Below are 65,151 nucleotides of genomic sequence, written 5' to 3' on the forward strand. Positions count from 1 at the left end.
ACTATTCACCGATAAAAAGGCTCACTTAAGGGATGTTTTTGGCTAGTACAGCCACAGTCAAAGCAAGTAGAGGAGAGACAAAGCCCGATTCTAATTCTATGAATAACTCATATTTGAACCGTATTCAAGCTTGCGTTTCTTTTATTTCTACACCAATAATTTGGGTATGTATGGTCGTTATTTGCTTTTATTGTAGTTTCTGCGGCTACGTAGCTTTTCTGAGGCAGTGGTTCAGCCAGAAAGAGGGTCAGAAGGATGTCAATTCCTCTCAAAACTTTGAGGATTTGAGGCAGTTCGATTATCTTATTGTTTGGCATTGACTGATTTATTATTAGGCTGGTTAAAAATATGGCTAATTTATTAATTTCTAACGTGTCAAACAACACAGAAGGTGCACAGAGACGGAGTACACAACAGAGAAAAAGATGGGAAAAAAACGGGAACAAAAAATCTACCCGCTGTTTGACCAAACAACTATTAGGGATTACCTATCCAACATAGAACAACTGAGTCACACGTTCAACTTTAATTATACAGTTTTGCGAGAATTATTTGATTGAAACATTTTTATGGCACTTGGTATTAACAAAGTGACATATAGCAGTCGCCAATTCTGTCGGTCTGTGGGTACCGGTTTTGCTACTTTAGGCACTTAAATTAGAAATCATTTTCCCGATTTGACCATCTGGGGGAGGGGGGAGTGGGGGCCCGGTTAATTCGGAAAAAATAGAAAAAATGAAGTATTTTTAACTTATCAGCGGGTGATTGGATCTTAATGAAATTTGATGTTTGGAATGATATTGTGTCTCAGAGCTCTTATTTTAAATCCCGACCGGATCTGATGACATTGGGGGGAGTTGGAGGGGGAAAACCTAAAGTCCCGGTTTTGCTACTTTAGGCACTTCCAGGTAAGCTAGGACGATGAAATTTGGCAAGCGTATCAGGGACCGGACCAGATCAAAATAGAAATAGTCGTTTTCCCGATTTGACCATCTGGGGGGGGGGGAGTAGGGGCCGGTTAATTCGGAAAAAATAGAAAAAATGAAGTATTTTTAACTTATTAGCGGGTGATTGGATCTTAATGAAATTTGATGTTTGGAATGATATTGTGTCTCAGAGCTCTTATTTTAAATCCCGACTGGGTCTGATGACATTGGGGGGAGTTGGGAGGGGGAACCTAAAACTTGGAAAACACTTAGAGTAGAGGGATCGGGATGAAACATGGTGGGAAAAATAAACACAAGTCCTAGATAGATGATTGGCATAAACGGAACGGATCCGCTCTCTTTTGGGTAGTTGGGGGGGGGGGGGTATTTCAGAAAAAATAAAAAAAATGAGGATTTTTTAACTTACGAACGGGTGATCGGATCTCAATGAAATTTGATATTTAGAAGGATATCGTGGCTCAGAGCTCTTATTTTAAACCCGACCGGATCTGGTGACATTGGGGGGGGGGGAGTTGGGAGGGAGAAACCTAAAAATTGGAAAACACTTAGAGTGGAAGGATCGGGATGAAACTTGGTGGAAAAAAAACACGAGTCCTAGATACATGATTGACATAACCAGAACGGATCCGCTCTCTTTGGGGTAGTTGGGGGGGGGGGTTAATTCTGAAAAATTAGAAAAAATGAGGTATTTTTAACTTACGAAGGGGTGATAGGATCTCCATGAAATTTGATTTTTAGAAGGATATCGTGTCTCAAAGCTCTTATTTTAAATCCTGACCGGATCTGGTGACATTGGGGGAAGTTTGGGGTGGGGAGACCTAAAATGATGGGAAACGCTTAGATTGGAGGGATTGGGATGAAACTTGGTTGGAAAAATAAGCAGAAGTCTTGCACACGTGATTTATATAATTGGAACGGATCCGCTCAATTGCGGAGGGGGGGGGGGTAATTCTGAAAAATAAGAAAAATGACGTATTTTTAACTTACGAGGGAGTGATCGGATCTTAATGAAACTTCATATTTAGAAGGACCTCGTAACTCCGATATCTTATTTTAAATCTCAACCGGATCAAGCGTAATTGGGGGGGGGGGGCAGTTGGGGGGACCGGAAATCTTAGAAAATACTTAAAGCGGTGAGATCAGGATGAAACTGGATGGGAAGAATAGAAACCTGTCTAAGATACGTGACTGACATAACTGGACCGGATCTGCTCTCTTTGGTGGAATTGGGGGGGGGGGGGTAATTTTGAAAATTGAGGTATTTGTAACTTACGAGAGGGTGACCAGATCTTAATTAAATTTGATATTTAGAAGGATCTTGTGCTTTAAAGTTCTAATTTCAAATTCCGACCAGATCCTGTGACATTCGGGGGAGTTGGAGGGGGGAACCGGAATTCTTGGAAAACATGAAAATTGGAGTATTTATATCTTACAAATAGATGATCGGATCGTAATGAAATTTGATTTTTAGAGGGAATTCATGTCTCAGAGGTCTTATTTCAAATCCCGACCAGATCTTTTGACATTGTGGGGATTTGGAGGGGGAAATCTTGGAAAAACACTTGAAGTGTAGGAATCGGGATGAAGCTTGGTGGATAGAATAAACAAATATCCTTGATACGTGATGGACAGAATCGTACTGGATTCGCTATCTTTGGGGGAGTTGGGGGGAGGGGTTCAGTGATTTGGCGAGTTCGGTGCTTCTGGACGTGCTAGGGCGATGAAAATTGGTAGGCGTGTCAGGGAGCTGCACAATTTGACTTGATAAAGTCGTTTTCCCAGATTCGACCATCTGGGGGGCAAAAGGGAGAGGAAAAATTAGAAAAAATTAGGTATTTATAACTTACGAATGGATGATCGGATCTTAATGAATTTTGATATTTAGAAGGACTTTGTGACTCAGAGCTCTTATTTTAAATCTTGACCGGCATTAAGCCTCTTATTTTCCTTTTTAAATCAATCTATTGATTCATAGAATTTTGTTAGAGCTCATACCATATGATCTCTTGGCTCTTAGCTCTTCTCGCCTCGTCACAAGTGCCATATGAGCTCTTAGCTCTTCTTATTTTGAACAACTGAGCCATAAGACGCACCACACTTTTCTTCTGGAAAACCAACAGCAAACTGGTTCAAGCTATAGATGGCCAAGTCGGAAGATCAAAGTAAATAAGTAGTTCAACTGGCATTTGCAAAATGATAGCAACCTGACGTGTACCTTTATAAGCAAAACCAAAACTATCCAGATCATTCGGTAGGCAAAAGGTATAATCGAGGGTGTTTCGTGGAACATTAATTAAATTGGAGCAATTGGTGAGCTGTAATCAAAGTGGATTTTAATTTTAATGCAGATTTTAAATTACGAATATAAATCTTAGAATGTGCGAACAACAGAACGATGAACATGCCGTGCCGTGTTTAGAAGCATGGCTCTACGGACTAATAAGTTGAATATATGCCTAACATCCTGTGCTGCTTGAGCGAGACTTTCTCCAGTTAGTTTACCTTCCATCAAAGCATAAGCTACAGCACTAAGTGCATCAAAACACCCTATTTTGTCCTGAAAATCCAACTGATATGGCGGAACGCTACACTTCTTTAACTCATCAACAAAAAGTACCTCAAAAAGTTTACAGAATGGATTTGAGACTGCTATAAGCCAAGCACTGGGCACTATAAAGCCAATTGGCACTATATTGGCACTGGCAACATATTGGCCAATTGGCACTATAAGCCAAGCACTGAGTTTTGATTTGACTTTCTTGGGAATAGGGGTCACATCATAAATGCAAAAAAGACAACGGTATTGTATGAGCAGTGAAAAATCATCAGCATAAGCAAACCTAGGTCTGACATGAACAAATGGGTTCCATGGGTAATATACCCATGGTATATTGGTATATACCATTGTTTCCATGGTACCCATGGTTTCCATGGGTAATAACACGCTAATGTTTTCTATACTTAACTAGCTGTTGGGGTGGCCCTTCGCGCCACCCCGAAACCTAGTTGGTGGGGGCACTTCGCGCCCCCCCAAGCCCCCCGCGCGCGTAAGTCATTACGCGCCATATTAGTTACGCGCCATTGTAGTTGTGTCCCTGTGTCCCACCTGTGAATATAGAAATATATATCTATATATATATGTTTTTAACTACGTAAAACATGCAAATATACAACATTCTTTGCTGTCCCATTGTCTGTCCATATAAATAGATTGTCAGGTTTACCAACTCTTGAACATGCAACATAATAATTGTCCATGGGAAAACAATCCGTATTCAGATCTATACCGCATTTTTCTAACGATTGCCCTTGAGCTTTGTTGATGGTGATTGCTAATCGAACATTCCCTGTGTTCCCATCGTCATTTATATATCCCGCTGTGCCCCCGGCATCCCCGTTGTAGTTGTGTCCCTGTGTCCTGGTCGTCATTTATATTCCCTGTGTCCTGGTCGTCATTTGTATCCCGGTATCCCAGTCTGTAATCTCTCTTTGAGTGTCCCGGTCGTCATTTATATTCCCTCTGTCCCGGTCGTCATTTGTGTCCCGGTCTGTAATTTCTCTTTGAGTGTCCCGGTCGTCATTTATATTCCCTGTGTCCCGGTCGTCATTTGTGTCCTGGTGTCCCGGTCTGTAGTGTCATCTTATAATGACGTCATATACAAAGCCTTATATACTTATAATGACGTCAAATGCAAACCCACAAACAAACAAACATGCATATATACAACTTATTTTTATAGTTATAGATACAGTTTCTTCTTTAGTTTTTTTTTCTTTTTTAGTTTTTTCTTTTTTTTAGTTTCTTCTTTTTATTGATTTGTTTTCTTCAATTTGTCAATGTTCATTCTAACATTGACACTTGGAAAAATCTTTACGTGCCAAGCATGCTAAAGCTCCAACAATTTATGTTAAACCTCAAAATTAGGGGTATCTGTTTTAAGGTTTTCGAATTACTTTAATCTATTGTCAAAATATATTGAAATATTTGTGCAATTTCCAGTTTTTTTTTAGTTTTTTCTTTTTTTTTAGTTTTTTAGCTTTTTTTAGCTTTTTTTTAGTTTTTTATCTTTTTTATTTTTTTACGTTTTTTCTTTTTAGGTTTTTTCTTTTTTTTTATTTTTTTATTTTTTTTTAGTTTTTTCTTTTTAGTTTTTTTACCGTTTTTCTTTTTTCAGTTTTCTTTTTCTTCTTTATTTTTCAGACGTAAATACATATCGCCGTATTTATCCAATTCCCAGTTTTTACATTTTAGTTTGTTTTCTTTTATATATATAGAAGATATAATCTGGCGTAACAGACATAGTGTAACAGACATAACACACAGACAACTTATTTTTATATATATAGATTGAAGCTTTCCTTTTCAGCTTCGACTGCCATTAGTATGATTTGCATTGTATTTCCCACATCGTAGTGAAACTCAATGGTTAATTACAAAACATCAATGGGCTTTAAGATGCAAAAAATTCTTCATTATCTTATGAAAGCATAGACCGAGTTAAAATACAAGATATTATATTCAAAATTTTTTATGAATGTGAAAACTCTTGAGCTGAATGAATAGTGCCAGTACAATAAAGTATGAATAAAGCAATCTATATATATAAATAACAAGATATGTGTCGTCTTTTTAGAGGCTTAAGAAATATTATAATGAAAATACCTAATCAAATACGTAGATTGGCGAGAAGAGTTAAAAAAAAAGATGAACATCTTGACTCGATTCCTTCTGATTGTGACTCTCAACAGTTAGTTCAACCACCCGTTAGTAAAGAAGAATTTGAAAATTATTTTTCCAACGTAGGAACATCAGAAGAAAATTCTCTTGCTTTAAGATGTGAAATTTACAAAAGAGGATTAGCAAATGACTGCAGAAGACAAGCTTGGGAATTCCTTTTAGGCTACGATTTTTGGAATGCACCCAGCGCTGAGCGTGATGAGCGTCGCAAAAAACTTGGAGAAGAATATTTGGAACTTAAGAAACTATGGCTTTCCTTGGATGATCAGGCAGAGAAGAAACTATCTTCATATGATAAATACAAGACAGTCATTAAGATCGATTTACGACGACTCTTGGACAATGATGACATAGCGGACACCTCTTATAATATTTTAATGACTTATTTAATGTATAACTATAGTTTTGGCTATTATCAAGGCATGTCAGACATACTTATCGTCATATTAAAAATAATCGAGGATGAAACGGCGGCATTTTGGTGTTTTAGTCGAGTTATGACGGTTTGGAGGAATAATTTTGATTTAGAGGAATTTCATCAGATCAAACGATTGAAAGATTTGGCTAGATTGTTGAAGTTCACAGATCCTAAGTTTTATAAATATCTTAAATCAAATAACTGTGATGATTTCAAATTTTATCATCAGCATTTGATGGTGCTGTTTCAACGTGAATTTGTTTTTGAGGAAATTCTGCGACTTTGGGATTGTTTCTTTGCGTGTATTCCAGCACCAGGGGAACAAATGCCTCCACGTTCTCTTCCAAGAAATTTTGATGTACTTTTTGCCCTTGCCATCTTTAATAAAGAAAAATCAAATATTATGGATAAAAAATTAAAATTAGATGAGAATGATATTTTACAGTACTTCAACCGTCTCGCCGGGAATATGGATGTTGATGCACTATTAAAGAAGGCGAGAAACTATTACAGAACTTTTCTTGCTAATCCTGTAATTCCTTGCGAGATTAAAGATATACTTAATCTTTCAGTTTGCGAAGACGAAGGTAGTGATCGATTCGTTTTACTATAAATATTCCAGCATTAAGTTCTATATGTAAAAAATGCAATGTAAACTGTGTATGTGTGTACCCGATTGTAAGTCCTCCGTGTGAATATTGCAGTGTCCATTCCTATACGTAAAATCCGAGTGTTCAGTTCGATATGTAGATGTGCTAGGGTCAGGTTCTACTCGCAAATATTAGCTGTCTTAGTTCTATTATTCGTTGTCTTAATTGTAATAATGCTGTATTGAGTTATTCATAACGTTGCTGTATTGTATTATTTGTAAAGTTGGTGTAATAATGCTTAGTTTCACTATTTGTTGTCTTATTTGTATTACTCGTCTTATTTTTAATATTGCTGTATTGAATTACTCGTAATTTAGTGATGTTGCCGTGTCGTATTATTTTTAATGTTGCTATAATAGTGCTTTGTCGTACTTTTTGTTTTCTTAGTTGTATTATTTGTTGCCTTTGTTGTTTTGTTTCTGATGTTGTAGCATTGATTAAGCCCCCAACTAGCTCAGCTTTTGAAACTGCAATATCAGCCGTATTGTTCTTTTTTTCGTTTTACTCTTTCATTTTTTGTACGTTGTTGAATTAGAGTTGTACCTGTGGATGTTGTCTTAGTTTTATTATCTGTTGTGTTATTTACTGTCTTTGTTGTCTTTTTTGTAATGTTGCTGTATTGATTAAACTCCCACAAGCTCAGCTTTTGGGGCTGCAATATCTACCGAATTTGTTCTCTTTTTCTTTTACTCTTTCGTTTTGTTTTATTTATTGTTTCTATTGTGTGGCTTAAGTGTGTGTAGGTATCTGTGTGTGGCTGGGTGGATCGGTACAGTATGACTAGTTGGGTGTGGCATTTATTGTTGGGTGTATGGGTGCCTGTGGTTGGATCGGTGGTTAGGTGTAGATGGGTGAGTGTTATGTGGGTGGGTTGTGTAAGTTAAGCTAGGTTAGGGTGGAGTTTTGCGGGTGGGTAGGCTAGGTTAGAATGGGATTAGATGGGTGGCATTTTAGGTTAGGTAAGGCTAGGTTAGGCTAGATTAAGTTAGGTTAGGATGGGGCTGTGCGGGTGGGTAGGCTAGGGTTGGGTAGGCTGAGTTTAATTAGGTTAGATTAATTAGTAGCAGTTGTTAGGTTAGACTGGGTTAGGATTTGTTAGGCTATAGTATAGGACAGCACTAAGTAGGTGGTTTGGTTAGGATGGGTTTTGACAGGTGGGTTGCTTAGGCTAGGCAAGGTAAAATTAAGTTTAGATAGAGTTGGCTGGTCAGCTAGGGTAGGTCAGGTAGAGTAGGTTAGGTTTGGTTAGACTAGGTTAAGCTAGGATAAGTTAGGTAGTAGTAACAATTATTGATGTTAGGTTAGGCTAGAATAGGCTCGGTTAGGTTAGGTAAAATGGGCGGATGATTAAGGTTAGCCTAAGTAGTAATAGTAGTAGTTACTGTTGCGGTTGTTAGATTAGGATAGGCCAGGTAGGCTGGGTGGTTGTGATTTGATTGACGTCTTTGCTGGATTGGTTAGTTTAAGTCAGGATAAGTAAGGATGCAACAATAATAGAGTAACAATAGTAATTGTTGTTGCTATTAGGTAGTATTAATAGTAGTATTAGTTGTTTTTGTGGGCTAAGTGGGGTAGGTTGGGTGTGGGTGGATGGTTGTGATTAGGTTGGTGGGTGGTTGTGATTGGAAGGGCAGGGTGTGATATATGTGGCTCAGGGCTTGGGGCTTAAGCTGGTGGGTTAGTTAGGTTTGGCAAGGTAAATTTAAGTTAGGATAGGGTTGGATGGTCAGGTAGGATAGGTTAGGCTGGGTTAAGTTAGAATAAGTTAGACAGTAGTAATAGTAGTAGATGTTGTCGTTAAGTTAGGCTAGGGTGAGTTAGGCTAGGCTCGGTTAAGTTACGTCAGAAAAGGTTAGGTAGTAGTAATAGAAGTTAGGCTAGGGTTGGAAGGGACGGATGATTAAGGCTACGCTAGGTTAGGATTGGCTAGTTAGGTAGGAAAAGGTTGTAGTAGTTGTTAGGTTTGGTAAGGTTAGCTAAGGCTAGACTAGGTTAAGATAGTTGTTATTGTTAGGTTTGGCTTGGTTGGGAGGTTGGGTTTGGGTGGGTGGGTTTGATTTGGTTGGTGGGTTTGTGGGGTTGGGTTGATGATCTGGTTGGGTTTTGTGAGGATAATTTTATTTATGGGTGCATTTTTAATATAAGTGTAATTTTAATATGGGTGGGATAAACTGGACAGTAAAAGTTGTTTCTTGGTGGAGGGAAATGAGGGATAAAAATCTATTTTCATTTTTGTGAAATTCATTTGTAATTGATAAGTGTTACGATGTAGGTCTGGCGTAACCATTTTGAATGGGCTGTGTTCCAATAATGGTTTTATCCACGGTTCTTGGGAATCCTGGTATAATTAATACATATAATAAATGCTGGATAAATTCTACCTTGATGAGACACCGAAGCTACGTAAGCTTCTTAGTTTAAGACGTAAATACGGTGGGGTTGATTTGGAAACTGGACAGTAAAGATTGTTTCTTGGTGGGGTGAAATGAGGGATAAAAATCATGTCTTTATTTTTGTGAAACTTATTTGTAATTGATTAGTGTTATGATGCAGGTCTGGCGCAACCATTTTAAATGGGCTGTGATCTAATATTGGTGTTATCCACGGTTCTTGGGAATCTTTATATAATGAATAGTTTAGTGATTATAAAAATATTTTTTTTTCGTTTTGAAGATAGTATGGTTTAGGAGTGCCCTGGGATTACCAAGATGTTTGTGTGGGAAAAATGGTTATGAACATTATGGAAAAAATTGAACTACTTGAGAAAAACCTCGTTGATTTTTATACTAGGTTAGATGTTGTGTTGCGAGAAGGTTTTAATGACGAGAGTAATATGGAGAGGACTGAGTCATCTATGTGTATGTTCGCTAGTGAGTTGATATTTTGTCAAGGTATTCAGCGTAAAAATGATTTGTTTGTGTTTCAATTAAATTGTAGGGGGGTAAACAGCCCGTATTCATATTTGTCTGAGTTAGTTTGAATTGGTAGGGATGCTCAAATTTTAGATGAGATGGGCTTGAAATCTTCAAATGAAGTACTGCTCTATGTTAATGGTTATAATTTCTCAGGAGAAATGGGGATCAGCAGAGGCATGGCAGCTTGGGTGCCTTTGTTAGGTCGGACCTGGTTGTTAAGGTAAGGGAGGATTTGTCTGTTTATCATGTAGTGATTGTTTGAGAGCATGGTACTGGAAATAAAGCTGATGTGTTGTAGTATTTATTTAGTTATTCTATATAGGTCCCCATCTTCTCACCTTTGCCGGTTTTTGGAATTGTTGGAGGAGCAATTGGAGAAGTTACCGGTTTCAATTTATCCATGTGTGCTTATGGGGGACTTTAATGTTGATTTAAATAAGGATGATGTAGATTCTCGCCTATTTCTGTGATAGTATATTGAGTCATAGTTTGTTCCCATCTATTAGTATTTGCACAAGGATGTACTGTAACTAGTAAGAGGCTTATTGATAATATTTTTATGAATATGAAGTGGAGTTTTAGGACCCATATACCACGTATACTTGTAAATGATGTGTCTGATCACTGTGCCGTCATGGTTTCATTCTTGGCTTCTACTTTTGAAACAGTGGTTTTAATATTAAAATAGAAAAATTCTAAATGATAGTTGGGATTATAAAAACTCGTGCCGGACCCAAGTAAACAGCATGAAACAAACAAAAAAAAAATAAAAAAAACAATATAGCTGAACTTAATTTCTGCTGATGACGATCAAGGTCAAAAGCTTTTTGAAAATCGTGAAAAGCGTGAAATCGCCTTTTGAAAAGCTTTTAGAAATTGAATTTGGCTAAGTAGATATCAGTAGTTTTTAAAATAGAGCTCACAACATGAACAAGATAATGAACAGTTGAAGTGGGTTTGAGGTTCTTTGTGGGTTTGAAGTTGGTAAGATGTTAGATATCCTCGTTAAGCCAGTCTACAGAAAAAGTAAAATTAATATGCAAATTTCGTTTTAATCATTCATGTACGGTGAGCCAAAATTAAAACTGCAATAATTTAAACACATATTCCTAACCCCAAACATGACTTTTCATCCCCTCCTCAATACCTCGCTCTTTACGCTAAAGTATTTTTTTTAGCAATTTCGAAAGAGCTATTTATTCTAATTAAACGGCCTTTGTGATTCAGGAGTCATTCTTAAAGAAATGGAACAAAATAAAACTTTAGTGTAGAGAGCAAGGTATTGCCAAGAAGACGAATCCCCCTTATCTTCTATATATCTATACATATATATATATATATATATATATATATATATATATATATATATATATATATATATATATATATATATATATATATACTAGCTGTTGGGGTGGCGCTTCGCGCCACCCCAACACCTAGTTGGTGGGGCGCTTCGCGCCCCCCCCCAAGCCCCCCCGCGCGCGTAAGTCGTTACGCGCCATATTAGTTACGCGCCATTGTAGTTGTGTCCCTGTGTCCCACCTGTGAATATAGATAGATTTATATATGTGTTTCAAACTACGTAAAAATTGCGAATATACAACATTCTTGGCTTTCCCATTGTCTGTCCATATACAAAGCCGTATGTACTAATAATGACGTCATATGCAAACGCTCTTTTTACAAACAAACAAACATGCATACACACAACTCGTTTTTATATAGATAGATAGATAGATAGATACAATACAAATTAACTACGTAAAACTTGTGAATATACAACAGTCTTCGCTGTCCCATTGTCTGTGTTGCAATCTTTTAAATTGAAAAAGCAGATCCGTTGGAATCATGGGAATGCGAGGAATAAGAACAGCCTCACCCTCATAAGGCCCTGTCAAGATTGTGGCCTCTATTAGGTTTTCCATTGTTTTTTTTTTACGGCAAGTCGCGTGCCATTGCAAACCTTTGGTGGGTTGATATTTCTTAAAAGTATTATTGGTACGCCTATTTTTAGTTGTAGCACGTGTGGTGGAAACCCTGAAGGATCTATGGAATTTAAAAATTCAGATGGATAATTAACCGCTTCATTTGGTTCCGAAATACAAATTAACTGCGTAAAACTTGCGAATATACAACATTCTTCGCTGTCCAATTCTCGCTGCATATAAATAGATTGTCAGGTTTACCGACCCTCGAACATGCAACGTACAATTGTCCATGGGAAAAACAATCAGTATTAAGATCAATACCACATTTTTTTAATGATTGACCTTGAGCTTTGTTAATGGTGATTGCAAATGCTAATCGAATTGGGAATTGCAATCTTTTAAATTGAAAAGGCAGATCCGTTGGAATCATGGGAATGCGAGGAATAAGAACAGCCTCACCCTCAAAAGGCCCTGTCAGGATTGTGGCCTCTATTAGGTTTTCCATTGTTTTTTTTAGGGCAAGTCGAGTGCCATTGCAAAGCTTTGGTGGGTTTATATTTCTTAAAAGTATTATTGGTACGCCTATTTTTAGTTGTAGCACGTGTGGTGGAAACCCTGAAAGATCTATGGAATTTAAAAATTCAGATGGATAATTAACCGCTTCATTTGGTTCCAAAACTGTGTCGACTGACTTGTAAAGGACTGCCTGGTCTTGAATCTTGGTCAAAACAATATTGTTGATTTCGTGGACGTCTATATTTTTGGGTGCGAGAATCGCTCTTTCACTTAGCCATTTATTATTTTTATAATTTTTTAGAATATTCGGAAAAACTTTTTCAGTCAACTCATTTTTGGACGTCACTAAATTACAGAAATCAGCAGGTAGTAGTATACGTCCTGAAATTGAGTCTACTGGGAGCTTTCCGTTTCCCATTGCCAGCAATTGATCTGAAAATGTTTGACCAGAGTCATCGTTTTGCAATCGGACACGCATATTTGTAGTTAATTTTAATGTTTTTACGTGTGCCCATAGACTCTTTGAGCATCTTCATCAGTCATTGTAAACTTAAACATTAATAGATTTCTACGCGAACATATGTCTTATATAACTTGAATGACGTCACCTTCAAAGCAAAAATGACGGCAACTAATTTCATGACGTCAGCCGAAACATGACGTCACCTGATCCACAGATCCACAGACAGACAGACAACTTATTTTTATATATATAGAATATATATATATATCTATATATATATATATATATATATATATATATATATATATATATATATATATATATATATATATATATATATATATATATATATATATATACGTCATGAAGTTGTTAGTCGACTGACGTCATATTTGTCGACTGACGAAATTACAGGCCGGGATACCTGACACAAATGACGACCAGGACACCGGGACACAGGGAATATAAATGACGACCGGGACACTCAAAGAGAAATTACAGACTGGGACACCGAGACACAAATAACGACTGGGACACAGGGAATATAAATGACGACCGGGACACAACTACAACGGGGACGCCGGGGAGCACAGGGGGGATATATAAATGACGACCGGGATACAGGGAATGTTCGATTAGCAATCACCATCAACGAAGCTCAAGGGCAATCATTAGAATAATGAGGTATAGATCTGAATACGGATTGTTTTTCCCATGGACAATTATATGTTGTATGTTCAAGAGTCGGTAAACCTGACAATCTATTTGTATGCACAGACAATGGGATAGCGAAGAATGTTGTATATTCGCAAGTTTTACGTAGTTAAAAACATATATATATATATATATATATATATATATATATATATATATATATATATATATATATATATATATATATCTATATTCACAGGTGGGACACAGGGACACAACTACAATTGCGCGTAACTAATATGGCGCGAAAAAAGCAAAAAAAACCTAAAAAGAAAAAACTTAAAAAAAAGCAAAAAAATAGAGCTGCTGGAATGGATGTGCTGTCTCTGAAAGTAGTGAAGTATGTTTTACCCGTGATCTTGCCGTGTTACATTGATTTAGTGTATCACAGTCTTAAAGAAGGTGAATTTATTGATCATTTTAAACATACCATAGTAGTGCCATTGCATAAACATGGTAACCGAGAAGATTTCAGCAATTATAGACCTATTTCACTACTCTTTTTTTGTCTCAAATCGAAAAAATTTTTTATACAAACATATGGCTAAGTTCCTAAACATATGGCAAATTTTTTTTTTACTTTTCGAGTTTTTCGTAAGCCTCCCCCCGACCGAACAAAAATCGTGGCTACTTGATGAGCCTTATATATAATTAATTTTACGATAAAACTGAGATCAAACCACGGAGATTGCAGGAATTAAACCAATAATCTTAGGCTACTATTAAAAACAAAAACCAAAAAAAAACAAACAAAAAAAACAACTATAGATCGCCAAACCTTTTGCAAAAAGTAAAGATAAAAGGCTAACCTTTTGCAGACATTTCCTTAGCAAGATTATATTTCAAACGTAGGAAAAAGCCTTCGGCATCTTATTAGCTCTATATAGCAAAGAATGAACCCTAGTGGCAACTGAAATCATCATATAGTTTTAGCTATGATGTCATTTATGGTTGTAACCTACGGTTATGACGTCATTCATCTACTTGTGTGCGAAGATAGTTTTTTTTTGCCAAAAATTGATTTATTTTAAATATTGGGTTTTTTAATTACAGAAATACGCAGATATAGCAATTTCCTTTAAAACATACCCTTAAACAGATTTCTATGATGTTCCAGTTCCCTGAGAGCAGTGAAGAACAAAAAACGGAAAAAGAGGACACATCAGTGTCAAAAAATAGTTTTCCTATTTCCTTGTTGATAAAGCAGGGAGATTGTAAATATCTTTGGTAGGATTTTGGGCCATCTTATCAAAATATAAGTGTGTTGCATCATCATATACACGATTTATTTAATCGGAAGAGCCAAGAGCCAAGAGCTCATGGCATGAGCTCTAGCGAAATTTCAAGAATCAATAGATTGCTTTAAAAGGGAAATTAGAGGCTTAATACCGGTCGGGATTAAAAATAAGGGCTCTGAGTCACGAGGTCCTTCTATGTGTCAAAATCCATTAAGATCCGATCACCCACTCGTAAGTTAAAAATACCTCGATTTTTAAAATTTTTCCTCTTCCTTCAGCTCCCCAGATGGTCGAATCAGGTAAAACGATTTTATCAAGCCAATTTGTGCAGCTCCCTGACACACCTAGTAATTTTCATCGTCCTAGCACGTCCAGAAGCACCAAAGTCGCCAACCACTGAATCCCACCCCCTAACTCCCCCAAAGAGAGCAGATCCAGTCCGGTTACGTTAATCAAGAATCTATGACATTTGTACGCGTTTTCCAAGATTTCTGGTTTCCGCTCCCCCCCCTCAATCTCAACAGATCTGGTCGGTATTTGAAGTAAGAGCTCTGAGACATGAGTTCCTTCTAAATATCAAATTTCATTGAGATCCGGTCACCCCTTCTTAAGTTAAAAACACCTCAATTTTTCCAAATTAACAACCCGCAGCTTTCCCAAAGAGAAGGGATCCGTTCCAATTATGTCAATCATATATCTATAGCTTGTGCTTATTCTTCCCATCAAGTTTCATCCCGATCTCTCCGCTTTAAGCGTTTTCCAAGATTTCCGGTTTCCCCTCCAACTCTCCCCTATGTCACTGGATTTAGTCGGGATTTAAAATAAGAGTTCTAAAGCACAAGATCTTTCTAAATATTAAATTAAAAAAACAAGTTTTTTTAACGGAAAGTAAGGAGCGACATTAAACCTTAAAACGAACAGAAATTACTTCGTATATGAAAGGGGCTGCTTCCTTATCAACGCCCCGCTCTTTACGCTAAAGTTTGACTCTTTCTCTTAACTCTACCATTTACAACAGTAAAAAACTTTAGTGTAAAGAGCGGGGCGTTGATGAGGAAGCAGCCCCTTTCATATAGCCTACGAAGTAATTTCTGTTCGTTTTAAGGTTTAATGTCGCTCCTTACTTTCCGTTAAAAAAATTTGTTTTTTTATATTTAATTTCTGAACGTTTTTGAATCAATGCATGTTTTGATTTTGGCTCTACGCAGATGAATAATTAAAACGAAATTTGCATATTTTTTTTTTTTTTTTGGCTAAATGGATTTCTCATAGTTTTTATCGAATGATTTTGAGAAAAAAAAGGAGCGGCGGAGGAGGCCTAGTTGCCCTCCGATTTTTTGGTTACTTAAAAAGGCAATTAGAACTTTTATTTTTTTACGAATGTTTTTATTAGTAAAAGATATACGTAACTTACAAATTAGCTTACGTAACGAACTTCTGTATTCTCATGTTTTTATTACGTACTAGCTGTTGGGGTGGCGCTTCGCGCCCCCCCAAGCCCCGCCGCGCGCGTAAGTCGTTACGCGCCATATTAGTTACGCGCCACTGTAGTTGTGTCCCTGTGTCCCACCTGTGAATATAGATAGATTTATATATGTGTTTCAAACTACGTAAAAATTGATAATATACAACATTCTTGGCTTTCCCATTGTCTGTCCATATACAAAGCCGTATGTACTAATAATGACGTCATATGCAAACGCTCTTTTTACAAACAAACAAACATGCATACACACAACTCGTTTTTATATAGATAGATAGATAGATAGATACAATACAAATTAACTACGTAAAACTTGTGAATATACAACAGTCTTCGCTGTCCCATTGTCTGTGCGTATAAATAGATTGTCAGGTTTACCGACCCTCAAAGATGCAACATACAATTGTAAATTGGTAAAGCAATCTGTATTAAGATCTATACCGCATTTTTCTAGTGATTGCCCTTGAGCTTTGTTGATGGTGGTTGCAAATGCTAATCGAATTGGGAATTGCAATCTTTTAAATTGAAAAAGCAGATCCGTTGGAATCATGGGAATGCGAGGAATAAGAACAGCCTCACCCTCATAAGGCCCTGTCAAGATTGTGGCCTCTATTAGGTTTTCCATTGTTTTTTTTACGGCAAGTCGCGTGCCATTGCAAAGCTTTGGTGGGTTGATATTTCTTAAAAGTATTATTGGTACGCCTATTTTTAGTTGTAGCACGTGTGGTGGAAACCCTGAAGGATCTATGGAATTTAAAAATTCAGATGGATAATTAACCGCTTCATTTGGTTCCAAAATACGAATTAACTGCGTAAAACTTGCGAATATACAACATTCTTCGCTGTCCAATTGTCGCTGCATATAAATAAATTGTCATGTTTACTGACCCTCGAACATGCAACGTATAATTGTCCATGGGAAAAACAATCAGTATTAAGATCTATACCACATTTTTCTAATGATTGACCTTGAGCTTTGTTAATGGTGATTGCAAATGCTAATCGAATTGGGAATTGCAATCTTTTAAATTGAAAAGGCAGATCCGTTGGAATCATGGGAATGCGAGGAATAAGAACAGCCTCACCCTCAAAAGGCCCTGTCAAGATTCAATTTTAGCATACATATCAACGACGAATTGGTGAAACAATTCACGGCATTTTAAAATGTAATTTTCTTCATCCTGCCGAATCATTAGTCTATAGGAATAATAATGCATTGCACTGCATTTCTTATTCATTTCTTTGTTAGTGGCTGGATTCATCAATTTAATATTAAAGTGATAGCCGTCGGCTCCATCCCAAAAAATAATAGGATATTGTAGGGCATCGTAGCATCGATGAGTTTCAGCAATTCTTAACAACTGAGCGTTTCGCTTATGAAGAATAATATCTCGAGGTAAAAACTGATCACCGACCATAACGATTGCCACTTCGTCGATAGTTGGAGCATTGTATCTACGCACATGTTGGCCAGGAGGCGTTTTGTCAGCGGAAATAACAATTTTATGCGTATCAGTAGGCATCAAATCGATGGCTGTTTTGAACAGACGCACTAAATTATTATTTTCGTGGAAAAGATGTTGCAATTGGGAAACGATTGTCCTTTCAACGTTGGGAGAAATTTCGCAACGTGCATTCAATTCAAAATTTCTATCACTGATGAAGTACAATTGTACAAATTTATGATTCTCGCCTGAGAATGGTAGAGAGACCCTGCTCTATGATAAATTTGCCCTTTTAATTTGAAAGTAGAAATAAATTGATCTGGATTTTCGATATGGCTCCAAACGACGTCATTTGGAAACATGAGTTGTATTTTCTGATTTTTGACAAAAAACGCTTAGATTCTGACGTAGTTCCAGTAAGGAAAGTCTTCAATGGCTCTGGTGGTGCAGCCAATAGAGGAAGTTTAACTTTTCCTGAGGCGCAACACATTCCCATTGTTTCACCATTGAATTTCAAGGCCTTGCAATAGGGACAAATTTTAGACATTGTCCCGATTTGAACACATCTACTCAAGCTATAATCATCGACTGGGTTGTACCTGAATGCCAGGCGATAACTTTCAGGTTGCTCTGATTCCTCGGCACGCTTTCTTTTCTTACTTTCTCTATCAGCAGCAAGCCTGATTTCTTGCTGTTCTTGTGATTCCTCGGCACGCTTTCTTTTCTTACTTTCTCTATCAGCAGCAAGCCTGATTTCTTGCTGTTCTTGTAATTCCTCGGCACGCCTTCTTTTTTCACTTTCTCTTTTAGCAGCAAGTCTGCTTCCGCGTTGCTCTGGTAGTTCCTCGGCACGCTTTCTGTTCTTTCTTTCTCTATCAGCCTCAAGCCTGTTTCCTTGCTGTTCTTTTGATTCCTCGGCACGCTTTCTGTTCTTTCTTTCTCTATCAGCCTCAAGCCTGTTTCCTTGCTGTTCTTTTGATTCCTCGGCACGCCTTCTTTTTTCACTTTCTCTTTTAGCAGCAAGTCTGCTTTCGCGTTGCTCTGGTAGTTCCTCGGCACGCTTTCTTTTCTGACTTTCTCTATCAGCAGCAAGTTTTTTGGCATAGACTCTTTGAGCATCTTCATCGGCTTTTGCCATGGTAAGTTCATCAGTCATTGTAAACTTAAACATTAATAGATTTCTACGTGAACATATGTCTTAAATATCTTGAATGACGTCACCGTCAAAGCAAAAATGACGACAACTAATTTCATGACGTCAGTCAACACAGAAACATGACGTCACCTGATCCACAGACAGACACACAGACAGACAACTTATTTATATATATATATATAGATATGAAAGGGTTCACCCCTCGCTCTTTACACTAAAGCTTAAATTTTGTCCCAATTTCTTAAGAATGACCCCTGAATCACAAAAGCCGTAGAATAAATAGTTGAAATTACTAAAAATACTTTAAAGTAAATAGCGAGGTATTAGGGGGAGGTGAGCCCATCATATGCGTAATAATTTCTGTTCTTTTTAAGTTTTAATGCTTCTCCTCACTTTCAGTTGAAAAAAAACTTTTTAATATTTATTTTTTCATTGTTTTTTCTTTAAATAATGCTAGAAGATCCTGCGCTGCCTTCATGGAAGTTTTCTTCCCCTATGATGAATTCCTCCAAGGAAAGTTCCCCCGACATATCCCCCTCTTATCAACCCCCCCCCCCCACAACCTAAAAATCCCCCCGAAAATGTCTGTACACTTCCAAATAACCATCGATATATGTAAGCACTGGTCAAAGTTTGTAACTTGTGGCCCCTCCCAAGGGGACTGTGAGGGAGTAAGTCGACCCCAAAGACATAGTTATAAGGTTTTTTGACTACGCTGAATAAAATGGCTATCTCAGAATTTTGATTTGGTGACTTTGGGAAAATTAATTAGCGTGGGAGGGGGCCTAGGTGCCCTCCCATTTTTTGGTCACTTAAAAAGGGCACTAGAACTTTTCATTTCCGTTAGAATGAGACCCCTCGCAAGATTATAGGACCACTGGATCGACACGATCACCCCTGGACAAAAAAAAAATCCGTGATCTGCCTTCTGGCAAAAATACAAAAGTCCACATTTTTGCAGATAGGAGCTTGAAACTTGTACAGTAGGGTTTTCTGATACGCTGAATCTCATGGTGTGATTTTCGTTAAGATTCTGTGACTTTTAGGGGGTTGTTTTCCACTATTTTCTAAAATAAGGCACATTTTCTCAGGCTAGTAACTTTTTATGGGTAAGACCAAACTTGATTAAACTTATATATTTAAAATCAGCATTAAAATGCGATTCTTTTGATGCAGCTATTGATATAAAAATTCCATTTTTTAGATTTTTGGTTACTATTGAGCCGGGTCGCTCCTTATTAAAGTTTGTTACCACGAACTGTTTGATCAAGTTTCATTCAGATCTGATCACCAGTCGGTAAGTTACAAATACCTCATTTTTCTACTTTTCTGAATTACCCCCCCCCCCCCAACTCCTCTAAAGAGAACGGATACGGTCCAGTTATGTCAGTCACTTATCTTGGATTTGTGCTTATTCTTCCCACCAAGTTTCATCCTGATCTCTCCGCTTTAAGCGTTTTCCAAGATTTCCGGTCACCCCCCACTGACACTGGATCCGGTCGGGATTTAAAATGAGAGACCTGAGTTACGAGGTCCTTCTAAATATGAAATTTTATAAAGATCCGATCATTTCTTCGGAAGTTAAAAATACCTTATTTTTTTTAATGTTTAATAATTAACCCTTCCCCCCAACTCCCCGAGAGAGAGCGGATCCGTTCCGGTTACATCAATCACATATCTAGGACTTGTCCTTATTTTTCCCACCAAGTTTCATCCCGATCCCTCCACTCTAAGAGTTTTCCAAAATTTTAGTTCCCCCCCCCCAATGTCACCGGATCCGGTCGGGATTTAAAATAAGAGCTCTGAGACACGATTTTCTTCCAAACATCAAGTTTCAGTAAGATCTGATTACTCCTTTGTAAGTTAAAAATACCTCATTTTTTCTAATTTTTAGAATTAACCCTCCCCCTCAACTCCCCCAAAGAGACCGGATCCATTCCGGTTATGTCAATCACGTATCTAGGACTTGTGATTATTTTTACAACCAAGTTTCATCCCGATCTCTCGGCGCTAAGCGTTTTCCAAGATTTTAAGCTCCCTCCTAACTCCCCCAATGTCACCGGATACGGTCGGGACTTAAAATAAGAGCTCTGAGACACTATATCCTTCGAAATATCAAATTTCAATAAGGTCCGATCGCTCCTTCATAAGTTAAAAACATCTCATTTTTCGGAATTAACCCTCCCCCCAACTCCCCCAAAGAGAGCGGATCCATTCCGTTTATATCAATCACGTATCTAGGACTTGTGCTTATTTTTACCAATAAGTTCCATCCCGATCCCTCCACTCCAAGTGTTTTCCAAGACTTTAGGTTTCCCCACCCCAACTACCCCAATGTCACATGATCCGGTCGGGATTAAAATAAGAGCTCTGAGACACGATATCCTTCCCAAAATCGAATTTCATTAAGATCCGATCACCTGTTCGTAAGTTAAAAATACCTCCTTTTTTCTATTTTTTCCGATTTAACCGTCCCCTCACTCCCCCCCCCCCAGATGGTCAAATCGGGGAAATGACGATTTCTAATTTAATCTGGTTTGGTTCCTGATACGCCTGCCAAATTTCATCGTCCTAGCTTACCTGGAAGTGCCTAAAGTAGAAAAACCAGGACAGACCGACAGAATTTACGATCGCTATCTGTCACTTGGTTAATACCAAGTGCCAGAAAAAAGAAAAGAAAAAAAAATAGTTCAGTAAAATATATATAAATATTAAAGGAAAGAATGGTTATAATAATTCTATTGGATCTCAATGTTGAATCTCGATAAATTTCCAAAATGTAAAAAAAAAATAAAAAATTAATCAACAACTTTAAAATCAAGCTTTAAAATAAATATTGGGAATGATAATTTTTAATTTAACAAGTTAATATAAAACCATAAAAATAACAATATATAATACAGTTACAAGCATTAAAACTTTTACTTTTATAAACGTTTAACAATAAGAAATGCTACTATGTATTAACTAACATTAAAGAGACACATCACTTTATTACATAAAAAAAAACCATGAAACATAGACAAAACTATAAATGATATCACAAAACGAAAACGAAATCACTTTTTAAAAGTGAAAACAAATTCATTTAGTAAACATAAAATATATATTAAACAAAATAAAAAAATTACATATAAAATAATATTCATCGATTCTCTGGATCGTGCAATTTAATTTTGCATGGTTCTAAGAAAAAAAAATACTTGCATTAACAAACCCTCGCACGGAAAACATTTTCTAAGAGGTACTGAACATCCACAATTCGACCTCCCCAAGATCTTTCTGTACAGATTCCTATTTTGTCCCCTTTTGCTTCTCAACTCAGTCAATGAAAAAAATGTTGTTCCATATCATTAAAAAATATTAAATAAATAAGACATAACGCTGGTTTATCGTTTTTATTCATTTTTATTTTAATGGTGGTTCCACCCAGGTTTTGTATTCATTGGCTAGTTTTTACCCCCAAACCTTTTCTTAGTGTCCATATTAATTAATATGATACGTAATTATTTAGGGTATTTTAAAACTCAACAGTCAAGAGAGCTGCTCGGGTCAAACAATTGTCGTAGAATATTAGAAAAGCTCTTTAGTTTCAATCTGTCAAAACTCGAAATCAAAATATATACTTTTTTTGACATTTCTTTTCTTGGCATTTCATTAATCTGATATTAGTAGCAAAAAAAAAAAAAAAAAAATCAAGGGAAAATTGAGAGCAACACTAAAACGGGATATTTTTGACATCAGAATCAAAACTGGACGCGGACATAATTTATGCTGTTATATGCAATTCTAAAACAAACAATGAAGACAAAACATGAAAATTTTGATTGCAATAGGTTTGACGAACATTGGGTGTATTTACTCATCAGAAAAACCAACCATATACCAAAAACAGCAATCCCCCTGTCTTCAAATTGAAATTAGCATTTTTTTTTATAATGGGAATAATTTTTTTATGAGATAGGAGTGATAGATGTTGAGCAGCGGTCTTGCCCCTATATTGTGCATAAGACTAAACCAAGAATTTTTAGTAGCACACCATAAATATAATTAAAACAAAATCTTGGATATAATTTTTCTTCAGAAGGGAGCTCAGCAAATTTTACACGAATCTAACAAGAGAGAAAAAAAAAGGAAGAAATTATTCAAAATTGCAGCAACCACTAAAATACATAGTCGGAAACACAGACAAAACTTACCTTATACGAGTCCAACTGAAATGGTACCAATCAATTTGGTGTTTATACTCGCCTATCCTCAGCATGCATGGACGTCATCATGCACAGTTTAAAGGCCCAAACCTTTTCTGACCTTGTAAGATGGGGCACATAGACTTCTGTCATATAATATTATACTTCGATTTTGAATACTGCTCTACTTTATACTACTTATATATTTCTGCATCATTATCTTCATCATATCATCATATAATTTACTTTTTGTCTGTGGTTTGAAGTAGCAAACAGACGATTTTTTTTCACTTTTAACTTGCCAAAAACTTCAAACAGACAAGTAAAATTATCAATCTAAGCTCGGTTAATTTTATTTCGGTTCTCGGTTAATCTCGAATTAACTCTAATTTACTCGGTTAATCGGTTCTCATTTTCAATCTAAGCTCGGTAATTTTTTTTCCACTGCCCCACAACTTAGTTTGAGAATATCCGGCTTTTTTTGCTCCAAGATGTCGATTTTTGCAACCAGAGGGACAAGACCTTACCAGACTTAAAATCAGTTAAAAATAATAATAATAAAATAAATATTACAACACTTGATTATCTAGAAGAGCTAGAATTTCCCAGTCTTACTGTTTGCATAGAGCAACAGCATTGTTTTCAGATCACGGGTTGACTGGATGCAACAATCAAGTTTCCAAGCATACGAGTTATTGGAGCTTTAATTATTATTATTTAAGAATTAACGACGCTTCTTGACTACTATGGTCCCTGCGTCAGCCCTGCAGTGCATTCCTGCAGCGTGATTCGATCTCTGGGTCCCGTATTGCCAAGCTAAGGTCAAATCCACTGCGCCACCACAGGACTCTTTGGAGCTTTAATGATAATACTTCTTTAACCCTTGAATTATAGTCAATCAATACGGTTTGGAACGATATGGCAACTTGACTTGTCATAATATATAACAACAATGCTTCTGCCCCCCCCCCCTCTTTACTCAAACATAACATTCAATTCAAAAAATTATTTCTACTGGATTTTTCGCAGCGGTATCCAACTTAACCACATCATCTATACAAATTATCTCATACCAAATTATCTGTATACAAAAGGCTATGATCTCTAAAACTTTTTATAGTTATTCGTCACCAAGAGTTGGTTCTCAATGGCGAACTATGTCATTTGGAAAAGGTCACAATAAATCAGCAAGTTTTGAATAATGCTTGGAAATATAGGGGAGAGGGTTCTTAAATTCAGATAAACTTTAAGGCTTTATGAATAACCAATAACTGGGCTTGATAAACCAAACAAAAAAGTTTTCATAAATTTTTTTCCACATTAGCATACTCTTGACAAAAGATTCTGAAGCAATAGATGAATTTTTAAGCTGATTTGAGACACATATCTTTGATTCTTTTTGGTCTTGGGGGCAGAAAATTAAAATCTAGACGATCATTCAAAGAATACTAAATTTTGGACAATTTTCTAGGGAGTCAAAGGAACTGAGTCTCCAATTTAAATTTCTAATTTTACACCTTAGGGTCTGCTTAGCAAAGGAACTTAATGTAGTAAGTTAACAAATTAAAAACATACATATTTAGTCAATTTTTGGGAAGGAGGGGAGTCGCTCTTTTGCTACTTTTTTTGTGGATAAATTTCCCCTTAGACTACAAACTTGTCACCATAAGTTCAGATAATAAAAATAAAGTAAAACTTTATTTTCAAAGTTTTAAATAAAGTTTTTTCATTGGGAATATGAAAATATGGCTCAGCCAATACCAATCAAACAAAATTAGGGCTCTAGTTTGAATCCTGATTCTGGACAGCACCGGCGCGTATTTTAGAGCAAACAAGTCTTTCAGGTTTCTCAAAATTTTGCTCACCTCGGCCAAGGGCTGTGAGTTAGTGCCAATTTGAGCAATTTTGCAGGCCACCTCCCTCTCAAATAAATAATCTTGTCTACATAGGCTAGCCAACAAAATTAAGAATTCTGAAAATACAATTTTTTAGCCAATTTTAAAACCAGGTCGCATTCAAATACTGTTTCGAAGTTAAATATTTTATTCTTTTTTAAGAAACAAAATTTTTCCCAAGTACAGAAAAATATGGCCTTTTTCAAAAATATAATTTTGGGTCTTTTCAAATATACTTTACGGGCAAAGCAATGTTTTTAAGCTTTCTTTTTTCTTTTTTCTACGGCTAGGACTTCTAGTCCAAATAGAAAAAGTGACTGAAAAATACTACAGACGAAGTGGCGCAGCTCTGTCCCCCTTTGGCTGAACTTTATCTAGCTGATTTTTGAAAAAAATCAAAACCCGATGAAGTCGGTGAGGATCATTTAAATAAGAAATAAAAATAAAAACATAATAAGCCAAAAAATATGTTTTTGTCAACTATTCCATGGTTCTCCTTTATTTAGCATTGTGATTCTTTTCACCTTCTTTTTTCATCTTTGGTTGAACTAAATGAAACAAATGTGAACTAATAATATCTTGTTTTCTTGTGAAAATTTTGGGTTGTATCAAAATCCTGAATATTATGCATTTCAGTTTAAGACAATATAGACTTTTGTTTCTTTTGGGATAGTCCCTTTAAGAAAAAAATTCTACAAAAAAGGCATTCGTTTTCCTCTACTTGTTAAGGTCAACATATGTTATTGGGTGAAAAGACGAGCTTCACTTGCCAAATGACTAGGAAACTATACACATAAAGTGCTAATTCAAATATGAGAATTAGCCAACATGGATCTTAAAATCTTCCTAAACTCCTGCATTCACTCTTTGATGACTATAACAATTACTCAAATAAGAAAAGTTTTCTTTACACGTATCGCAATTAAAGGGTTTCTCACCGGTATGCAGTCTTTGATTTGTATTTAAACAAGATTATTTTAAAAACTCAGCTCACATATAAAGAAGATTTAATTAGCTACTTACCCGTATGTACTCTTTGGTCCGTATTGGAGTTAAAGGACATAGAGAAGTATATTTAAATAAATCACATTGAAACAGCTTCTCACCTTTATAAAATCTTTATTGCCTCTTCAAAATATGCTTTAGAAAAAAGGTTTCCACATAGATCACATTTAAAAGGTTTCTCAACCATATACACTATGTAATCTGTGTTCAAGGTGCCCATTAGAGAAGTAGTCATGTCACATAATTAAATTTAAAAGTTTACTCACTTGCATGCATTTTTTGATGCTTTTTCAAATTGTAGGATAGAGAAAAACATTTTTTACATATATCACATTTAAACGGCTTCTCACCGGTATGCACTTTCTGATGCGAGTTCAACGTTCCTGCTTGAGAAAAGGTCTTGCTACATACACCACATTTGAACGGTTTCTCACCTGTATGTACTCTGTGGTGCGCGTTTAAAATATTAGCTAGAGAAAAGGTCTTGTCACATACATCACATTTGAACGGCTTCTCACCTGTATGCACTCTTTGGTGCGTGCTTAAAACATGAGCTTGAGAAAAGGTCTTGTCACATACATCACACTTAAACGGCTTCTCCCCAGTATGCACTTTTCGATGTGAGTTCAAAATTGCTGCTTGAGAAAAGGTCTTGTCACATACTTCACATTTGAACGGTTTCTCACCTGTATGCACTCTTTTGTGCGTGTTTAAAACATGAGCTTGGGAAAAGGTCTTGTCACATATCTCACATTTAAATGGTTTCTCACCGGTATGCACTCTTTTATGTGTGTTCAAAGCTACTGCTTGGGAAAAGGTCTTGCCACATGCATCACACTTAAACGGTTTCTCACCTGTATGCACTCTTTGGTGCGTGTTTAAAACATGAGCATGAGAAAAGGTCTTGTCACAAACGTAACATTTAAATGGCTTCTCACCGGTATGTACTCTTTGATGCCGTTTCAAATACTGTGCTCTAGAAAAGGTCATGCCACATACATCACATTTAAATGGCTTCTCACCTGTATGTACTATTTGATGCCGTTTCAAATACTGCGCTCTAGAAAAGGTCTTGTCACATACGTCACATTTACATGTCTTTTCCCCTTTATATGTTGTATGATGCCGTTCCAATTTTCTTTCCTTTTCACTTTGCATGCAACTTTTCAAGCGTGTTTTCTGGTTTTCTAAGCCTTTTGCTGAAGATTCCGATGTACAAGAATTTGAGGTGCCACTAGTAGATGGATTCTTTGAAACAACTAGTGAAGAATTTTTCTGTATGTGCAGTCCAGATACGTGTGGTGAAAAGTGACCTTAAAGTTTAAAAAGTCCAAGGAATTAAAAAATAAATTCTATCTTTCGATATGTTTTAACTACTAACTTAATTTTTGATCGCTCTGCTTAATCTCCTGCAGGTACTTACATTAGTTTTAAAATTAATTATTCTGACGTAAGTAAAGAGCGAAAATGAAAACTTGAACAATGAAAAAAAAATCCTAGTGTTTATTCCAAGTACAAATAGAGGAGAGACGGATAACAAATATTATATTTATTTTTTAAATGAAAGAGAAAGAGCAAAAATAATACAAATCATTCACTGAAGTCCAAATTTTTTTTAGTTAACTGAATAGCTGAATACTGTGTCACTCTGGTATACCAGATGCTTACACGTTTTTGGAGTATTGGTTGTAACACGAGTATTCAAGTTCACTATTTACATAGCCATTTAACTATTTTCCAGAGACTTTAGTTGCCACAAGTGGTGAGGAAGGGAAACCTTTCACTAAGACATAAAGCCTATGGAGGATTACCACCAACAAGGGTGAAATACCGGAGAAAGGTGATACCAAGAGTGGGCTCACTCGATTGGAAATTGGTTGTCCTAGTGCCCTTTTTAACATTCAAGTGTAGATAACTAGTACCCCTCCCTAACCTTTTCCCCAAAATAAACTTGATCAATTTTGAGATAAACATTTTGTTCAAAATAGTTTGGGGGGACAACCTTATTTATCTTCAAAAGTAGCCAATTAAAAACCAATTAAAAAACGTTAAACCAATTAAAAAGTTCACCAATTAAAAAACCATTAAAACGGGTTTAAGAAGAATTTAGGTGTCATTGATTAAGAGCAAGGGGAGCGACTTCACAAAGACATTGACTATGAGGGATAGCTACCAAGAAAGATAAGATTGCTTATCTTCAGACGGCAATTTACTGCTCGAGTTTGAAAAGAGAATGATACAAGCAAACTGTATTAAAACATATCATTATCACTCTAAAAAAGATTGGATGCTCATATGATGCCGGATTACTGTATCAGTTTGAAAGTGTTCCAACAAAATGAACTTAAGAGCATCCCGCGAAAAAAACTTTTAAAGTTGCGAATAGTTGTTTTAGCATGAATTTTTCAGGTTTAATGGTAAAACCTGATAAACTGCTGAGATTTAAATTTAGCTGTTTGATTAATTATATCTTCAGAACTCGAGGTCCCAGCCAAAATTCGTTTGATATTTGAATTTAACTAGTTAGTTATACCTATAAATGAAATCAGTGCCAAAAGCCACGTTAATTAGACCCGCATTGCCAAGTAATCTTCATTTGTGGCAAAAAAGTCAGTAAAACCATTGGCCAGATTTGTAAAAGTGCAAACTTATCCCCCATCCCTCCTGTGAGGATAGTTAGCTTACCTACTATTCTTAACTGCTAAATGTCATGACTGACCTCTTTTATTGATAGTGGAGTTTTATGTACTACCATATGAAATGAAAGAATTATGTTTATTTAGTGTTCACTTACAATACGAATAAGAATACAAAGAATGCAAATGTTCAATTAAATACTTCAATTTTTTGTGCAATATCGAAATTTGTTTTGGCAAAATTCCAATAAAAGTTTATAGCATCAAAACAAAAACAGGTGTAAATACGGATATTAGACATCAAATAAGCTATCAATGCTTCTGTGACACTTAAAATTCCCATAAATTAATTTTTGAAACCAACTGTTATAAATGTGCTCATTTAAACATTTATTTCTCTTATCATTCCGCATTATCCATTATCGTCTTAATTGTTGTATTTTTAAATGAATCAATGCAGTGCATTTGGTATTGAACTTTTTGAATTTGCAGTGCATTTGGTGTTTGGTGTTGAATTTGGTGTTGGTGTTGAACCGGTTAATATTGGCCATTGAAAAGGTTTAGTCTATCACAACATGCCAAATCGGCCTGTGATTATTTTTGCGCCAATATTATTACACTTAATTTTTAACTTAATTTAGGCGTTTGGTTGACATGGTATTCACGTTATGGTAAGACATCAAACCTTATTGATTATGTTATAGTAAACCGAAGACTGACAGGATCAATGAAAGATACTAGGGCATAGAGAAGTGCAGTTATTGATAACAAAAGTAAAGATCACCATCTAGTGGTGTCCAGGGTTAATTTAAAGCTGAAATTTCGGAAGGGTATCTACCCCCCAAAAGTTATGATGTTGGTAGACTCCACAATAAGAATCTGAGAGAAACTTTCCAGGAGCAACTGAATACTAAACTTGAGAGTTTAAAGTGTGATAATTTGGAAGATGGTTAGAATAATTTTAGAAATACAACTTGTGGAGTTGCCAATGGTATCTTAGGGAAGAAAGTTAAGACTGCAGCTAGGAATATTAGTGAAAAACCATTTTGTTGAATAGAGAAAAGAAGTTTGTACAAGAATTATCTGAGTTCTGATAGTGTGGTAAATGAGTTTCTTAGATATGGTGGCTCTGAGATTAAAAATAAGTAAATGAAGATTGTGAAGATGATTTGCAAAAAAACGGGAAGTACCTAACAATTTTAAGAAAACCTTAATTAAACCACCGTTTAAGAAATGTGATAAGAGAGTATCGTAATTATCGAAGCATTGGTCCGGTCCCTGTAGGTAGCAAATTACTTAGTAATATGATACTGTTTAAACTGAGAGTAGCTGCGGGCAAAGTTTCAAGAGAAGAACAGTGCGGTTTTAGAAAAGACAGAGGATGTGTCAATCAAATTTTTATTCTTAGGTTAATAATCGAGAAGTGCCTTAGTTCTCAAACACCTCTGGTCTTCAGTTTTATAAATTATGAGCAAGCGTTGGATTATGTTGATAGAAGAGCTTTAGCAAAGGTCTTATCCTTGTATGGTATACCAGACAAATACATTTAAGTGATTAGTGCTATGTACGAGAAAAAAAACTCCAGCGATTAAGGTAGGAAATGAAGTTAGCAGCTGGTTTTGTATTAAGTCAGGAGTTAAGCAGGGTTGTGTTCTATCCTTCTTTATATGGATCAGTTTGACGGACTTCGTCTTAAGGAGCATAGGAAAGGTACTGAGAGATCACGAAATCAAATGGGGAGGGAAAACTCTCATGCACATAGATTATGCTGATGATTTAAGCATCTTAAATGAAAGTGTGAGCAAAAATGAAGGAACTTTTAGAGGTTTCGCGAGTTCAGGGTGCTAGAATAGGTTTGAAAATTAGTGTTAAGAAGACTAAGCCACTAAAGCTAGGAATAAGTGAAGATGAAGAGGTGACGTTGGGTAACAAAAGACTGATCAGGACGGCCGCTACACCTACCTTGATAGTATAAAACAGTTCGTGGTAACGAACTGTAATAGGGAGCGATCCGGCTCAATAGTAACCAAAACTCTAAAAGCGAAATTGTGATACCACTAAATACATCAAAAGAATCAAATTTTCATGCTGATTTTAAATACGTAAGTTTCATCACGTCTTACCCATCAAAAGTTACGAGCCTGAGTATAGTTGCCTTATTTTCGAAAAAAGGAGGAAACACCCCTTAAAAGCCATAGAATCTTAATGAAAATCCCACCCTCTGGATGTTTTTATTTTTTGCTAGAAGAAAGATCACGGATGCTTGTTAATTTGTTTTTTTTTCTCAGGGGTGATCGTATCGACCCAGTGGTCCTAGAATGTCACGGGAGGGCTAATTCTAACGGAAATTAAAAGTTCAAGTGCTCTTTTTAAGTGACGAAAAATGGAGGGTAACTAGGTCCCCTCCAACGGTTATTTTTCTCAAAGTCACTGGATCAAAATTTGGAGAGTCATTTTGTTCAGCATAGTCGAAAAATCTATTAACTATGTCTTTGAGGGTGACTTCATCCCCATTGTCCCTGGGGGAAGGGCTGCAGGTTATAAACTTTGCCCACTGTTTGCATATAGTATTGGTTATTGAGAAGTATACTGACGTTCTCAGGTTTTTTTTCCTGGTGGTGTGAGGGGAGTCGGACGGAGGGGGTTAAGTAAAAGGATCTTTCTGTGGAGGAATGTATCACGGGGAAAAATAATTTCCATGAAGGGCACTGGATTTTCCAGCATTATTTTTTAAAAAACAATGAGAAATTAAATAAAAAAGGTTTTTTAACTGAAAGTAAGGAGCAACATTAAAACTTAAAACAAACAGAAATTATTAGGTAAATGAGGGGGGCCCTCCCCTCCTCAATACTCCGCTCTTTACACTAAAGTATTTTTAGTGATTTTAAAAGAGCTATTTATTCTAATGAAACGACATTTGTGATTCAGGAGTCATTCTTAAAGAATTAGAACAAAATTCGAACTTTAGTGTAAAGAGTGAGGCATTGACGAGGGGGCGATTCCCCTCATATAAGTAATAGAAGTTCGTTACGCAAGTTAATTTGTAGGATATGTGTATTTATTACTAACAAAAACGTTCGTAAATAAAATTAAGTTTCAGTGACCTTTTTAAGTCACCAAAACTTTGGAGGGCAACTAGGCTCCCTCCCTACCCCCTTTTTACGTGAAAATCGTCTGATCAAAACTTTAAGAATGCCATTTAGCCAAAACAGTAAAATTAATGTTCAAATTTCGTTTTTATTATTCATGTACGGTGAGCCAAATTCAAAACCTGCATTAATTCAAAAACGTTCAGAAATTAAATAAATAAAAACAAGTTTTTTTAGTGAAATTAAGGAGCGGTATTAAAACTTAAAAAGAATAGAAATTATTCCGTGTATGAAAGGAGTTATCCCCTCCTCGACGCCTAGCTCTTTACGCTAAAGTTTGACTCTTTCTCACAACTCTACTTTTTAAAACAATAAAAAACTTTAGCGTAAAGAGTGGGGCGTTAAGGAGGAGACAACCATATACAGAATAATTTCTGTTCGTTTTAACTTTTAATGTCGCTCCTTACATTCAGTTAAAAAAAACTTGTTTTTTTTTATTTAGTTATTAGTAAAGACGGTGGGAGCAGTGAAGATGTTAAAAGTAGAATAGCCAAAGATCAGTGTTTTTTTTCACAGTTAAAGAAAAGTTTGGAAGAATAGGACGATAGGTCTGCAAACCAAAATTAGAATACCGAAAGGTACAGTGATGACAGAGGTCAAACATGGATCTAAAGCATTGGCGCTCCAGAATGCGGACGAAGATTTATTAGATATTTTCTAGAGAAAATGCCTATAGATTGTTCTGGGTACCCGGCCGACTGACCGTATGTCAAACAGTATGCTGTACAAAAATGTGGCTCAATCCTGCTTTCTCGGACTATAATGAAAGAAAGGTTGAGATGGCTAGGGTACGTTCTGCAGATGAAGGATGACAGATTGAAGAAAATTATTCTTTTCGGCCAACCGTCTAAGGCTAAACGGAAAGCAGGTCGTCCTTGCCTGGGGTGGTGGGATGTCATAAAGAAAGATTAAAAGGAAATGGGAACTCTTGGGAGGGTGTAAAGAGGGAGGCTTTGAATAAATGTAGGAAGAGCGTGCGTAGCTGTGTTGGCGTCAGGTGGCTTGGTGCTGCGTTGAGTTTTTAGTAGTCGTAGCAGTAGCATATGTACATTAAACTGGTAATGCACATTTATTTAACTTTTTTCAGTGAAGCGCTAGTTAGGTTCTGGCCTCGTTTCGAGTTAGACTCATTTATTTATTGTAATTTTGTTCCTTTTGGGTTTCATTTATTTATCGATACTAATTGGTGATAGTTTTACACTTGGTAAAATATTTAGTTCAATTTTTATTTATTTTTGGTTTAATGTAATTCTTTACTTCTCTTTGAAAAACATATTTTTTGGAATTTTTTTTTATTAATTTCTGTTCTTTTTATATGGACATACCTTTTTCATGAAGAAAGAAAATAAAGTTTTCATTTTTTTAACTTTAATAAGTCATATAACTTAGATATTTTTAAGGAATACATATCAGCATATGCACATTAAACTGCTAATTCTGGCATTTGGAAGGCATAGTTAGGTTTTGAGCCCTACTCAAGTTAATTTCTGCTCGTTTTCAGTTTCACTCGGTTATTTATTGTAATTTCAGTTCGTTTTGGATTTCATTATAATTTTAATAAATTAGAAATGATTAAGATTTTAAGGAATAAATATCAGCATTTGCCCCCCTCCCCTCTTCATATATCTAGTAAAAACATTTTAAACAAATAAAAACAAAGTGAAAAGTGAAAATTTTAAATGTATTTTGCTTTCAGTAAAGTGTAAATTAAGATATGGCCTTAACACAACCCATCGGAAGTGAATACGATCATCCATTCCATAAAAACCTTATATGCTTCGAGGGCATAACTTAAAGCCCTTACTCCAGGGCTCTCGAGGGTTGTGTCAGCCCTGGATGCAATGTTATATTTTTCTTTAGACTATTTGAAAAAAAATGCCATCGCAAAATTTCAATCAGTTGTGTTTGTTGAAAAAAAGAGTAATTGGGGAGGGGGAGAGGTGGCTAGTTTAGCTCCATCACTTTTGACTCTTAAAAAAACTAAAACTTCCGATTTCAGCCAAATTGGTGACCTCTAAAGTTTATACAGCCGCCCCTTCCATAAGAACCCTAAACGCCCACGGGCATAACTTATAAACCTCGGCCCCAGGCTTTGGTGGTTTATATCAACCCAAAAAGCCTTGTTATATGATCTTTGGACTATTTTGAAAAAAAATGACTGCCTCAAAATTTTATTGGATGCAATTTGGGAATCACGACCTGTGGGAGGTAGCTGCTCTCTGATTAATTTGACTCTTAAAAAGGGCACTATAAATTCTTATTACCAATCCAATGAGACCCCTCCTAAGTATATACAACCACCCTTTCAACAAAAACCTTATATACCCTAAGGGTATAGCTCATAACCCTTACCCTGAGAGCTGTGGGGGCAGGGGCGTCTTCCTCAAAGGATAATTTTCAGATCCTTCAATTAAAATGAGCATAATTGCTGTCTTTTAATTTTAATTGGATGTATTTGGGAAAATCATGAGGGTGACGGGGGGGGGGGGCTGGCTGCTCTCAGATCACTTTTAGCTTCTGAAATGTCAACTATAACTTCCAATTTCAAATCAAATTAGCCCCATCGGATGTCTTTAAGACCATCCATTCCGTAAAAACCTTATATGCCCTCAAGGGCATGACTTGCAACCCTATCCCCAGGGTACTGGGGGGTTGTGTTAACCCTAAAGGCATTATTATATGTTCTTTGGACTATTTTGAGCAAAATTGCTCTCACACTTTCAATCAGATTCGATTGATGAGAAGAAGGGTAGTCAGGGGGGCAAGCTGTCCTTAATCACTTTTTAATCTTAAAAGGGAACTAGAACTTCCAATTCTCACCAAATGAGCTTCCTCTAAAGTTTCTATAGCCATCCGTTCTATAAAAACGCTAAATGTCCCCGGTGCATAGTTTAAAACCCTTGTCCCCAGGCTCTGGGGGTTTGTTTTATCCCTAAAAGCCTTATATGGTACTTTGATAGCTATATTATACTTAGATTATTTTAAATAAAATGGCAATCCCCAAATTTCTACTCGATACATTTTGGGAAAATACGATGTGTGTGTGTGTGTGTGCAGGAGGGATGAGGGGGTATCTGCCCTCCGATTACTTTGACTCTTAAAAAGGGCACTAAAGCTTAAGGTTACTAATCCAATGGGCCCCTCCAAAGTTTCTATAAAAACCTTATGTGCCCCCAGGACACAACTTACAAACCTTGCCCTGAGGGCTGTGTTACCTTCCTTAAAGACATCATTTCATACTTTTAAACAACGTTGAAAAAAATGACTATATAAAAACCTTGACTGGATATGTTGTGGACAATGATGGGTGTGGGAGGGGTTGGATGCCCTCAAATCACTTTTAACTATTAAAAAGGACACTAATCATCTGAATTTCCAATTGAATGAGCCCTTTTCGAAGTTTCTACGACAACTTATTCGATGCGAAGTGCTCTGGTCTGAAACAAATAAATAATGCATTGTGCCAACATTGTTCTTCCCTTAGCCAGCGCAATTCCATAATGGGACAACATTTCATGAACAGTTAATTTTATTTATCTTCAACTCCTCAGAGACACTAAGGCAACTATACTACTTAGGTCCTTTATGTTATTAAATTGTAGATTGTTCATGGGGAAATTTGAAATAGGTGCGAATTACAAAACATGTCCAATGCCCTATTTGTAACAAGAACTCATGCTGACGAGATAGACTAATATTTCTTAAAGGTTTATTGTTTATCTTTCAAAACATTAAATGAACAAAATTAATTTCAATAGACAAAGGCTTTCTGATGGAAGTAATAAGTCAAGTTAAAACATAAAACGAACTAAAATTATAGCTTTGTAGCTTCTGCAATATATACCTGCAAAACTGGTTCAAATATACAGAATCGTAATATCTCCCTAGATGTAGAGAATTACTGAAAACTGGAGTTATTTGAGGTTTTTGGGACTACAGACTTCTTTAGGACTTTTCTGATCCTAATCTGGTTCTATTGCGTCGATTTCTTATTCTCAGTAAAACACTAAACATTTCCCCGCAAATTAAGGGAATTTTTGTTTCGTTTTAAGGTTAAACTTTGCTCATCCCTTCTATCAGGAAAAAATATTTTTTTAATTTTTTTTAAATAACTCATATTTTAACATTATTATATTTTATATTAAAGCCATTACAAATAAATCATTTCAGGTTCACAGGTAATTTGTATTAGGTTAAATTTGAAGCAAGTACGTGCTAGGTTAAAATTTATCAGTTAGTTCGTATAGAATATTAAGCTAAATATTAAATAATATAAAACTTAATTTACGTATTAATTTACGTATGAAGTTAAAATTCCCATCTGGTACATATCCGAAGTAGATGGCATTAGTTGTTTGATACAAATACATAAACATTAATCATCCTCTTCGTTGAGGGGCTAGAAACTTAAGCAAATTAGTTTATCTTTTATTTGGTCAAAAGAATTGGTGAAACTATTTTCAAAGACAAATCAGGGAGTTTTAATTAAGAATTAGTTCAATAGCCCAGGTCATCTTAAGGGATGAGGGATTGTCAGTACTACTAACTGGTGTAGGTTTCTTTTAATTTAGCAGCTAACTAATGTACCTCCCTTTTACTTTTAGCAGCGTCAAACCTAGGTAGTATGATAATGAAAAGCGAAAACAATTTCGTATACCACAAGGATGCGATATAGAAATACTATACCCGTTTTTCTATTTATTCATATTTTAAAATTTGATTATAAAAAGCGACGGATATCTTTAGAGTGCCACAAAATGACATAGTCTCATGCTTGAATTTGTAAAGAGTAGCAATACTAATATGATTCTTGACAGGGGCGGATCCATTATTTTTTTTAGGAGGGGAGGGGGGCATTATAAATTACTTCGATAAACTTGCGAACAAAGAAACACCTGCAATTTAAAGGGAACCTCGACAATTAAGTGTCGTAGGTAGGTAGTGGAAATGGTTGGATATTTAATTTAAGATCTGGTGAGGGTTAAAGTATTAATAATTCTATTTAAATTAAAACGCTATAAAAAATTAATACAAAAACAGTAAGTCATAAGAACCACCCCACCATAAAAAAAAGCTGTTCACCATCTATAAAAATATATATATAATATTTAATATTTTCTGGATAATTTTTTGCCTTTGCACTTCTGACCGCTATAGCGAGTGAGTTAAGCTTTTTGTTGTCAAATAAAAGATTGGTCTTGAACTATCTTTTTGGGTCATGCACTCTTTATATACAATTTATATTTTAAACTGTATATTTTATTGTAAATTGTATACAATTACAATTACAATACATTTACAATTGTATACATTTAATTGTATGTATATTGTTTTGTTAATTGTAATTGTAAATTATATTTTAAATCTTATATTTTAAATTTATATTATATTTATTATCATTTTATATATAATTCACTCCTATACAATTTGTATAGGTCAAGCAATGTAGCATGTCGCTTAACTTTATGGCATCGCTTAATAACCATGATAGTATTGAAGAGAAGGAAATGTGGATACAGATATAACTTGTATATTCGTAGAATATATATTAAACATTATATACTAGTTCTTTTGGGGGTGTAACAAGAAAAACAGAACAAAGAGATAGAAATGCATAGATGAAATTTAGAACAAGGGTTTTAAGTATAGGCAATAAGGCATTAACTAACCACTGTTTATTTTAAAAATAGTGTTTTAACAGTGTCAACGAAATCTCAAAAATTTGCAAATCAAAATTTTACTTTTCATAACAACGTGTCTTTCCCCTTTTTAAAGTTCTATTTCTATTTTTCTAGTTCTAGTTCTATTTTTAAAGTATATTTAAGTAAAGTTACATATTTCACAATTTTATAAGGAAAGTTTATTTCTGAGTTTCCAAAACCACCATATCTACGGTCGATGTCTACACGGTCGATGTCTACCTCAATATTTTGGTGAATGTTTATAATGGCTAGTCCTGTCAGTTCAGAGCTCTTCGTTAGTATTTCCTCTTCTATTCATCCTAAAATATTCAAATAAAAACCAAAATGGTCAGAAAGTATTGACTCTAATAAAGATGCATGTAGATATGTGCTTCAAACTAAGTATATGAGTCAAAATACTCCTTAAAAAACAAATAATTATGTGTTTGTTATTTTTGTGTTTGATAGGTATATATTGGTGATTTAAATTCTCAGGGTTTCAAGCTGTGATAGATTTCTAATTAATTTATTTTAATCTTAACATTTTCACATCTATTCAATTCAAATTTTAAATCTCGGTATATATGTTGAGTACAAAAATAAAAATTTTACTCAGATTTAGTATTCAGAATGAAAATTGTCCAGTAAAAATTTTGGTTGATAAACAACTAATCGTGGAAATATGGTTAGATGGCATGCATCAAAATATGTATAGCAGTTTCGAAAATTTTATGGACAATTATATGCGACCCCTTTACAAAAACATAACTATATTTTGTGACTGGTTGGTATTGAGAATGTGAGAAATTCTGAAGTAACGCAGTAGTTACATTCTGTTTCCGTGGTTAACTCATGGTGTGTGAATTTCCACTTTTTATCAACATTTTATAAGTGAATGTTTGAAAAATAATCGATGCCAATCCACTGATTCAAACTGAGGTCTCAGAGACCCATTTATACCAGCTAGATAAAAAAAAAACAAAAAAAAATTATTTGCCTTCTTTTATAAACAATCTTTCGAAAATATATTCTTCGTAAATGATTACTTCGACCTTGAATATTTTGACTCATATACTTAGTTTTAAGTATATACTTTTACGAACCTTTATTAATCTTCTAAAGACTTTGGCCTTTATTTTAATGTTTTAGGTCGAACAGATGAGGTGAGTTGCCATATAATGCAGAGCTTTAATTAGATGAAACTTAATTTAATTTAATTAGGCAGTAAAGTGGCCACCATTTGCTCACCAAAATCCAAAACTTAAATTAATACTTTTTGCACTTCTCATACATTTACTTTCTTACATACAATCTCAAATCCATACAAATCCCTAAAAAATATACAAATCCCTAAAATATACAAATCCCTAAAAACAACAGTGTTGTATAAACCACCCTGCTTTGCAAAAAAAAGCAAACCTAAAAATCAAAACAGACAGCCAAAAAAAGTAATGCAATCAATTTATCGCCTCGGTGCCATAGCAAAACTTGAAAACAAATTTTTGACAGTAAAACAAAGTGAATATTTTACTTTTTAACCCCGTTGTGACAGCATAATCTTGAAATATCATTTTGACAACCTAAAGAAGTTATAAAAGTAAAACAGTTCAAAATAGGGATGAAACCTTTTTATTGACAGTGAACAGATATAAAATTTAACTGGATATTTCGAACACATACACACATATACACATATAAAAGACATGATTGATTTAGTTTTACTGCTAATGATGAACACTGTATATGTGTTCGAAATATCCAGTTAAATTTTATATCTGTTCACTGTCAACAAAAAGGTTTCATCCCTTTTTTGAACTGTTTTACTTTCGTCATGGAAAGGCAATGTGGTCTTCGAAGTTATCTAAAAAGAAGTTATAATTTTAAATTTCCCCTCTTTGTTGTTATGAAATGAAGATTTTCACCTCCCAGTTGGCTTTTGTGGCAATACGGACAGATTACCTTGATTAACCTAAATTTAATTAAATACTTTTTCGCGGTATGTGTCACTAGTGAAATCGAACAGAGACCACCCAAAGTAACTGAAACCTTGTTTCAAACCTGTTTGCAAAACGAAACAGTCTTAATAATTAAAACCTATTAAAACCAATTACGAAAAAAAAAACTTTTCGTCTTAGCCCAAACCAGAGCAAGCTGTCCCAGCCAAAAATCCCCCACTATGTCAGGATGGGGGGGGGTTACCCCCGTGCCCCCTGTTTCCGCCACTGATTCTTGAAAGATAAATGCATAGCATTAACTAGATGATCTGAAAGTTTTAATCCGTAACGAAACAAACAATTAAAAAGAACAAGTTCCAGGAGTCTAAAATATGTTGTCGTCTTCGTTCAAGAGTCTTCGGAAATGACGGACTGGTACACCTTATACCTCAAATATTCCAACGAAGTTATCTTAATAAATCAGTGATGAAAGGGGGGGGGGTAAACGAAGGTAAATGCCCCCTGAATCCCTAGAATTTCATTGCTGAGTAAAACAAGACTTTCCTCTGTATTTTTAAAATACAATCTGATTCGTTATGTTCTTACAATATGTCAATATGTTTATGTTTATGAACATATCAATATGAGATGTTTTTCTAGCTATATATCTAAAACAAAACTTTTTACAGCAGTAAACCACTAAAATAGATCCTTCAGCTCTCTTATCAATTTTCTATATGTCCCCTTATCGTCAAGTTAATTGGTATCCCTTATTCCCTGAATATTTAAACAGTTAATTTTAAAACCACAGGGGGAAAGTGCATGAGGATAAATTCTTGCTAAATATCCCTAGAATTGGAATAAGACCCGCACATTGGAATAAGATAAAATAACTTCCACCTTAAGATTAAGCCCCTCTGTCCGACTTTTGTCTCATACAGTATTATCCAATACATTTATTCTACAAGAACCAAATGTTTAAGATGTACCTTCGTTGTCAGAACATATGGGTTCCAATTCCTCGGTATCATATTCAAATTTACATGGTCTTGAATTGCTGGGTAAAGTAAGACAAGAAACATTTTCATGTTTTGGAGACAAAAACTCGTTGGAATAAGATTTGAATAAGGGGTAGGGCTCCTTACTGTCGACGGGTGAAACATCTTTATTTTCTAAAATAAAATTTCAATTAAACAGACATAGAAAGCATTTAGCAGTTTTGTTTACTAAACAAATCTAATGCTTTTTCTTTTAGTCATGTGTAAATATATACATACATCAAAAAAATTCATAGAAATAAATAAAATAAGAGATCCTGGAGAAGGGTTAAATAAGAATATATTTTCAATATGAATTTGCTTTACCACCAACCCACTCCCAAGGTCAAATATATATGACGAATTGTATATCTATATACTGTAGGGGGGGGGGGGGAGAAATTTCATGGCGACGACCGCAGTCTCCAAAGTCAGCAGTAAAACGCGAATACAACCTAATTAAGCCTCAACTGAAGGACTTGAATCAAGTAAAATATAGACAAAACTTTGATAAAATACTAATATCATAATAAAATAAATAAGACAACACAGGTATAGAAAAAACGAAGAATTTATAAGCAAAGAAGAGAATTTTAGTTAATTAATTTAAGTTGTTTAATTATAATGCAAAGTTCAGTATTTATAATAAAATTTTAGAATTCTTGTTCATGTTTTAGCTAGAAGTAAAATTTTATTATTATCATAGAAAAGAAAGCGTTCCAACTAATATGGTAAGGCTAACATGTTCCTACTCTAAAGAATCTAATGAAATTATGAAAGAGTTGGGGAGTTACTAGGATATAAAATTGGTAAAACATTCTATAAGCGTAAAACAAGTATCAGCAAATACTTGAATTTTTCTTCATACTTTAGCTAGAAGTGAAATTTCATTATTGTTGAAGAAAAGAAAGCGTTCCAATTAATATGGTAAGGTTAACATGTTCCTACTCTAAAGAATCCAATGAAATTATAAAAGAGTTGGGGAGTTACTAGGATTTAAAATAGGTAAAACATTCAGTATAAGCTAATACTTGAACTCTTCTTCATACTTTAGCTAGAAGTGAAATTTCATAATTGTTGAAGAAAAGAAAGCGTTCCAACTAATATGGTAAGGCTAACATGTTCCTATTCGAAATAATCTAATAAAATAACGGAAGAATTAGGGAGTTTTACCCCTTCACTAGGATTAGCAAGGGACATATTAGACTTACATTCTATAAGCGTAAAACAAATATCAGGAAATACTTGAATTTGCAAATACACTCAAGGAAAAACTGGAATTAAGAAAAAAAAATCGCCAATTTTCGCTGATGCCATTTCCAAAAGCACTTCTCTATATTTTACATTCACCCCCTGCCTAATGGTTAAATATATAGCCATAATCATATACTCTCCATTAAAGATACCTTGATGCCGTTAATGTGGACGCCTTTTTACAGTAGCTTGATACCGTGAATACTGCCTGTGTGCAGTTAAGTTAATTTAAAGAAAACAGTCAACTCAACTCAACTCAACTTTTTCTTTATTCAATTCAAAAAATACACAAACAATATTATGCCCCAACAGAGAGCAGAGCTCGTAAGGCTGGGACAGTGCAAAAACATAAAAAAAAACATCAACATCTCATCGTAATAATGATTTCAAAGTATAATACGGTTGAAGACACACAAAATAGAAAAAAAACTCATAAAAGATAAGTAAATATATAAATATCGGGCAGGAAGGGCGTGGGAGGCCGTCCCAGACCTCTCCATTAAAGATACCTTGATGCCGTTAATGTTGATGCCTTTTTACAGTAGCTTGATACCGGAATACTGCCTGTATGCAGTTAAGTTAATTTGAAGAAAACAGTCACACATGTGAAATATATGATTTGGGTTAGATAGTTGACTATTAGAGGAAGGGAGGGGAATAAAGTCAAATTCTTTTAGGATGGGTTTTATTAGTTTTATTGCTTTTCATTCTGAAAAACCAAACCACAAAAAATATCCATCTTTTTTCATTTTCAATGTGACTCCTTTCTTCAAATTAATTGGAATCCCTCATAGCCGAACTATCCAGACAGTTTCTTTGCGCGAGGGGGGGGGGGGTATATGGGGGTAAATTCCCCAGAATACTCCTATATTTTTAGACCTTAGTAGAATTTTTGATTCTTGTACGATATATCCTCCAGGGTTCTTGAGGGTATGATATACCCCAAGAAGTGAAGTTAGGTTAATCCTAATAAGATGTACCTAAGTATGATAAAAATATAACATTTTAGAAACAAGTTTGGGCAATATATTTGCACAATAGGAGGTGAGATAAGGTACAGCCCGTCTGCATGCAAAATATGTTAGCTGCAACTATTCTGCATATTATATTATGAAGTAAGAATGGTTTTTTGACATCCCACTATCCAAATACTTTACCCCCACCCCCAAATGTGCAAATATACAAATCAAACTATGTATTTTCCATCTATTCTGTCACTTCTCTTTGTCTTTTGTCACGCTAAGGTGAAAGAAACTAGCGAAAGAATCCGGTTTACAGTGCATGAACAACTTGAGCAGTTGTTCATGAGCAGTATGAGCAGTATTCATGAGCAGTATTGTTCTTGAGCAGTATATCATAAAAATACCAAACTTTCTTCTTTGTTTTCAAAACCCGATGGGACTCGTTGTTCTTTTAGCTGCAAGCTATATGTTTAAAAAAAATCGATCTATAGCTTTTGATTCCAACAGCACAATATGAATTCTGTATTTTTGTTTGAATCTACTGTTTTAGTAAATTAATGTTAAACAAAAAATTTCTGGTAGACACTTCAAATAATAGATGGATATACCAAATATCAATTCATTTAGGGATAATTGTAATAAGCACAAAGAAATCTATAGTTTAGGGCTTATTATCAAGTTTTTTGGAAGACAATATTCACCCACTCACGTTCAACAGATAATTTTTAAACGCTCATTTAAGACCACAATTGTTTGGCAAAGACCTGCATATTGGAACGAGATAAAACAGGCTCCACCTTAAGATTAAGTCCCTTGGTTCTAATTTTACCTCATAGAATATTATACGATATATTTAATTCTGCAGAAACCAAATGCTTAAGATGTACCTTCATTGTCAGAAACTGGGGGTCCCAATTCCTGGGTATCATATTCAACTTTACATGGTCCTGAAATGCTGGATAAACCATTCAAAGGCTTCTCATCGTCACCCAGTAAAGCATCTTCAACCTCTAAAAAAAAAAAATAACAAGGCTTACTAAACAAATATAACTTCTTTTTGTTTTAGTTATGTTGAAAATAAAAATGTAGAGACATTACACATATATTGATATACAATATTTAACTAAATTTAAATGTATCTGCAGGTTTTTTCATATGAAACAAAACAAAACAGGAGACATCAAACAAAATATATGGAAATTCATTGAAATCTTGAAGGATAAGAGTATATTAAGGATAACATATTGAATAAAAAAATGAATATTTTATAACTAAATAGAGCTAAAAATTCATACATATCTGCAGATTTTTTCACATGAAACAAAACAAAACATTAACAAAATTTAAGGAAACTCATTGAAATAGAAGGATAAGGGTATATTAAAGATAACACATTAAATAAGAACAGAAGAATATTGGATAATACTATACAGCTAAAAAATAAACGTTTTATAGATCTATGGACACAGAAACAATATTTTTTGCCACAATGAAGAGTACTCAAAATACCAATGAATTGGAGTTTTTTGGCATTAAGTGGATTAGTTTCCAAAACATGAAATACAAAATAGGGACTTTTGAAATTAAGCAACTGAAATTAACTAACCTTATCTCTCTCTTACATGTCTTATAGCTTGATATTATCATCTATATTCAACATTAGTTATACTGTGTAAATAGAAATTCTTGCCGCCCCCTGATTATCGCCACTTCGGTGATATTATTTTGTTCACACGTTCGTTACGTGCAAACGGAAAAGATTGACAGAAAATACCGTTACCAGATGATTAACTACCTCACCAAACTTACATATTATGGCTAATAAATTGAGTTTAAGTGTGATTTGCGTCAGAAAATAGCTCCTTTTATCATCCCTCAACTCTAATGGCTAGATCCAAGTGTATACACATGTATATTTTTTTTTTGTAACAGAAAATATAACTGTATAACTTACCTTTTTTGATAACAGAAACTGCAGTAACTATGTTGAGTTCAGCTATATTTGGAATTTGAGGTAAGTCCATAAAATATCTTGGAGTGGAATTCATGCAAATTACGAAGAGTATAATAGTATCATATAAATTTGGATATGGGACTCAGATTTTAGTCACTTGAGTAGAAGCACAAGTCCCTGAAAAATACAAAAGCTATAATGACTAATATACTTTTAGCCACTGCAAAGCCGATTTTATTTAAATATGTTGAAAGCATATATTCAAGTCCTTCAATAGTCAAAAGCACTAGAAATCTCAATAGTTCTTTTTTTGTCAGAGCAGGGAACCAAAATTCAAAAAATTCTCAAGATATTGCTGAAATACCTCCTTAAAACTTATCTAGAATTTCACCTTTATACCCCTGGGCATAAATGTAAAAGTAGTCAAGGCAAAAGTATTGGAACTCAACTTAATACAATTACCCATTGCTATGACATTGTCAATATGCACTTTTAATAACCTGTATATTCATATACTTCTTGAAATTTCCCTCTTAATGTTCTTAGCCTTACAAATAGATGCAATAGAAGAAGTATTTGGAACAATAGTAACAGTAGCAGTAAAACTAGTAAATGTAGCTACGGTAGTAGCATTAGTAGTAGCGTGCACATACTGCCTTTAGATCATTTGCTCTTCCCCTGTAAACATTCTGTGAGAATTCCAACTTAATACACAAACCAATGCTTAAGAAATGCTTTTTTGACAATCTAAATACACCTAGTGTGTTTTGTGAGTTCGATTTTCTTATCAATATTCTCTCAAATTTTCAAACAGGGAATGGTAAGGAATTGTAAGTAAGGAGCAACCCGGCTCAATAGTAACTGAAACTCTAAAAAATGGAATATACAAATAAATACATCAGAGAATTGGATTTTTATGTTGATTTTAAATATATAAGTTTCCCAAAGTTTAGTCTTACTGATCAAATCTACGAGCCTGCAAAAAATTGCCTTATTTTCAAAGAAAAGGGGAAACATCCCTCAAAATTCATATAATCTTAATAAAAATCACACATCATCAGATTCAACGCATCAGTGAACCCTACTGTAGAGGTTTCAAGCTCCTCTGCAAAAATGTGGAATTTTCTATTTTTTTCCAAAAGAAAGATCAAGGATGCCTGTTTATTTGTTTTTGCCCAGGGGTGATCGTATCGACCCATTGGTCCTAGAAAAGCACAAGAGGGCTCATTCTAACGGAAATTAATATTACTAGCGCGCTTCTTAAATGACCGAAAATTGGAGAGCAACTAAGCCTTTTACCCCGCTCATTCTCCCCCCCCCCTCAAATTCACCGGATCAAAATTTTGAGATAGCCGTTTTGTTCAGTATAGTCGAAATATTTATGTTTTTGAGAACGACTTAATCCCCCACAGTCCCCGAGGAAGGCTGCAAATTAGAAATTTTCCCATTGTTAACATATAGCATTGGTTACTGGGAAGTATACAGACATTTTCAGTGGGGATTTTTTCTGATAGGGGGTCGGGGGGAGAGGGTTGTATGGAGGGATCTTTCCATGGAGGAATTTATCATGGGGGAAGAGAATTTCTATAAAGGGGGGGGTGAATTTACCATTATTGTTCGAAAAACAATGAAAAGTTTTTCAACTGAAAGTAAGGAGCAACATTAAAGCTTAAAATGAACAGAAATTATTATGTACATGAGGGGGTTCGTACCCTCCTTAATCCTTCGCTCTTTACGTTAAAGTATTTTTAGTAATTTCAAAAAAGCTATTTATTCTAATCAAACGCTCTTTGGGATTCAGTGGTCATTCTTAAAGAATTAGAACAAAATTTGAACTTTAACGTAAAAAACGGAGTATTGAAGAGGGGGTGAGCCCCCTCATAGACGTAATAAAATATACGAACACAGGAGCTCGTTACGTAGGTTAATTCGTTATATAATATTTATTACTAATAAAATAGTTTGTAAAGAAAATTAAAAGTTCTAGTGGGCTTTTTAAGTAACAAAAATATGGAGGGCAACAAGAACCCCTCCCCCACCCCTTTTATCTCCGAATCGTCCGATCAAAATTTTGAGAAAGCCATTCAGCCAAAAAAAAGGTAAAATTAATATCACAATTTCGTTTTAATTATTCATACACGGTGATCCAAAATCAAAACCTGCATTTATTCAAAAACTTTCAGAAATTGAATTTTAAAAACAATTTTATTTAGCTGAAAGTAAGGAGCGACACTAAAACTTAAAACAAACAGAGATTATTACGTATATGAAAGGGGCTGTCCCCTCCTCAACGCTCTGCTCTTTACCCCAAAGTTAGACTCTTTCTTACAACTCTACTTTTTAAAACAAGTAAAAACTTTAGCATAAAGAGCAGAGAGTTGAGGAGGGGACAGCCCCTTTCATATACGGAGTAATTTCTGTTTGTTTTAAGTTTTAATGTCACTCCTTACTTTCAGTGATTTTTTTTTTATCTTCATAGACTTAGCCTTCAGAGTACTAGTATCACCGTAGTTGTGGTGGTAATAGGAGAGTGTTAACGACAGTTAACACTCTCCTGGTGGTAATAGCTGCAGTGTTAGTGTTGTATTAGTGGTAACGATAGTAGTAGCACTAGAGCAGCTAGGTCTAAGATACTGAAACTATGGATCTATAGATGAAGCTTGGTCATTAAATTAAAATAGCTTGAAAATCCAGGAGTTTGAGAACAATGGGCATAGACGCACCCTTAAAATTAAGTGGAGTGACAAGATTACAATTGCTTTCATCCGTGGAAAAAATGAAAAAACCACTCATGACCAAAAAAAGTAGTCAATGGGTAATGTTGGGTTATATGGGATGCATGGGCAAAGGTCACCTCCCTTACGGTGTGCGGTACTGGGTCTCCTTCAGAATCAGAAGGCATGGAAGGCAAAAATTGACCACATTATGATGTATGGAGAAGGGTACTGCACTGTTCATACCGTCAATGGAAGGTATTTGGCCTGCAACACTCGAGAGGTTATCTTGAAAAATTACTGTTTTCACCTTATGTGCCAGCTGGCCAGGAAGACTAATCTAAGGAAGTAAAGTTGCCAAGGGAACTTGAATTGCCAGGAAACACTTTGGTTAGGTAGAGGTCAGGAATATGTTTTTTTTTTTTGAAAAAGTTGATTTATGAGTCTACTGCTCGGTAGGGGCCTTTCCCAAGCCATTCAGCGTGTCCCCAGATGGCGCTAGGGGAATACCCTACAGACATGTAGGATAACTCTATAGGAGACATGGACCAAGGGGGACCTTGTCCTTGAAGGTCCATAAAAAAAACAAACTGGGACACCCTCACCTGGGGCCATATATACAGGTGGAGGAGGAAGAAGGTACCCTTAAATGTACGCTCAACAGGGCTCACCAGCGTCTGCAAACGTCCCGTGAATTACAAACCTTCTCCTAGTAATGGGTTAAATTGCATAGATATGCAGAACATCATCATGGAAGGATCCTCTATAGAAGGACAACTGGAGTAAGGTGTAAGATTAAGATCTAGATAGATGGACAACAGCCTCTACAAAGGGCTGTCTCGACCCTTTCGGGGTACCTGCAAGACTGGGAACCTTCAGTCAACTCTATCCCCACTTGAGAAGTGGCACTCCACAAGGAAATTATAGCCTAATAAACGACATAGCAGTCGCACGGGGCTCTAATTAACGGATAAGTCTTCAGAGCTTAGTCTGTTTTTGTGGTCGTTTTGGGCTGAAAAACCTCTCCCTAGCTGATTTATCTTCAGTGGCTTACCTCCCCGTAATATCATAATACCTGTAGGCATGAATATATAATGAGCTGGAGGTAATAAGCTTGAGACCGTCTGTGCAGGATTTTGACCCTTTTTGATAGAAGAGTACCGCCAAGTGCTGAAAACTTCATAATCCATAATTAACAAATGAACTAACATCATTTATATATAATCCTAATTTGGTCTTAACCCAGAATTTGCCTCTCACTCCATCAAACTATCTGTCTTGGCTTTGTCAACAACTAACCATGGCTTGCTGCCCACAACTACTTGATTTTGAATTCAAAATCAACAGACTCAGTCGAGGCCTTCCCCCTTAACCCCATTAATATATATATATATATATATATATATATATATATATATATATATATATATATATATATATATATATATATATATATATATATATATATATATATATATATATATATATATATATATATATATATATATATATATATATAAATATATATATATATATATATATATATATAATATATATATATATATATATATATATATATATATATATATATATATATATATATATATATATATATATATATATATATATATATATATATATATATATTAGAGGAAAATTTTATCCAGTTTCATGTAGAATATGGATATTTATGATATATATATATATATATTAATTTTTTTAGATGTTTCCACTTTCATAGCTTTAATAAATCATATATTATTAGTAGTTTAACCAACAAACATCAGCATATTTATATTAAACTGACAATACACATTTATCTGTATTGTTTTCAGTGCAGTGCAAATTATGTTCCAGCTTTGGAAAGGCATAGAGGTTTTAAGCCCTACTCATGTTACTTTCTGCTCATTTTGAATTTGACTTTGTTATTTATTGTGATTTCTTATCTTTTTGGGTTTTAATTAATTTATCAATGCTGATTTGTGATACTTTTATGTGGAAAAAGATTTTTTTGAAATTTACTTCTGTTTGTTTTATATTTACACAGTCTTCTTCAGGAAGAAAAATTGGAAAGGCTGATTGCCCTCCAATCACTTTTGACTCTTAAAAAGGGCACTAGAACTTTTAATAGTAGCGCTTTTGTACTGCTTTTGTTTGATGATTATCGTCTCTCTGGGCTTAGAAAAGGTAATGCCCCTTCATCTAGAATTTCATCAATTTAATGAACAGCATAGTTTATCCCTTTGGTAATCTTGTGCTCATGATAATATCTCAGCACTAGGACAGTGCTGAGTCCAAAGATTATATACCAAATTCAACTTCCAACCTCCCCTTGTCTCTTCCTTAGAAATAATTGTGTATTTATCTGGAGATTATTTCAAACAACTGGGGGAACACAGGGCCATTAAAATAGAATAAGTATTTCTTAAAGTCACTGTATTCAGTAACAACATATTCAGTAGCAATTGGATGACAAGCAGGCCACACTTTAGAGAATTGTAGAAGGATTTGGAACTTCAGATTTCCAATTGACTGATCCCCATCCGAAATTTATTTGACCTTAAACATGAAGTGCCTATGGGAAAAAAATAACGAACAAATATTAATATTTTAAACCCTTATGGGTCTTTACTATAGGCAATGCAATATAATTACATCTGACTTAAATATGAGGGTAGAAATTTCCATGTCCCTTCTAACAAAGATATGAAATTATCCGGGGGGGAATAGGTGATTTCTACAGGGGAGCGGGAATTCTCATTCGGGGATATTCTCCAGAGGGAAGAGTAATCATAAGCTCCGTGTTCATTAGCATGAACACAAGATAAAAATTAAAATAAAAATGAATACATTGAATCTGCTTTGGCCCTCCACATTGTAAAACTACAGATTATTTAGTTATTTTTGATGATGCAAAATAAAATGTTTGAAGCAAATAGTTTCCACAATTCCTTTGGGAAGGCAATTGAAATTTTTAAAAAATCCTTAAATAGAGACCTTGCTTTAAATAAAGATACTGTAGATATTCATATAAACCCAATTTACAATATCTTAAAATTAAAGGATTCAAATGACATATTTTCTTCAGTTTAAATGAAGATTTAAAAAATTTAAAAACTTTCAGAAGAACTTTCACTACACCATAGTGCAATTATTCGTTCTTCATCTTAGGCTATCCTTACCCACCCAAATAAACTTTGGTCTTCATTGTTTAAAGAAAGATCTCATGTAACAATGACCTCAATATCTCGAGATAATTGGGTTCAGCATTGTAGAAATGAATTTTTGGCTCCTGATATCAGGCTACAAAAAGTTTTGGTGTGAAACTGGATGATTTCTTCTCATGTAAGCAAGAAGAAAACAGTCTGGGTGTTATAATTTTGAGGTGTTCTATCCATACTGCTATTAGAAAACTAAAAAAAAGAAATCGCCTGGTTGTGATAGTATATCAAATCAGCACTTGCAGTTTTGTAGCAAGTTGTTCCTTGAACACCTTGCCCTGCTTTTTCAAATGATTTTTAACCTGGGTATAGTGCCTGATCCTTTTTCAATAGGAACATTAACACCTGTGCCTAAAAAAGGAAAGCCTCTTAGCCAGTGCTCGTCATTCTGACCTATAACTGTGGCTACAGTTTTTTGTAAGTTATTTGAGGCACTTATTGTTGATGAACTGTGGTCAAAATGCACAGTTCCAGACCATCAATTTGGTATTCAGCCTAGTCTAGGTTGTGGCCATGCTCTTTCTGCTCTTGTTTCAGCCTTGATAGATGCTGAGAAAAGTGGTGAGAGCATAGCTCTCTTCCTGCACATGATGTCAGAAGGGCCTTTGATTCACTAATTCATGAGCAGATTATTTTAGATATGGGCCTAGCAGGTGTTGACCCAAGCATGTTAAACCCTTTATACGATATGTATCAAAATTTAAAAGATAGGCTTAAGCTACCAACAACACTAAACCTGACAAATAACCTGGTGCTTGCCATTAAAAAAGGTGTAAGGCAGGGTGCATTGACATCACCTAATGCATTTAATAACAGCATCGTTAAACTGCAATCTAAGTCAATTATGACATACGTTCTGAGAGGGATTGATCTATCATTAATAAGCTATGCAGATGATGTACTTAATCTGAGCTGCCTCCTTTCTGGTTTAGAGGAGAATTTTATCCAGTTTCAAGTAGAATAAGGAAAAATAGGCCTTCAGTTTAATGAAAAGAAATCAGATGTGTTGTTGTTTAATGCTAAGCAAGGGTCTGCTGTTGATGTTAGGCTGGATGGTGCTACTGTTTGAATTGCCAAACACATAGTTTATTTGGGGATCCCTATTGGTTGGTCTATGCTTGAAATGCATCATCTTTTGCAGAGTCATCTGCAGAAATGGATCTCTTTAGCGTATAGCCGTGTTGTAGTTTATAAGCGTCAGTTTGATTGGCGGATTTTGGCCCATCTGTATAATGCAATGGCACTACCCCATTATCTGTATTTAAGTTTCTTTTGGAAGATATTCAAAAAGGAAGATAAGAATGAATTCTGGTCTACATGTTATTAATATGCAAAGTACCTCTTACAACTTCCGCATGGACAAGTAACCATATTGTGACAAGTCGGTATAGGATTATCAACCCTAATGAAGCAATAATAGCACAGATCTCCAGATATAACCCTAATATTGTTACTCATCCTTGGGCAATTATATTGAGGCAATAGGTTTTGTTTTTTGTAGTTAGATATCCATTTGTTCTTTATTTTTCCTGTGTTTGTGTATTCTTTTGTAGTGTGTTTTTTTGCTTTTTTATCTTATACTCCATCTGTTTCTTTTGATGGGAAATAAATATTTACATATATACATACATAGCTTTCTAATTAGTTGTGTTATATCAACTCTGTCAAATGAGTCCATATCTAAAAGCATTGCATAAAGTGGATTTTTGTTTTTAAAGCTGATTTATCAAACGTCCCAGCTAAGTTGATCAACTTTGATGTGATCCAACAATGGGGTTAAAATTCTTTGTTTTACAACTGTCTCAATTAGTTCAGCAACACAAGAGGTAAGTGATATGGGGTGATACAATAGCCTATATGCATGTGAATCACACTAATGCCAGCTTGCAGTTGATTATTATGCTTTTTGTTATAGGTGCCTGGGGCCAATTAACTAATCATCTAGTAGAATTCTACATGGTGTCAAAAGATGGACACAAAAGCACCAAGCATCAATTGGGATTTAGCCTCCCTTGGTGATGAATGGAAATGCTTTGAACAACATGTTGAACTCATGTTTCTGGGACCCCTGTCAGGGAAGACACAGGAGAGCAAATGCACTTACCTCCTAATCTGGGCTGGAGAAAAAGGGCGCCATATATTCAACACTTTTACCCCCACTGAAGCAGAAACAACAACAGAAAAAGTTACCTGCAGAAGTTCCGTGAATAGGCTGCACCAATCACAGTGCATTTCCTTGAAATGTAGCCAGTATGAAGAAGAAAGCATGGATAAGTATATCACAGAACTAAAACTACTGGTGAAAGCTTGCAACTATGCAAGTGCTGATGAGTTGGTCCAAGACAAAATAGTAAGTGGCATCAGGGACCCAAAATGACAGAAATACTTCTTCTAGAGGGTGATGCTCTAGCACTTGCATCAGCTGTTGAAAAGTGTGAGTCCTGCCAAACAACCCAGAAACAGCTAAGAACATATGAAGAGCAAGAACCCCACCAAATAAAGATGGAAATAGATGCTATTCACAAATACAAACATCCATTCCAAAAGTTAAAAGGTATCAGCAACACCCAGGAAACCTAAGGAGTGCTATGTTTGTGGAGGAATGTACTCACCCAGCCACATTTGTCTTGTAAGAAGCAAAACCTGCTCAGTGTAAAAAGCTAAACCACTTTTCACACATGTGTAAGAGCAGCAAATCTGTTAATGCAGTAGCAGAGTTCAAGGATAACCCAACCAACAACAGTGAAAAAGATGACAATATCTTTTTATATACCATAGAAAACAAAATCTGTATTGAAAAGGACAAACTTCTCACCACAATAGAGGTAAATCACTCATTGCCTGTAAAATACAAGGTAGACACAGGAGCAAAAGCTAATATCTTACCTGCCAAATATTCTGACACCTTGCCACATCATCCACCACTAACTCAAAGTATCCAGAGACTCGCTAGTTACTGTGGATCAAAAATCCCTGTCAGAGGTGTGTGCCAGCTTAAGTTTAAGCACCACTCAAACAAAGCTGAAACCTTACCCTCTTTCATTGTAGAAACTGACTAGATGCCAATTCTTGGTTTCAGGTCAAGTACAGACTTGAACATAATCAAACTAGTTCTGAAAGCCAGTAAGGCTGGTGAAATTCCATGCAATTAACAGAACAGAAGTGAAAAAAATAATCAACAGCTAAAACAACATCTTTCAAGGAATAGGAAAGCTTGATGGAGAATGGCATTTATACCTAAAGGATGGCATCACCCCTACTGCATACCCAACAAGAAGAATCCCATCATCACTCCAAGACAAATTGGAAGCTGAACTAAATTGCATAGAAGTTGAGCGAATAATTGAAAAGATCTCCAGACCTAATGATTTCAATGGTAGAAGTAGAAAAAGAGAATGGCAGTTTACAAATATGCATATACCTTGTCAATCCACCATTCACTTGAGACTATCCTTTGGAATCTCCTTAAAAAAGCCCCTGCTAGAACACAATAAATGATGCTGCAAATTCTACTGTATGATCTTGAGTTTATGTACAGACCAGGGACACAAATTGCAGTTGCTGACACACTATCAAGACTAAACCTCCCTGACAATGAAGCTCCATAGACAAACTGGAGTATATGTCCACCAAGTTACACAAATTCTTCCTGTAAGCAACAAGACTTGAGGAAATAAGACTATACAAAAAAAGATGAACAATTGGCTCTTCTTAAGGAAGTCATCCAAAGTGGATGGCCTAACACTAGAAAGCAATGTACTACTGATCTTCTGACATACTTGAATTTTCAGCATGAACTGTCATATCAGTATGGCATCATTTTTAAGGGTGAAAGGATAGTTATCCCCTTGAAATTGCAATAAAGAATTCTAAAGCAGCTCTATGTCTCTCACCTTGGCACAGAAAAAATGAAACAACATGCCAGGATGCTCATCTACTGGCCAAAGATGAACATCAACATTGAACCTCATATCACAAACTGCCCCACTTGCCAAAAATTCAGCCACAATAACCAGAAAGAGCCTCTCATCAACTCCCAGATACCCCTCTTGAGCACTACAGGTCTGGAAGACCTTAAAGCTCTCAGATGGATTAGGATGAATAAGGTAAGATGAAGTGCATAAATTTGAATTTGCAATAGAAGTAATTATTATATTCATAAGGAGCATAAAAAAGGCATTGAGTGGCATGTTCACTTTATTGGTAAGTCAATAATATGGACTGTCATATATTTACCAAACAATAGTCAAATAATTACTATAAAACTCACAAAAAATGAAATAAATACAAGTAGAGGAAATGTAAAATAAAAACTCTTTTACTTGCTGACTAATAGTTAGTTTTGTGCTGTTACTCATCTTCTGATTCATTAGCTTTTGGCCAGGAATACAGTACATGTATGGGAGAATATTATCCTATACTTTCTTTTGTTTTCCTGCAGATTGCTCTAGGTGCCCATTTAGAGTTTGATTGTCTCTACTGAACTTACATAGTCAAGCCATTAAGCCCTGTTCCAAACAAAATAACCAGCAACATTAAGACTCAAACCCCCCTTTTTCACAATTTCAAGTCTAGTGTACAAACCACTTGTCAAAATCTTGGGGGGGGGGCAAATTTGGAGCCAATTTTCCCAAATCAAGTGAAAATGACAGTGAAGAATGAATCAAACAGTTTGTGGTAACAAACTGTAGTAAGGAGCGGCCTGGCTCAATAGTAAATGAAACTCTAAAAAACGGAATTTCAATGCTAAAAGATATATCAAAGGAATCGGATTTTTATGCTGATTTTAAATATATAAGTTTCATCAAATTTATTCTTTGTCATCAAAAGTTAAAAGTCTGAGAAAATTTGCCTTATTTTGGAAAATAGGGAGTAACACCCCCTAAAAGTCATAGGATCTTAACGAAAATCACACCATCACATTCAGCATATCAGAGAACCCTGTAGAAAAAATTTCAAGGTCCAATCTACAAAAATGTGGAATTTCGTATTTTTTGCCAAAAGACAAATCATGGGTGCGTGTTTATTTGTTTTTTTTTCCCCATGGGTCATTGTATCAACCAAGTGGTCCTAGAGTGCTGCAAGAGGGCTCATTCTAACGGAAATGAAAAATTCTAGTGCCCTTTTTAAGGGATCGAAAAAATTGGAGGGCACCTAGGCCCCCTCCCACACTCATTTTTTTCCCAAAGTCAATTGATCAAGATTTTGAGATAGCCATTTTGTTCAGCATAGTCGAAAACCATAATAACTATGTCTTTGGGGATGACTTACCCCCCACAGTCCCTGGGGGAGGGGCTGCAAGTTACAAACTTTGACCAATGTTTAAATACAGTAATGATAACTGGGAAGTGTACCAACATTATCAGGGGATTTTTTTGGTTTGGGTGTGGGGTTCAGGGGAGGGGGCTGTATGGGAGGATCTTTCCTTGGAGGAATATTTCATGGAGGAAGAGAAATTCAATGAAAAGGGCACAGGATTTTTTAGCATTACTATTAAAAAAAAAACAATGAAAATATAACATGAAAAAGTTTTTTCAATTGAAAGTAAGGAGAAGCATTAAAACTTAAAACAAACAGAGATTATTACTCATATGAGGGGTTCTAAAAATACTTTAGCATAAAGAGCAAGGTATTTAGGAGGAGTTAAATACTTTGCTCTTTATGCTAAAAAATTTTTAAGTAATTTCAACTATTTATTCTATGGCCTTTCTGATTCAGGGGTCATTCTTAAAGAATTGGGACAAAACAAGATTTAGTATGAAGAGCAAGGTATTAACAAGGGGACTAACCCCCTCATATATATAATCAAAAATATAAGAATATAAAAGTTTGTTATGTAAGTTAATTCTTAAGTTGCATATATTTTTTACTAATAAAAACGTTTGTTAAAAATTAAAAGATCTAGTTGCCTTTTTAAGTAACCAAAAAATTGGAGGGCAACTAGGCCTCCTTCCCCACCCCTTATTTCTCAAAATTGTCTGATCAAAACTAAGAGAAAGCCATTTTGCCAAAAAAAGAATTAATATGCAAATTTCATTTTAATAATTTATGTACAGAGAGCCAAAATCAGAATGCATTAATTCAAAAACTTTCAGAAATTAAATATAAAAAACATGTTTTCTGAAATGAAAGTAAGGAGCAACATTAAAACTTAAAACAAACAGAAATTACTCCAAATATGAAAGGGACTTTTCCTCCTCAACTCCCCGCTCCATGTACTAAAGTTTGATTCTTTCTTGCAACTCTACTTTTTAAAACAATAAAAACTTTAGCACAAGGAGCAGGGTGTCAAGGAGGAAAAGCCCCTTTCATATATGGAGTAATTTCTGTTCGTTTTAAGTTTTAATGTTGCTCCTTACTTTCATTTCAGAAAACTTGTTTTTTTAATATTTAATCATATATAGGCATAGCCTATTACTATAGAAAATTGACCTGTTTCTCTTGATAGCCTAATTAAATCATACACAATTATCCTAAGTTTGGCAAGATTTTTTTCACAAACCAAATTTTAGCTAGGGTAAACTTGGGTCTGGAGGGAGCAGCTGCCCCCTCCCCTTTCCCCATAGCAAATTATGCCCCTGCTAGGAACCCTCAGACAACACTAAATTAAGCAAGCAAAATAAATCAATATCAGGAACTGCAACAAGCGTCAGAGGATAAAATTAGGTTGAATAACAGTCTCAACAAGTTGAAATTTGATAGTTGAAGTAGGTCTAAGCAAGATTAGAGGACACAGCAGCAAGCACTATATCAGTCAAAGCAAACCAAAAGACAAACAATGTACCGCAAAACAAGTTTTTAGGCGTTAAGAACAACAATGGGTTGAACCCTTTTTGATTTGATCAACAAACCGTGTCAAAGAGCTATGCCAACTAGCAATATTCCTTGGATTTTTGATTTAAATTCTTCGTTTCTTCTTTTTACTTAAGCTTTGAAATGTTAACCAGAACGCCATCTATTTTTTTTTAGTATCTGTCCGTTATAGTAAGCGGATTTTTTTTCAAGCTTCCTTAATCTGTTCCTTAAAAAAAATTCTGATGCCTAAAAAACTTTTACTACTTTTACCAACTTCACTGCTCCCACCATCTTTACTGATAATACTACCAAGGCAAGTGAAGTTGCCCACCTGATCCACGTGCAACATTTCCAAATCATCTGGGATGGGTAAAGTATTGCAGCAATGCAAACTTATTGTTTGGGAAGAGTGTACAATGGCGCACAAAAATCGCTCAAGGCTCTCGAGCGATCATTGCAAGATTTGCGAGGACATTCTAAACCCTTTTGCAGCACATTAATATTGCTTGCGGGAGATTTCAGGCAAAAAATTACCTATTATTCCTAGATCGACACCTGCGGATGAAATAAATGCTTGCCTGAAAAATTCTTAATTATGGGCACACGTAAATACATTAAAATTAACTTTAAATATGCGTGTCTAATTGCAAAACAATCACTCCGGTGAAACATTTTAAGATCAGTTGCTGACAATTGGAAACGGAATGTTCCCAGTTGACTCAATTTCAGGACGTATACAACTGCCTCCTGAATTCTGTAATTTAGTGACGTCAAAAAATGATTTGGTTGAAAAGGTATTCCCGAATATTCTAACCAATTATAAAAATCATAAATTGCTAAGTGAACGAGCGATTCTGGCACCCAAGAACAAAGACGTCCAGCAATCTTGACAGGGCATTCTGAGGGTGAGGCTGTTCTTATCCCTCGCATTCCCATGATTCCAACGGTCTTTTCCATTTAAAAGATTGCAATTCCCAATTCGATTAGCAACTAAAAAAAAGAAAAAACTGAAAAAAAAATAAAAGAGGAAAAAAGAGAAAATAAGAAAAAACACAGCTCAATGGCAATCATTAAAAAAAAAAACTGAAAAAACATGTTGGTATAGATTGTATTATTGAATACTTGATTAATATAGAGTGGTAGAGAAAATGGAAAAGAACTATCTATATTCACAGATGGGACACAGGGACACAACTACAATGGCGCGTAACTAATACGGCGCGTAACGACTTACAAGCGCGGGGGGGGGGGCTTGGGGGGCGCGAAGCGTCCCCACCAACTAGCTGTTGGTGTGGCGCGAATAGCTAGTATTTTATATAATGGGTGTTCTTCGGCTTGCTGGGAGTAGAGTGTATAGTTTTAGTGCATATTTGAATGCAGTCGTATGTTTATCGTTATTTTTTTTTGTCTGGGTAGCATATGTTTTTTTAAGTTTATTAAATCGACAAATGGTTTAAGATTTATAAAAAAATTAACCTTGCTCTCAAAACTTTAACTACTCTATACCAATCGATCCAGCCAGCCTACTTCATGTTATCAAATAAATAAGACAGAATTTCATATGTAAGTTCTTTTAAAACAGAAAAAATATGTGTACGTCAACAATGTGTGAATTCTCCAGATCTTTTGATTAGTCAACCAGCCACAGTCAGCCTCAGTCTAAGTCCCAGTCTGTACATGGATTGGATCTCGATAATCTATTATCTAATTCTTGACTAATACCTTCTTCTGCTTGAATTCGATAATCAGCTGGATTCATTATGCATGTTTTTTCCTCTTCTTCTAAAAATGACCTGCGGCACACTGGACAAGTGCAATGGAGTTCTAGCCAAGGAACAATGCAATCGTTATGGAATAAATGGTCGCAGGGGAGCTTTGTGACACTTTCTTGAAGTTTATAGGACTCATAACAAATAGTACACTGGTGATCTTCGCTCCCTGCAATTTTGACTCTTTCAAGATTTTGAATTTTCTCCTTTGGCATTGGAGGGGGCCCACTCTCCTCTGCTTGATTGAAGAGTTCTGCTATAATCCTGTCGAGATCTTGATTTCCCCATGCATAGTCTCGAGAGTTCCCTGTAAAGCTTAGGCCCTCATCAGCGAAAAAAAATCCTAGGATATGTCTTATGTCCATCATATGTCTGGATGGTATATGTGGTGTATACATCTCGAGTGGAGCACTTTGCTGATGCAAAGGCATTGATACTTCTTGAACAAAGCCTTTCAAACAAAAAGGACATGTGTAATCCTCAGGGTCTCTGTCTATCATAGATAGATAAAAGAATGCTTCACATTCATAGCAATAATAATGTCTGATTTCTACTCGTGCGTCAGTCATTTTTAAGATTTTGCTATAGATTCTGTGTATACTGATAATCTCAATGCAGATATATGTTTTTGATACATTGTACTATTTCTATTCTGATTTTTTTTTATTTGCCAGGTCACTAGCAAGTATTTTGATTTAGTGTTTAAAAAGCTGCACAAGACTTAGATAATTATGCTACTTTTCATTTTAAAAACATGCCCAGGAAAAACTGAATATTTTAGTCAGCAAACTGCAATTACGTTATGTTATGGTTAATGACACAATGAATGTTTATGACGTTATGGTTTTTCTAACCTGAATTTTAATATTGGAACCACAAGTTAGTGTGTTTAGTTTTTTCATAGCTGTGATATGTGCCGCGATCTAGCAAAAAATGATCTCAAAGTAACCGAAAACATAAAACAAAATAAAATTGTCAAGTGAAGAAGAATTGTCATTTGAAGCTGATATCGGAATGGTAGCTATGATTTTGATTAATCTTTAACAGAGTTTAATTACGAAAACTTGATAAAAGAAAATCTAATAAGGAAATTTCAAAAATAGCTTGAAACTTTTGAAAAATGTTGTCGAATCAAAATGACAACTTCCCCAACGGCATTACTAATACTGAAAAACTCTACTTAAGAAAAACATTGTCTAAACCCTGAGTAACACGGAAAATCACTTTTTCGCATTGGAAGCAATGATCTAAAACATAATAATGAGATTCTCATTCGGAAGAAAATTGCTATACCTAGGGTCTTTTGTAATTAAGAAAAGAAAACGGTAAAATGAATAGAATTTTTGACAAAACTGTATTTTTGTATATAAGATAACGAAAATCGCATATGTTTTGACAAGAAATTATGCATCAGAAGTGTCTGGAGTTTATGGCATGTTTGGGTTACTCTACTGCCGAATTCCCTGGGGCTATTAGAACTGCTGAAAAATTTGAGAAGGGGAGAGGGATGGTACTTACTACTTACACTGTAGCTCTACCAAGATTTAAACGGTGGTAGGCTTCCTCTTACTATTCTGATATGGTATGTCGTATAAGGGTTATAGCGTTTTCTAGCAACCTATAAGAGAAGATCACGTCCAATACTAAGAAATATAATAGCCCATAACTGCCGAAAAGAGTGTCACATCAAAACAAAAAGTACACTATTAGAAAAGCCTTGCCCAAAAACCATATATGGAAAACTTGCTGTCCAATGGCTTGAAAAACAAGGAAAATCTATTGGCTTCAAAAACAAGATAAGTTTCTTGAACTTTTATATTCCGCATCAACGGAATATTTTTTTCCCTTGCAGATAGGTTGGCACTGGAACATCGAAGAGAGCTATTTATTGGCTCTTTTCAAAGGAAATTGCCACATCTAGGGCCTTTTGAAATTACTTTTTTTAATATCATCAACTTTTTACAAAAAACCACATTTTTCGATAACATTGTTACTCACATCAATAATTTGTCACATCTACTTTCTTTTGTAATTAACAGAAAAAAACATTTAAAACAATGTCAATATTTTTACATTGAACTGTATTTTTATTAACTTGATTTTATATTAAAAGGCAATGGTTAGAAGAAATAACCTTGGCATACATTGGACTTATAAGTGATTTCCTTATAAGTTAGCAATAATCGTTTTAATTTGATCACATTTAAATTTTATAAGGGGTTTGATTTATGAAAACTATTTTATTACAGAGTAAACTATACCCTACCCATATATCGAATCACGCTGCAGGAATGCACTCCAGGGCCGACGCAGGGACCATAGTAGTCAAGAAGCGTCGTTAATTCTTAAATAATAAAATAAACTATCTATATATATAAAAATAAGTTGTCTGTCTGTTATGTCTGTTAAACTATGTCTGTTACGCCAGATTATATCTTATATATATATATATATATATATATATATATACATATATATATATATATATATATATATATATATATATATATATATATATATATATATATATATATATATATAAATAAGTTGTATGTATTTTTGTGTTGAGGGTTTAAATGTAAAAACTGGGTATTGCATAAATATTTCGAAATATTTTGACAATAGATTAATGTAATTTGAAAACCTTAAAAATGATACTTAAAATTTTTAGGTTTATTATAAATTGTTGAGCTTTAGCAAGCTTGGCACGTGAAGATTTTTTTAACTGTCAATGTTAGAATGAAAATTGACAATATGAAAAACATTGAAAAAGATGGAATGTTACCAAATCCTACAATGGCAGAAGAAACAGCCGAGGAAGCTTCTCAAAGAGTTAATGCCAAAAAACTTGCGGTTAAAGAACGCAAAACCGCGCAGTTAGATGAAAATAAACCTGGACAGCGAGAGTCAAAACGTATCAAAACTGAAAATGATACCGATGATGATTGGGTTTGGGATTTTGACTTGGATAAGGTCATCAATGCCTACCAGATTTTAGTTAAAAAAACAAAGGTTCGGTGATATGTATTTACGTCTGAAAAATAAAGAAGAAAAAGAAAACCGAAACTAAAAATATAAGAACTGGGAATTGCATAAATTTTTCAAAATATTTTGACAATTATTAAAGTAATTCGAAAACCTTAAAACAGATACTTAAAAATTTGAGGTTTATTATAAATTGTTGAGCTTTAGCATGCTTGGCACGTGAAGACTTTTCCAGCTGTCAATGTTAGATTGAACATTGACAAATTGAAAAACATTGAAAAAGATAGAATATTACCAACTGAAAAAATAAAACTGAAAAAAGAAAAAAGGTAAAAAACTAAAAAAAACTAAAAAGAAAAAAACTAAAAAAAGAAAAAAAGAAAAAAATTAAAAAAAGAAAAAACCTAAAAAGAAAAAACCTAAAAAAACCTAAAAAAGGTAAAAAACTAAAAAGAAAAAAACTAAAAAAAACTGGGAATTGCACAAATATTTCAATATATTTTGACAATAGATTAAAGTAATTCGAAAACCTTAAAACAGATACCCAAAATTTTTAGGTTTATTATAAATTGTTGTGCTTTAGCATGCTTGGCACGTAAAAAATTTTCCAAGTATCAATGTTAGAATGAACATTGACAAATTGAAGAAAACAAATCAATAAAAAGAAGAAACTAAAAAAAAGAAAAACTAAAAAAGAAAAAAAACTAAGAAAAGAAAACCGGGACACCGGGACACAAATGACGACCGGGACACCGGGACACAAGGAATATAAATGACGACCGCGACACTCAAAGAGAAATTACAGACTGGGACACCGGGACGCAAATGACGACCTAGACACAGGGAATATTAATGGCGACCGGGACACAGGGACACAACTAAAACGGGGACGCGGGGGGGAACAGGGGGATATATAAATATCGATGACACAGGGAATGTTCGATTAGCAATCACCATCAACAAAGCTCAAGGTCAATCATTAGAATAATGAGGGATAGATCTGAATACAGATTGTTTTTCCCATGGACAATTATATGTTGCATGTTCAAGAGTCGGTAAACCTGACAATCTATTTATATGCACAGACAATGGGACAGCCAAGAATGTTGTATATTCGCAAGTTTTACGTAGTTAAAAATATATATATATATCTATCTATATTCACAGGTGGGACACAGGGACACAACTACAATGGCGCGTAACTAATATGGCGCGTAACGACTTACGCTCGCGGGGGGGCTTGGAGGGGGGGGGGGTTGCGAAGCGCCCCCACCAACTAGGTGTTGGGGTGGTGCGAAGCGCCACCCCAACAGCTAGTAGCCTATATTATTTGAACTACAAAGCACACCATTAGACTATCAGATGGGTTCGACTTGGTTAATCAAAGCTCCTTTCGCTCCTCCCAAAAAGTTTCCTTGTCTTACCCTTATCCTTCTTTTCCCCAACATCACCTGAAAGTTTAAAATTCATCCCCCACCCATACCTGACATACAGCAGTAGGCTATTTTATTGGCCTGATTCATATAGTGTCTTTGGATTCATATTAGATGTCTCCATGAACTCAAATTTGAGGTCTTTTGGCTCCTCCCCTTAATACTCCCTTATATAAAAATAAGTTGTCTATCTGTCTGTCTGTCTATCTGTACAGTGACGTCATGTCATCATGTCGGCATGAAGTTAGTTGTCGCCATGTTTGTTATGACGATGACGTCATTAAAAGTATTTAAGAAATTGTTTAAAGACAAATTTTTAATTGTAAGAAGATCGTGGACGGAAAAATGTTTAATTGTAAAATGACTGAAGAACCTACAATGGCAACAGCCGAGGAAGCTGCTCAAAGAGTCTATGCCAAAAAACTTGCGGCTGACAGAGAAAGTAAAAAAGAAAGCGTGTCGAGGAATAACAAGAACAACAAGAAAACAGGCTTGCGGCTGATAGAGAAAGTAAGAAAAGAAAGCGTGCCGAGGAATCAAAAGAACAGCAAGAAAACAGGCTTGCGGCTGATAGAGAAAGTAAGAACAGAAAGCGTGCCGAGGAATCACAAGAACAGCATAAAAACAGGCTTGCGGCTGATAGAGAAAGTAAGAAGAGAAAGCGTGCCGAGGAACCATAACAACAGTGTGAAAACAGGCTTGCGGCTGATAGAGAAAGTAACAAAAGAAAGCATACCGAGGAATCACAAGAACAACCTGAAAATTATCGCCTGGCATTCAGGTACAGCCCGGTCGATGATTATAGCTTGAGTAGATGTGTTCAAATCGGGACTATGTCTAAAATTTGTCCCTATTGCAAGGCCTTGAAATTCAATGGTGAAACAATGGGAATGTGTTTCGCCTCAGGAAAAGTTAAACTTCCTCTACTGGCTGCACCACCAGAGCCATTGAAGACTTGGCTTACTGGAACTACGTCAGAATCTAAGCGTTTTTTTTTATCACAGATCAGAAAATATAACACATGTTTCCTAATGACGTCGTTTGGTGCCCAAATCGAAAATCCAGATGAATTTATACCTACTTTCAAAGTAAAAGGGCAAATTTATCTTAGGGCAGGGTACCTTCCATACTCAGGCGAGAATCATAAATTTTTACAATTGTACTTCATCAGTGATAGAAATTCTGAATTGAATGCACTTTGCGAAATTTGTCCCGACGTTGAAAGGACAATCGTTTCCCAATTGCAACATCTTTTCCACGAAAATAATAATTTAGTGCGTCTGTTCAAAACAGCCATCGATTTGATGCCTACTGATACGCATAAAATTGCTATTTCCGCTGACAAAACGCCTCCTGGCCAACAATTGCGTAGATACAATGCTCCAACTATCGACGAAGTGGCAATTGTTATGGTCGGTGATCAGTTTTTACCTCGAGATATTATTCTTCATAAGCGAAACGCTCAGTTGGTGAGAATCGCTGAAACTCATCGATACTACGATGTCCTACAACATCTTATCATTTTTTGCGATGGAGCCGACGGCTATCACTTTATGGCCAATGCAAAGTGCACAAAGCAATATCCTCGACTTTTAGTACCCAACACAATTACTGGCAATGCTGGTTACCCACAATATAGAAGAAGATCTACTGAAGATGGCGGTAAAACAGCAATAATAAAGAAGCGTAACGGTACCACCATCGAAGTAGATAACCAGTGGGTCGTTCCATATTCCCCTTTATTATCAAAAACATTTAATGCACACATAAACGTTGAATACTGTAACTCCGTAAAGGCAATCAAATACACATGTAAATACGTCAACAAAGGCAGTGACATCGCAGTTTTTGGCTTGCAGTCCGAAATCAGTGATATCGACGAAATCGTACAATATCAGGCTGGAAAATACATAAGCAGAAATG

At 35.2% G+C, this 65,151-nt stretch overlaps 3 protein-coding genes across 4 annotated transcripts; 1 reads left to right on the plus strand and 2 right to left on the minus strand.

The window, feature by feature from the left end:
* The first annotated feature begins 5,564 nt into the window (after positions 1-5,564).
* On the plus strand, positions 5,565-7,176 carry LOC136024868 (TBC1 domain family member 17-like). Its single transcript, XM_065700389.1, has one exon. It carries the CDS (start codon positions 5,565-5,567, stop codon positions 6,714-6,716), a length of 1,152 nt encoding a protein of 383 aa, XP_065556461.1. The 3' UTR covers positions 6,717-7,176.
* Positions 7,177-21,118: 13,942 nt separating this feature from the next.
* Positions 21,119-58,228, minus strand: LOC136024869 (zinc finger protein 664-like). 2 transcript variants are annotated; one of them, XM_065700391.1, is made up of 5 exons: positions 57,031-58,228; positions 44,312-44,488; positions 43,245-43,367; positions 40,094-40,276; positions 21,119-27,017 (listed from the first exon to the last, which is right to left on the minus strand). In XM_065700391.1, the coding sequence occupies exons 2-5, from the start codon at positions 44,403-44,405 to the stop codon at positions 25,963-25,965; spliced, it is 1,455 nt and encodes a 484-aa protein (XP_065556463.1). In that variant the 5' UTR covers positions 44,406-44,488; positions 57,031-58,228; the 3' UTR covers positions 21,119-25,962. The 2 variants fall into 2 exon arrangements, with proteins under 2 accessions (XP_065556463.1, XP_065556462.1); XM_065700390.1 differs by having other exon boundaries at positions 21,120-27,017; positions 57,098-58,222.
* A 467-nt stretch (positions 58,229-58,695) lies between these two features.
* LOC136025449 (E3 ubiquitin-protein ligase RNF115-like) lies at positions 58,696-59,379 on the minus strand. The gene has a single exon (XM_065701479.1). It carries the CDS (start codon positions 59,377-59,379, stop codon positions 58,696-58,698), a length of 684 nt encoding a protein of 227 aa, XP_065557551.1.
* Between the last annotated feature and the right edge of the window lie 5,772 nt (positions 59,380-65,151).

This window comes from Artemia franciscana, chromosome 3 (genome assembly GCF_032884065.1).
Source record: "Artemia franciscana chromosome 3, ASM3288406v1, whole genome shotgun sequence".
Classification (NCBI taxonomy): domain Eukaryota; kingdom Metazoa; phylum Arthropoda; class Branchiopoda; order Anostraca; family Artemiidae; genus Artemia; species Artemia franciscana.

Bases quoted from the DNA above. Each gene is read 5' to 3' on its own strand.
- LOC136024869 (XM_065700391.1), bottom strand. From the start codon at position 44,405: ATGAATTCCACTCCAAGATATTTTATGGACTTACCTCAAATTCCAAAT. The intron at 43,368-44,311 runs GTAAGTTATACA...TTTTTTTTTTAG, and splicing joins AGTTTCTGTTATCAAAAAAG to AGGTTGAAGATGCTTTACTG. The intron at 40,277-43,244 runs GTACATCTTAAG...ATTTTATTTTAG, and splicing joins CCCAGTTTCTGACAATGAAG to AAAATAAAGATGTTTCACCC.
- LOC136025449 (XM_065701479.1), bottom strand. From the start codon at position 59,379: ATGACTGACGCACGAGTAGAAATCAGACATTATTATTGCTATGAATGT.
- LOC136024868 (XM_065700389.1), top strand. From the start codon at position 5,565: ATGTGTCGTCTTTTTAGAGGCTTAAGAAATATTATAATGAAAATACCT.